This window comes from Amia ocellicauda, chromosome 3, assembly GCF_036373705.1.
Source record: "Amia ocellicauda isolate fAmiCal2 chromosome 3, fAmiCal2.hap1, whole genome shotgun sequence".
In the NCBI taxonomy this organism is placed as follows: Eukaryota; Metazoa; Chordata; class Actinopteri; order Amiiformes; family Amiidae; genus Amia; species Amia ocellicauda.
Window position 1 is genome coordinate 18,738,003 of NC_089852.1, and position 72,089 is coordinate 18,810,091.

The 72,089-nt window shown below is 39.4% G+C and overlaps 1 protein-coding gene and 1 long non-coding RNA gene across 2 annotated transcripts; both read right to left on the minus strand.

Annotated features, from left to right (window-relative positions):
* Positions 1-37,686: 37,686 nt before the first annotated feature.
* LOC136747018 (uncharacterized) lies at positions 37,687-39,541 on the minus strand. Its single transcript, XM_066699971.1, has 2 exons — positions 39,031-39,541; positions 37,687-38,882 (listed from the first exon to the last, which is right to left on the minus strand). Exons 1-2 carry the CDS (start codon positions 39,539-39,541, stop codon positions 37,687-37,689), a joined length of 1,707 nt encoding a protein of 568 aa, XP_066556068.1.
* A 9,310-nt stretch (positions 39,542-48,851) lies between these two features.
* LOC136747273 (uncharacterized) lies at positions 48,852-50,747 on the minus strand. The gene is made up of 3 exons (XR_010816465.1): positions 50,588-50,747; positions 49,846-49,920; positions 48,852-48,916 (listed from the first exon to the last, which is right to left on the minus strand). It is a non-coding gene; the product is annotated as an uncharacterized LOC136747273 (long non-coding RNA).
* Between the last annotated feature and the right edge of the window lie 21,342 nt (positions 50,748-72,089).

Here is a 72,089-nt window from a genome sequence, read left to right on the forward strand (position 1 = left end):
AGCAGATGTCCATATCCAAAGCAGTTTGCAGCTGTCATAAAATAAACACATTTTAAGAAACTACAGTAAGTAATACAAAATACAATATACATAGGGTATGTATTATGGAATAAAACAGGCTAGAGTTTGTTGTATATGTCCTAAAAATGGTAGTGTGAAGGTGTATACATATGCTGGTGCAGAAACAGGAAATAAAGACACAATGTTATTCTGTTATTCAACATCATGCAATATCCATTGCTATGGTAAATGGTTTATTTTTCAATAATAATGTCCCACAATTGTAATCACCCAAAACAGACATCAAAATATACAGCTACATTTGAAAGAAAGACCAATAAGATAGAATGAAAGGAATATAAGAAAAATCAATAAGAAAAAGAAAGGCAATTTTTATTATAATTCATTTTTGAGAAATGTGGTGCATTTTCGTTTCATATACCTTTCTTAGTTGTACTTGCATAACATTTCCAAATTTTTCCATTGAGATGTTGGCTTCAATTCCATGTCAAATCCTTATGATAATGAGAGGTGAAATAGTGAAATTAATTGAAAAATCTCACCTTTTAAGAGAATGAAATCAAGGTGCAGAGAAAATTACAAGTGAAGGATGTGAAAGTCTTCAGCAGTCAATCAGTGCAGAAGTAAAAACAAATGTGAGCACAGACAGTGGGTGAAAATCACATCACACTTTCATTTTATAGAAGCTTTCACACCTTCACACATTCATTCGTGACTAAACCTGTGAAAACACACCAGCTGCTTTGGAGTGCAGAAAATCATTAAATAATGTTAAAGAATTGATGGTGGCTTCCCTAGTGCCCTGCTAGCAGAATTTATGACATGAATATGTAGACGAATTGCTCTTTCATGTCTGGTCTGCTGCAATGAACTGGCGTCAGAGAGTCAGAAATGTACATCAAAGTAGAAAAAGTGATGTTTTGTTTCATAAACATGAATAGCACACATATACGAAAACACAAACCAGTTTTCAAAGCACTGTGGCTCACAAGGGGAATAGGAAATATCACTATCACATATAGTGTTGGATATAAGTCATTGAATACATACACGCGTCATTTAAACAATTGGCAGAAAATGACAAGACTTTCCATGGGGTTTTATGTTCCAAGAAAACAGCAGCCATAGGCAAATGTTCGTTCTCTTGGGACATAACTGAACAGCCTAAATTGGTCAAATGACTAAAAGCAAACAAACCCCACAAAAAGCAGAACATATTTAAATAACCTACTATTAAATTTGAAGCAGTATGCACACAGTACATGTTGTTCAGAAGAGAATAAAAAGATCTTTAAAAAACAAAGTTACCAGGCCTACTTTTCATAAAATTAAAGTGTTTTATTGTGATGTGATGAGTTTTCCTTAATGTTCATTTATCCTAAATCTACAAAAGCAATCTAATGGAGACAATTTTACTTCAAAATATTATTTTTGGCTCTCCTCCCCTGATCTTTCTTTTCAATTCTAGCTATTGCCGCACACTTACACATTTATTCCATTTAATGTGTTTTCAGTTTGCCTTTTGCTTCCTAAAGTATTTTCGGCATGTATTTGAATCGAACATTTAATTCAGCCCAGCCAGCATTCTTGTGCTTGCATGTGCAATGGCAGGAATAGCTTTTGTATATAAACCTCTGTGGCTATGTACCTATCTGTAATCTTGAATGCCTTTATTTAGTCACATGTGTTTTAAAAAGCTGCTACTAATTAAGCGCTTGGAAATATGAGTGTGCCAATATTTTGGGTACAGCATAGTGTCTGTGAGCTGTCAAATAACACTAGAAGTAATAATAACACATGCACAAAAAGAAGAGTGTCTTTGTGTTTTGTATCCTCTCAAGCACAGATCGTACTTTTGAGTTCTGTAGGGGTTACATAAGCCCACCACCTCAGATGCAGTAATGGAAAACGGAGAACACGTGTCACGTTATATATTTACCTCAGATATCCACTGGCAGCCAGTCATGGGGTATAATATACCAAGAGCCTTTCTCTATTAGCAACCACCTGACAGGCCCCATCGTATTAGACACACTTTGGAAGTAACCACTCCACAAGCCAGCCATGGATTTAGAGAAAAAATGAAACAAAACAAAAAACCATTGATCATTAGAATGTTATTAATTTATTTGTTGTACATTCAGAAATAATCTGAATGTGGTGTGTAACCTAAAACAACATCAACTACATTGTTTCATGTGGTGAACAGAACATGGGACCTATTCTGTAATGGAAAGAATGCAGTGAACTGCTCAAGGGATCTGCCTTGGGAAAAAAGACATTGAGGCATTTTTATCTGGATATCATTTGCAATATTAGTTCCTTCAGATTTTGCTTGTGACTTATCAGACACAAATCCAGTCACATTATTAAAATTAACATCAATTGTGTTTAAAGATTTCATGATGCCATTCAGATTAAATGTATCAGTTAATACTTATTACTATTTGATAGTCCTTGGAGAACAAACTAAATGTACAAAACATACTGATCTTTTGAATCTGTAGACTCATCAGTAACTAGGTATGTTGTCAGACATCTTTACCAGCAATTTCCAGTTCCCTTTTCAGTTTACCTGCTGTAGAAAGTGCTCCCGCATTTATAACATTTGTTCAGAAATGCATGATACTCATTTTTTTTCCACAGGGGGAAATGCCTCTGTTATAACTAAAATAACATCTTGTTGGAGTTCATGACTTTCTTTCCCTTATGTTTTTACCAGAGGGGGTAGTTTAATAGCTGTCAATCTCAGCCTTTCATTTTCTGTGTTTTGTTTGGTGATAAATGTCAGGCTTTTGCCAATTTTCGAGTGTGGTCTAAAGGTGAATTACAAGATGTGCAAAATAAATTATACCTATCGGTACAGCATACCAAGTGGATATTGTTGCATGTGTTAGCTCAATTAAATGCTTTTTGATTGTGATGTTTTTGACTCAATATTTTGATCTCTCAATGTTTCTTTTTACACATAAATGTATTAAATTACTGTTTACACAAATCATATATTTTTTTTATTGTAAATTAAATTATAAATTAGGGGGCTGCAGGAACATCTATGGCATAAGAGTTGAATTACAATTGAAAAACACAAGTTGCAGAAAATGCATATAGTGCATTTATCACATCAGTTGGACAATTTGATGCAGATGTAACAGCTAACACACCAAACCTGAATACCCCTGGGAAGCCACAAGAGTCACTTGTATGTAGAAAATCTAGTTTTTCCCAGCTGGTTTCCACCAACCCTTCCTCAGTGCTTGGCCCACAGTGCGCCCTCAGGGAATTCAGGGCCAAACCCAGCAATGGCATAGACTAGATTCAATACCAGCTCTTCCAGCCAATAGGACTCAATAAGAATCTGTAATTCCAATGTAGTGATAAATAATACACAACATAAATAAAACAAAGCAAATATTCATGTAATATCCAACGTTTTCTCCTAATCTACACAATTTGACTTATTGAAATCAAATAATAAATAGGCTCTTATTTTAAAGCATTTCCTATTTACACAGGAGACTTAGTTCAACATCCTGAAAGGTACTTGTTCAGAATCAACAGTGAAGTAAGGATTTGAGGACGCAAGTAGAAATGGATGTGTTTTTAAGACTGAAAATATAAGGCATGTCTTTACACAAATGGGCTGTGGAACAAGCTAAACCTGTCAGTAGATTCCCCAGGATCCTTGAAGAAATGGTTGGATGAGATCTTCAGATTAGTTAGCCATCAGCAATCAAATGAGCAAGATGGGCCGCATGCTTTCTTACATAATATATGAATTTCAAGCAACTTATTCAAGCAATGAAAACTAAATAAATCAAGCAAGAAAATGACTAAAACATTGATGTTCTAGGGTTAGAGATGATCTGGAAATGGCAATTAATGCAAACACAGAGATGTAGTTGGTGTGTTCATCTGTACATTTTTATGTGTGGATCGCACAACATACTGAGTGTTCCTGCATCTCACCCTTACAGTCTGTAACTATAGATCCACAGTGCGCAACTGGGCAGTGTAAGAATCCTATGACTCTTGCAACTGTCACTCTCATTACACACAGATGCTGCTCATTAGTGTGCTCCTCACACATTCTTTCATCGGTTTTAGTTACACATGGCACTGCTTTTGAGAGGAACAGCAAAATTTTCCCAGATTAGAAAGCAGGCTAGTCTAGTCTCTGACTGACAAATATGGATGTTCAAGGGAAGGGACATACAGTGAAGTCTGAGAAATCACGGTAAAGCAAGTGAATCATACAGTTTATGATTGGGGGGTAAGAAGTACAATTTTAATGTACATTAAATTAGCACAGGAATATTCCATATTGACATTCAATAACATATAAAATGTAGATATGCTATAAGGGTGATTTAAGATATGGTCTCTCTCCTGTACAGAGAACCCGCTGGCAGCTTCCCCTGCGGATGGACTTGCTGTCCCAGGTGCAGGGCACACTTTGGCACCCCAAACTGAGCCTGCTCCAGCTATGGGCCTGGCCTATGAGCGGGATCGCCTGATTGCCTGGGGTCTGTCAGATGCAGTAGTAGCCACTATTCAGTCAGTGATAGCTCCCTCCACGAGGTCAGAGTATTCCTACCACTGGCGGACGTTCCAAAGTTGTTGTTAAGAGGAGGGTCATGACCCAGTTAACTGCCATATTGGAGTTATTTTACAATTTCTGTAAGAGCTGTTGGACCAGGGCAAGTCCCCATCCATGCTCAAAGTGTATCTGGTGGCCATCTCCACATGTCATGTCCGGATTGATGGCGAGCCCCCTGGGTCTCATTTTCTGTCAGCACAGTTCCTGAAGGGACCACACAATCTGCAGCCTCCTCGTGTCCCTTCATTGCCCACATGGCACCTTATTGTAGTGCTGGACGCACTTTCCCAAGCCCATTTGAATCACTGCAATCAGCTGACCTCAAGCTTGTGTCACTGAAGACCGCTTTTTTGCTGGCAATCATGTCTGCAGAAAAGTGTGAGCGAGTTACATGCCCTGTCTGTACACCCTTCGTATGTACATTTTGCGGGAGATGGCTCCAGGGATATGCTCTGGCCTAACCCTGCATTCCTCCCAAAAGTGCTGTCTCCATTTCATGTCAACAGGCCTATTGAGTTGATGGCTTTCCATCCTCCTCCCTTCTCTTTGGAGGAGAAGAGTCAGCTTCACCTGCTCTGCCCTGTACAGGCCCTCAGGTGCTACTTGGAGCGCACTAAGGACACTCGGCGCTCAGACCAGTTGTGTGTGTCCTACGGAGGCCCTTTCAAAGCAGCGCCTCTTGCATTGGATTGTGGACACTATTACCATGGCCTATGAGTTGACTGGGGCCCCGGTGCTTATAAGCAGGGTGACACCTGGTGGCGCACTCGACTCGAACCATAGCTACATCGTGGGCCCGGACAGTAGGTCTGTGGCCACACCCTAGCTGTGCTAGTAGAGCAGGGGGCCGCTGCCGCCATTTCCAGCACAGGGCACTCGAGCTGCCTCTTGTTGCTCTGCTGTGTACATAGTTAGTTTGTTACAAGCATAGTGGAGGTGGCTGCTGATTTTTTCCAGTTGAGCGAGGTTGCTCCTGTGCTGCACTGAAGTAGCATGAGTGTTCTCCTGCTGCCTGCTCTGTATATACTTGTTCTATTCAGCTGTGGCTACTCCAGTGTTCTGGTTAGCCCACTGTGTATATTGTTAACAGTTTGTACAGTGGGTCTGTGGTCCCACTCCTGGTTGTGTCACTGGAACAGGGGTCCACTGCCACTGTGTAGTGTGAAGGCTAAAATAATTGTTCTGTTGCCCTGTGTTGAATGTTGTACAAGTAGATTTGTGGCCTCCCTCCTAGCTGCGCTTAGCTTAGCTTACCTTATTTTGTCCATCTTTGGTCTGTTCTTCTTGCAAGATATCCAACCCATTGCCATTAAAAATTGTGTGTTGCTCTGTCTCTCCTGTTTGTATTTTTAAAATATGATTTACTCTTATTACCTACAATTTTCATCAGCAGTACTCTAAAACCTGCATTTATTTAATCAAACTCCTTTAAATTGTTTTTCATATCCCTGTCACACTTTTTTTATTAAACCACATACAAGGAGGAGGGTTTTTTCTTCACTTCCACAAAAAGGTAACTTGTGAAATTATATCCTTAAATGATGGAGAAACAGCTCCTTCTCCAGTTCATAAAGGTCCCAGTGAACTTCAACCAACCCAAGTAAACTTAATAAAACCCAACCCAATAAAAGAACTACCAGAGTAAATAACAGCACAACAAAGCACATGTACAATTTCATTATGTTAATCAAAAATGATGGTGATGAAAGCTATCAACTAAATTACAGTTATTTAGCACACTACTAAGTATATAGACTCCTGAATGACTCAAACAGTAAACACCTGCACACAGAGAATAGGTTGAGCCTTATGGTCCAGAGGTTGGTTCCAAGGTGGACAGTACCATAGCCAACTGTGCCATATTGCCCACGGGGTGGCAAGAAATTGGTTGATCACTGCCATGGTTGGCTGGGCTTGAGTCGGATGGCAGTTTGCTCAGCTTAAGCACACAATAGTGACTCCTGTGGTTAACGGGTGCCTGTAACCTCTGCCTGTAACCTTATTAGTGAGAACCGTATCAGAACCGTGTAGCTTTGTTGGTTTTGCTGTGGACTCAAGAGTGTGGAAGAAAGCAGATAGCACACTTGAAGCACACATTTCAGAGAATACATGTGTGTATACATCTCTCCTGAGTAAAATACAGGCAAGCAGGAGTGGAAGGATGTAAAAGAAAAATACATCTCCACAAACTACAGGACATAACTGTATACTATGTGAGCTTACAACTAAAATATGAAGTATCCATATTGTGGCTTGACAGCTATAGCTTTGGTCGGTGTGCATACATCCCAGATGTTTGTATATTTAAATATGATGATGCAATTGACAGAGGAAATGATTTTTAAACACAGGGGCAACAATATTCAATCCAAAGCAATTATTGGAACAAACTGTGCTGTGGGAGAAAGGATACTGCTCAGCTGCTCTCAGGAATCCCAGTCATTCAAACACATGCATCCCAGTTGATGAGTCATTCATCATGTGTCAAGACTTTAATAGTCTTCCAGGCTTGGTCTGTGTCCATGACACAAGTTTCATACTGGGGTTTGCGTCCTATGAACTTGTGTGTTAGATGAGGTAGATGTTAATAACAGTGCTACTCTAGAATGTACTATAAGCCAATATCACCCAATCTATCAAAGCTGCACATGTCTGCATGTTGTGACAGTTTTAAATAAGCAATATTTAATTTTATAATTGTAACTTATTATACTTTATTTTTATTAATAATATGTGGCTGTTTTACATTGAACAAAGTACTCCACAAAATGCAAAGATTACTTATTTTTGTAATATTATAAAAAAAAAAAATGTTATACAGTAATAAAGTAAATGAGGTGAAGGCTATAGAATGCTTAGACCGCAAACTAGTAGAAGCCATTTTTAAAGAATTTTGCTGGTGACCCATGATATCAATTTGTGAAATATCTGTTCTGCTATTATAATCTAATTTTCCGTTATATGAATTTACTTATAAGTAATCTGATTTATCTTATATTGCTAATTATTAATAGTTTCAATCAGTGATATGACTTAATATTTAATAGTTATTCAAAGAAAAAATCATTAAAATGATAAACTTAATTCAAATGTAATTGATTCCAGAACACATATATTACATGTATAATAACAATTCCATTAGACGGCAATGATGCCTCCAGTTTTAACAGAACTAATAAGCTTGTTAGCTGAACTTACTGGTAGAACGTGAGCATTCCCTCTCTTCATCACAGCATCAGGATAGGAACGTCTTCAAGATGAATATGTTTCTCTAGTACATACAAACATCTTAAGTTTATTCTGTTAAGTAATCATAGGTTATTACAGTCTCCACCTAGGAACACTGCTCATTGGTTGACCAGTTCACACAATTGACCAATTAGGGCCCACTTTAGATTATCATTTGAATGCGTTGAATGTGATAGTGCCTAGTAATCAAATTGCAGACATTTACACCCAATATTAGGGTGCTTTCTTTCAGCTGGCACTTTCAAGATATGAAAAGATAGATGCTTTACTGGATTGGACCCTTATCCGACTAACATAAAATATACCTTCAATTTCCCTATACTTTCCTACAATCATTAAACTATAATATGATGAGAGGATTTTAAGCACAGTGTCACTGCCATACACTGTGTCACATTATGTTTACAGATTTCTTTAAATATAGCTAGTATCACAGTGTGTGATTTTTGTTTGAAATATTACACTTTTGTGCCAATTCAGGTTCCTGTTTGCAGAGATGTATAAAACTTTAGCCTAGCATTTCATAACATAGTACATTGCCAATAAAAACAGACACCCACACTTATGAGACAGCTTATAATTATATCTTCTATCACGAGTAACATATAAGGACTGTGGTTACCCTTAACTTCTACTCATGCAGATGCTGTAGTTTCAACTTCAAATATTCTATTATTTTCTATTAATAGACAGGAAAACTGTAGAACACATGATCTAAGATCTCAGTTGTGGGGCAACTCTGGTCCTTGAGGGCATCATGCTCGTTTGTGTCAATTAATAACTTAGTGATCCAAGGATCCTATCCAGTCTATTTTTGAATCTTAGCAAATTGTCTTCAACCACGTTGCTGGCGAGTTTGTTCCAGATTCTAACAACTCTGTGTGAAGAAGTGTCTCCTGTTCTCTGTCTTTAATGCCTTTAAGCCCAATTTCCATTTGTGTCCTCAGGTCCGTGTCTCCCGGCAGATCTGGAAAAGCTCCTCTGGTTTGATGTGGTCCCTACAAACCTGGAATAAGTCTGGTTGCTACATATATATTATATATCAAATGTGTTAATATTTGTTAACCATGGGCTATATACAGTATAATGGGAGATCATATAGTGAGATTCTAAAATCCCACGGACCCCATGATGCTTCCATCAGAGTTGACATGTTTAAAAAATAAAATAGGCCTAATAGCATATTAAATATTAATAATTAAATATATCATATTACCTTTTATGCAACATAGTTACATATACAAACATTTCCTTTGAAAGGATTACTGATTGCAAAAGTTTAAAACATACTTTCCAAAGTTCTTAACTAATTGACGTAATTGTAAATGTTGCTAAGACTGGAAGCTTTAGCAGATCTCTTTTTAATAAATGGTATACCTCATTGACATAATTTCCATCCCATTCTTGTGACATTTTGCAGAAATGTCCAGGATTAAATATTCATTAACAGCTTAACCTCAAATTATTTCCAAAAAACAGTTCTTTAAACCATGAAGAAGTAATTGCTCTTGTTTGGTACATGTCACCTAATTCCCACTCATTTGCAACAGTTTTACAACTCTTAAACATGCACAATACTTTAGAACATCTACCACTTAGCATCCTGTGTCTTGTGCTTTGCCAGGAAAACTGGTAAAGTAAAACAAAAACATAAAATGTATATATTTTTTAGAAACGATGTACTAATATTACATATTGCTTTTGATCTATGTTTCCTCTGAACAGATATAGTTGTTTTATTTGGAAAGCAGTTTTTTTGTTTTATGCCCAAAATGTGCCTTATATGTCCAAATGCCCAAACACAATATGTAGCAGCTGCACTGAGTTTAGCATGCAAGGCTATGAGAAATTAATAAATAATCATCATACTGTTGAAGGCAAACATCAATTAAACACTTATCTAGGAACTAGGAACTATTGTTGGGAATATTGGGAAGAAAATGGTTTTCAGGTTTTAGATTGCTTTAAAGACAAAAACAAAACAGGACAAATTGTTCTTTCGATTATGCACATTTTAGTCTTTGAATTGCTATAAGTTGTTTTGGTGAAAAAAGTAACCCACGGTTGCACTGCTGTATATGTGGACTTTGGTACAACATTCCTAATTGGTGTTCCTTTAAGCAGTGTTAGCATATTGTTCACAAATATCACTTTAAAGTTAGTTATAAAGTTAATGAAAGATTATACTGTATTGCAATTGCAACAATGCCTAAACTATATTAACTAACTTGTGAGCTACATGAAGATCATGTAAAGCTCATATATTTTAATTTGTTTACAGTACCATGGCCTGAGGACCCGGCACCCCTGCATTCGAAGGCCAGGCCCCTTCCCACCAGAAACCAAGAGCAGTTCCCATGCTGCCTTACTTCCTCACAGAGGTGCAGGCCACTTGGAACAGGCCGGCTTCGGCCCCTACCTCATTTCGCGGTGGGCCTTTAGCCGAGTCCAGGGTGCTCAGGAGGTTGGTCTCCTGATTGTCCCCTTTGTGGCTTCAACCATCGCCACCCTGGTGTCAGTCCAGGACCTCATCTGGCAGTGTAAGTCTACAGGATGCCTTCTCCTAAAAGTCTATGTGGCAGGGGCCCAAGGGGAACGCCTTCAGAACACAGCCAGCCCCCACCCCTAGGCCCATGGTTGTGCCGTTACAGCCCGTTCTCAGTCGGGCATTCAGGCACCAATTCTGCTGCCACCCCAGCCACACCCCTAAAGGTTTCTAGCAGTCTCTGGCCTACCAGTATACCCCCCAGCAATTCTCGAAAATGGCAGCTATGCACCCAGGACTCCTGGGTGCTCCAAATTGTTATAGTTGGTTACTCCCTGCAATTCTATGCCCACCATTATTATTTTTTTATTTCCTGGCAGACGCCCTTATCCAGGGCGACTTACAACATAACCATCCCACCTTTCGAGTCGTAAAGGACAGCTTTCAGTGAACTACACTTCGCATGGAGATCATGAAGATGGTAGTCTCAACCCCAACTTAAATCTGAGAGCCCTGACCCACCACCTGAAGTTTTTTCAAGATGCTCACATAGCACACCATCTCCCATGCCATTTGGCCAGGGGACTGCTTCATCACGGTTGACCTGAAAGACGGTTACTTTCATGTCCTGATCACGCAGCACCACAGGATGTTTCTACACTTTGCCTTTGAGGGCAAGGCATACAAATATGCTGTTCTCCCCTAGCCTGTCACTAGCCCCTCGCACTTTCAGCAAGTGCATGGATGCCACGCCAATCCCATTGGTGGAGCAGTGCAGATCTGTGTGTGATGCCCGTACTTAAGCAATCAAGTAATGTGCAAAATACATACATTCGGTGAAAGACGGTCATGAGCTGCCCACCGTTCTCAAAATCATACTGTAGAAATCATGTAGTGTGACCCTAACATAACCCTGCCTTCCTGCCTAAGATCCTCTCCCACTTCCATGTCAACATGCCAGTGGAGTTGATGACCTTCCATCCTCTGCCTTTCTCCTCCTAAGTGGACAGGTGACTGCAACTGCTTTGCCTGGTTAGGGCTTTGCAGTGCTACATGGTTTGCTCTAGGGGGAGCTGTGCTACGGACCAACTCCATGCAGACGCTGGCACAGGCCATCTGTAAACAACAGCTGTCCCACCGGATTGTGGACACGATTGCTATGGCCTATGTATCAGCACGGATTCCGGTGCCCGAGCACCTGGTAGCGCACTCTGCTCAAGGCCTGACTGCATTGTGGGCCCTCTTTCAAGGTGCCTGTGATGGGGTGAGTGAGCGCTGGCTGTAATTCACCCTCCCAGATGCTAGAGGGCTGTGAGCTAACCTTGAATGCCCTCAACAAACATGGCATGACGCGGAAAGTTCCATCTTTCGAGCGGAAGTTCAGATTAAAACAGGCACCATCTTTGTTGTGGGGAAGCGGTATGTATGTGCTGTGGAATGTGCTGCTATTGGCTAGTGATCACTGATTGGCATGCAGTTGATTGTGAAGGCTTCCTTCAGCACATAATAGGGGACATACTGCTTAATTCAGGGGGGGATTTTGAAGAGAGGTATGACAAGGGAGTTGGTGGAAAGCCCAAATGAAACTTGTGCTTTCTTAAAAGAGGAGACATTAAAACATAAAAGGAGGAACTACTGTCTAGCAGAGGAAAAGAGTGTGTGGTAGACTAATTTTGTTCTTTTTTAATATTTTTTCCCCGATTCTCCTTTGTTTATCAAGTTTTTATTATTTTCCCCTTATTTGATGCCTCATTTTGGGCAAGTGGCACGTCTTTAGAAAAAAGGGAAGTGATATCCCACTCGCTTTCCAAATGTATAAAGCCTCTTGGGAGTTCTTTATTTTATCATCCTGCTACAGTCCTCTCTTTGTGATATCTGTGCAGCAGCGAGCTGGACTTCAACACACACCTTCGGTCTACAGATTGGATGTGATGGACCCGAATGCAAACCTGGTTATCCAAGAAAGAGAAAACACCCAGAAATCTAGTTCTAGCAAAAGAGTTCCCTGGTCTGGTAGGCAGCTTTGATACACTTACGTTCACAGAGTTCCCATGGGTAACTGCATAGCCCGTTTCTTCTTCTTGGATAACCGGGACTGAATTTGCAACCTATCGTTATACACTCACCTAAAGGATTATTAGGAACACCTGTTCAATTTCTCATTAATGCAATTATCTAACCAACCAATCACATGGCAGTTGCTTCAATGCATTTAGGGGTGTGGTCCTGGTCAAGACAATCTCCTGAACTCCAAACTGAATGTCTGAATGGGAAAGAAAGGTGATTTAAGCAATTTTGAGCGTGGCATGGTTGTTGGTGCCAGACGGGCCGGTCTGAGTATTTCACAATCTGCTCAGTTACTGGGATTTTCACGCACAACCATTTCTAGGGTTTACAAAGAATGATGTGAAAAGGGAAAAACATCCAGTATGCGGCAGTCCTGTGGGCGAAAATGCCTTGTTGATGCTAGAGGTCAGAGGAGAATGGGCCGACTGATTCAAGCTGATAGAAGAGCAACTTTGACTGAAATAACCACTCGTTACAACCGAGGTATGCAGCAAAGCATTTGTGAAGCCACAACACGTACAACCTTGAGGCGGATGGGCTACAACAGCAGAAGACCCCACCGGGTACCACTCATCTCCACTACAAATAGGAAAAAGAGGCTACAATTTGCACAAGCTCACCAAAATTGGACAGTTGAAGACTGGAAAAATGTTGCCTGGTCTGATGAGTCTCGATTTCTGTTGAGACATTCAGATGGTACAGTCAGAATTTGGCGTAAACAGAATGAGAACATGGATCCATCATGCCTTGTTACCACTGTGCAGGCTGGTGGTGGTGGTGTAATGGTGTGGGGGATGTTTTCTTGGCACACTTTAGGCCCCTTAGTGCCAATTGGGCATCGTTTAAATGCCACGGCCTACCTGAGCATTGTTTCTGACCATGTCCATCCCTTTATGACCACCATGTACCCATCCTCTGATGGCTACTTTCAGCAGGATAATGCACCATGTCACAAAGGTCCAATCATTTCAAATTGGTTTCTTGAACATGACAATGAGTTCACTGTACTAAACTGGCCCCCACAGTCACCAGATCTCAACCCAATAGAGCATCTTTGGGATGTGGTGGAACGGGAGCTTCGTGCCCTGGATGTGCATCCCACAAATCTCCATCAACTGCAAGATGCTATCCTATCAATATGGGCCAACATTTCTAAAGAATGCTTTCAGCACCTTGTTGAATCAATGCCACGTAGAATTAAGGCAGTTCTGAAGGCGAAAGGGGGTCAAACACAGTATTAGTATGGTGTTCCTAATAATCCTTTAGGTGAGTGTATATATCTAACAAACATTTAACAAGCTTGACAAATATGTATTATCCCAATTTGCCAGGCCTCTGTAAGGAACACATATCACACTGGGTTCATAAGGGTTAACCTGAAAAAACTTTATAGTTGAGTTTATAGTAAAAGTTGCTACCCTCTTCTTGTAGTTACTCATTTTATGAATGACAGTCAATATTGATACATTAATTATGGTGATATTCAAAATAATGGATTTTTACAATATTAAAATCTCAATGCAATTTGGCTTTCACAACTGCTTTATGAATATTTTGAAGAGAAAAACAAAATACTTGAAGCCTTACAATGAAAGATACATCCTCCAATCCAAATTTTCAACCTGATTGTGTTTTCCATAAAGTATTTGGTTTGAAATATATTATTGATGGGTATGTCAAAATTTAGATTCAACATGGTCAGTTATGCACTCTGTAAAAATACTAAAAAGACTATATGTCCAAAAAAATGAATTAACCTATTTTAGCAAAATAAAATAAAACAAAATGTAATCTTTCAATTTTCTGATTTCACATAATGCAAAAGCAGATGTCATTTACATTTACACTTTAATTAAATCTGTATTTAATATTTGCACCTACTTGAACTATAGTTCAAATATTCCAAATAACACTTAGAACAGGGGATGTGCCAACTGACTGGAAGACAAATTCACAAGAAAGGGGACAAAACTGAACTAGGAAATTACAGACCAATCAGTCTCACTAAAAAATTATTAGACAGAAAATAGAGGAGAATCTTAATGAAAACCATATTCTTGGAGATAGTCAAAATGGGTTTAGACGAGGCAGATCATGTCTTACTAATTTACTGGAGTTTTTTTAACATGCAACTGCAGCTGTGGATCATGTGAAAGCATATGATATGATATACTTAGATTTTCAAAAATCTTTTGATAAGGTTCCACACCAAAGACTGATCCTCAGATTGGAAGCTGTAGGCATTCAAGGTAATGTAAGTAGAAGGATTATGAACTGGTTGATGTATAGGAAACAGAGGGTGTCAATGAGTTGCTTCAGACTGGAGTGAGGTTGTTAGTGGAGTTCCACAGGGATCAGTACTAGGGCCTTTGCTTTTTCTAATCTATATTAATAATCTGGACTCTGGGATAGTTAGCAAACTAAATTTGGTCAAATTTGCAGATGATACTAAAATAGGTTGCTCAGCAGATACAATCTTGGCAGCACAGGCAATTCAAAGGGACTTAGATAATATTTAGTTGTGGGCCGACACCTGGTGGATGAAATTCAATGTGGACAAGTGCAAGGTAATACATGCAGGTAACAGAAATGTCCACTATAATTACACTATGGGAGGAATAGAACTAGATGAAGTATCGCATGAGAAAGTGAGGAGTCTATGTTGACAACTCACTTTTTCCATCCAAACAATGTGGGGAAGCAATAAAAAAAGGCAAACAGAATGCTAGGGTATATTGTCAAAAGTGTAGAATTTAAAACAAGGGCAGTAATGTTAAGACTGTACAATGCGCTAGTTAGAGCTCATCTGGAATACTGTGTACAGTTCTGGGCTCCACACTTCAAGAAAGATATCGCTGCTCTAGAAGCAGTTCAGAGGAGAGCAACCAGACTTATTCCAAGTCTGAAAGGCATGTCCTACTCGGAGAGACTGAGGGAACTGAACCTTTTCACCCTGGAACAGAGGAGACTTGATCCAAGTCTTCAAAATCATGAAGGGCATCAACCACATCAAACCAGAGGAGCTTTTCCAGATCAGCAGGGACACACACGCACCCGGGGACACAAATGGAAATTGGGCTTCAAGGCATTAAAAACAGAAAACAGGAGACACTTATTCACACAGAAAGTCGTCACAATCTGGAACAAACTCCCCAGCAATGTGGTTGAAGCTGAAAGTTTGGGAACATTTTTGGATAGGATCCTTGGATGGACACCAAACAAGCATGATGGGTCGAAAGGCCTCCTCTCGTTTGTAAACTTTCTTATGTTCTTATGTTCTAACTAACCTGCTTTTGAGTTGGTTCATTTTCATATTCCCTGTATTTCTTTTTGATATGAAACATTATAAATACCCACTGCTGGATGGAGGTCTCCCCAAGATGTTTCCATTTACTTTGATCTACAGCTTCTCTTTTCCATGTATGTGTGTATGTATATATATTAACCCTCTCAAATTATTAATTATTATAAAACTGTTTATCAGTGCAACTGCACAATTCACACACATATATATATATATATATATATATATATATATATATATATATATATATACACTCACCTAAAGGATTATTAGGAATACCTGATCAATTTCTCATTAATGCAATTATCTAACCAACCAATCACATGGCAGTTGCTTCAATGCATTTAGGGGTGTGGTCCTGGTCAAGACAATCACCTGAACTCCAAACTGAATGTCTGAATGGGAAAGAAAGGTGATTTAAGCAATTTTGAGCGTGGCATGGTTGTTGGTACCAGACGGGCCAGTCTGAGTATTTCACAATCTGCTCAGTTACTGGGATTTTCACGCACAACCATTTCTAGGGTTTACAAAGAATGGTGTGAAAAGGGAAAAACATCCAGTATGCGGCAGTCCTGTGGGTGAAAATGCCTTGTTGATGCTAGAGGTCAGAGGAGAATGGGCCGACTGATTCAAGCTGATAGAAGAGCAACTTTGACTGAAATAACCACTCGTTACAACCGAGGTATGCAGCAAAGCATTTGTGAAGCCACAACACGTACAACCTTGAGGCGGATGGGCTACAACAGCAGAAGACCCCACCGGGTACCACTCATCTCCACTACAAATAGGAAAAAGAGGCTACAATTTGCACAAGCTCACCAAAATTGGACAGTTGAAGACTGGAAAAATGTTGCCTGGTCTGATGAGTCTCGATTTCTGTTGAGACATTCAGATGGTACAGTCAGAATTTGGCGTAAACAGAATGAGAACATGGATCCATCATGCCTTGTTACCACTGTGCAGGCTGGTGGTGGTGGTGTAATGGTGTGGGGGATGTTTTCTTGGCACACTTTAGGCCCCTTAGTGCCAATTGGGCATCGTTTAAATGCCACGGCCTACCTGAGCATTGTTTCTGACCATGTCCATCCCTTTATGACCACCATGTACCCATCCTCTGATGGCTACTTCCAGCAGGATAATGCACCATGTCACAAAGGTCCAATCATTTCAAATTGGTTTCTTGAACATGACAATGAGTTCACTGTACTAAACTGGCCCCCACAGTCACCAGATCTCAACCCAATAGAGCATCTTTGGGATGTGGTGGAACGGGAGCTTCGTGCCCTGGATGTGCATCCCACAAATCTCCATCAACTGCAAGATGCTATCCTATCAATATGGGCCAACATTTCTAAAGAATGCTTTCAGCACCTTGTTGAATCAATGCCACGTAGAATTAAGGCAGTTCTGAAGGCGAAAGGGGGTCAAACACAGTATTATTATGGTGTTCCTAATAATCCTTTAGGTGAGTGTATATGCCATATTCAAATGCATAAAGAGACGTAGAAGGAATTTCCACCTACTGTGCTTTTCTACTTTTCTACTTTGACATAAGTTCTCCCAGCCAACATGCCGTGAATCCATAAAAGCAACTTTTATCCAGCACATGCCCCAAATTGACAACAAATGTTCCCAAGCCGTTGCAGAAAACAGTCATGAATGGCCATAACCTAATCTTTATGAGCTCAACATGAAAAGGGGTAGGGGGAAAGCTTCACTGTAAATGTACCTCCCTTGAAGGGAAATAGTATGATTCCTTTGGAATTTAGAGGAAAGAATATATTTTCCTAGCTGTTGGATATATAACGAAGTATGGAAATACATTTATTTTATGGTAAATGTCTTATCTTGCAGGGTTAAAGGATAACTGATCAGATTAATTAAACAGAGGACACCATATGTTTCTTTACTTGTATGTTGTGTTTGTTTCATATCACATTCTGGAGCACTACATTTAGTGATTAATAAATAAATAAATCTTACACTAACAACTCTTGAAACATTGCCTCTCTGGCTCAATTGCAACATATTATGTCACATGCAGGGAGTAACTTTCTCCATCAGTAATCAGTAAAGCAGAGCTGCAGAAACATATATATCAAACACTACATAACCTTAATACAAAAAAAATAAATTAACGTTTCCTCTAAATAATTTTTCTCAGGAAGTACTGCTCAGTTGTCCTTTAATTTGGTCAGAAAACACAGACTATTGAAATGACCCAGGTGACAAATGTTAAATCCACACAACATAATTGTAGGTGTCTATATTATGTTGATTTGAGTAATATTTGTGGTGATATTAACACTTGTATGGGAACAGGAAAAAAACTAATTTCAGACACTTTGTTTAAATGAAAATATAGTTTATTTTTCAATAGCACTGGGTGCTAGTCCTAAAAATGACTTCTGCACTTTTTAGTGTTTGTGTTTATTTATTTATTTATTTATTTATTTATTTATTTATTTAGGGGGGTTCTGAAATAATCCCCCCCACAAAGACTGCACAGCACACAATCAAAGTAGTTTTGTTCCTTGATTCTTTGTGCATTTAAAAAAATATATAACATTTCTCTGATGAAGACTGAGAATTTGCAATGTTATTGTTTTACTAAATGCAGAAATGCATGAAAGGAAGTCGATAGTGTGTGGTCGACTGCTTTGTGGTTGATATCGGATATTTTTACTACCCACCTGATTAATCCTTTGTGTGAGTACCTGCAGTGCAGAACTGGAGAGTTATTAATTTAATACAAATATGTGGGATATTTAGTTTAAAGATTATCATTTTTCAAGTACTGAGCTCGAATCCCATTTAATTTGTTTGAGGTCTACTGATATTGTAAAGAGTCACAATCAGAATTAGATGGGAGTAATGCTCAAATCTTATCCTTCAAGGGAGCCAATCTTTACTTAAATCTTTGAAGAATTTGCTCCTTAATTGAAAACTGACCCAGTTAATTTGATTCACAGCATCTAATCAAATTGAACACACTCACCAATCACAAATTAAAAACAATACTTGATGATGGCTTTTTGTTTGACAGGATTCTTCCTTCTAAGTACTGTGTTTTTAATTTGCATTTGAGGGTTATGCCAAAGTTGTGATGTACATATATATTGTAACTGAGATGGGAAGGCAGCGCTGCCCTGTTTGATTTCTGGGAAGTGGCTCTGAAGACTGTATTAGTTAAGTTAACAATGTGTTAATTGTAATTGTTCATCCTGTTCTGCATTGTTGTGTATTGGTGTTGTTTATTCCCCTTTTTCTGTATGTCTGTTTTACATTTGGTTTCTTCTCCCTGTGTCTAGATGTTGGGGCTCTGAATAGCCCCTGCCTTTTTGTTGCATTAAGTTGAGTTTTTTCCACTGATCTGTCTTTGTTAAGATAGAGTGTATGTGCATGTGAAGAAATAAAGAGCATGTTTACCTCTATCTGGTGTCTGACCACTTGTTTGGACCCACAAGTGTTTTAGTAGTACCAAAACTGTTAATATATATATATATATATATATATATATATATATATATATATATATATATACACTCACCTAAAGGATTATTAGGAACACCATACTAATACTGTGTTTGACCCCCTTTCGCCTTCAGAACTGCCTTAATTCTATGTGGCATTGATTCAACAAGGTGCTGAAAGCATTCTTTAGAAATGTTGGCCCATATTGATAGGATAGCATCTTGCAGTTGATGGAGATTTGTGGGATGCACATCCAGGGCACGAAGCTCCCGTTCCACCACATCCCAAAGATGCTCTATTGGGTTGAGATCTGGTGACTGTGGGGGCCAGTTTAGTACAGTGAACTCATTGTCATGTTCAAGAAACCAATTTGAAATGATTGGACCTTTGTGACATGGTGCATTATCCTGCTGGAAGTAGCCATCAGAGGATGGGTACATGGTGGTCATAAAGGGATGGACATGGTCAGAAACAATGCTCAGGTAGGCCGTGGCATTTAAACGATGCCCAATTGGCACTAAGGGGCCTAAAGTGTGCCAAGAAAACATCCCCCACACCATTACACCACCACCACCAGCCTGCACAGTGGTAACAAGGCATGATGGATCCATGTTCTCATTCTGTTTACGCCAAATTCTGACTGTACCATCTGAATGTCTCAACAGAAATCGAGACTCATCAGACCAGGCAACATTTTTCCAGTCTTCAACTGTCCAATTTTGGTGAGCTTGTGCAAATTGTAGCCTCTTTTTCCTATTTGTATTGGAGATGAGTGGTACCCGGTGGGGTCTTCTGCTGTTGTAGCCCATCCGCCTCAAGGTTGTACGTGTTGTGGCTTCACAAATGCTTTGCTGCATACCTCGGTTGTAACGAGTGGTTATTTCAGTCAATAATCATCCACACATTACAGTGAATAATATTAGGCTATACAAAAATATCAGAAAGGTCTACATGTGTAATCTAAACTCATGTGTCTTTAGGATGTGCAGGGAGGTGATATGAAACTATATAGGCAAGTCCTTATGCTCTCTGGGGCAAAAGATGAAAAAGTGAGCCTGTATAGTCAGACACCAGAGGGAAAGCTTGACTAATGTAGAAGACTAGCAGGGATATAGCGAGAGACAGGAGACTAGAGGTAGGAAGGAGAAATGTGGTGAAGAGGGCAATGTGTATGGTCAAAGATCATAAATGAATACTGGTACTAATAGGGAACCAGTGTATATTATGAGTGTTAGTAGCATGTAGACAGATAATAAGCATAACATTTATAAAGGGAATATAAGATATAGATTTCTGCAGAGGTGGAAAGAGGACTGAAAAATCCTACTCAAGTAGAAGTAAAAGTACTGGTATAAAAATCTACTCAAGTAAAAGTAAAAAGTAGCGTATTTAAAAAGTAATCGGAGTACAAGTTACTTAGTTACTTTCATCAAAGCATTGTCACATGATCCCCAAGCAAACACTAACTCTAAATATATACACACACAGACGAATGACAATTTAAAGGACAAACCAACATAAAGTGTCTCAGTAAGGTGTTGGGCCACCATGAGCCACCAGAACAGCTTCAATGCTCTTGGCACAGATTCTATGAGTCTCTGGAACTCTGGAGGGATGGAACACATTCTTCCAAATGATATTCCCTCATTTGGTGTTTTGATCATGGTGGTGGAGAGCGCTGTTTAACTGTGTCATCTCACCCATTCCCCTGTTCGCCACCAGAGGTCGTCATCTCCCGAGTTTTAAACCATTCTCTCCATTTCCATTTACATCAATCACTTCAGTTACATTCCACAGAACCATGTGCACATGCTAGCTTCTCCCTTCAACACTGTTTGTCCTGCACCTCACATCCCTGTTTGTTTCCTAGACCACTGTCTCTCAGATGTTCCCTAAGGACTTCTTTGCTCAATCGCCTGACTCTTCACCTGCCTCTTGACTACTCTCTTGCCTGTCTCTTTGGATCCTGTTTTCCTGCCCTAGACCCTCGCCTGGGTTCTCCAGTCCGGTGTACTGGTCACCCGTGACAGAAAACTGAGCCACAACATGGACCCAGCAGAGAGCTCTCGCCTGGATTTGGCTATGGCTGCTCAAGAGGCTCGATTGACCAAGCATGACGCCAAGCTTCAACAGATCGCGGACACTTTGAATCTCCTGTTGCTGAGTCTACTACCTCTACTACAGCCTCACCTGTAGAACCGGCAGTCTCGCCCTCGGTATCTACTGTTCCAGCGCCCACACAGCAACCACAACCACCCCACGAGAGATTCCCCTCGCAGTCCTAGAGTGATATAACAGTGACCCGGAAAAATGTGAGGGCTTTTTGTTACAGTGTTCCCTGTATTTCTCCAACCAAACCACTGATTTCCCAGATGACGAGACCTGGATTGCGTTTATGATCACACTGTTAACAGGGAAGGCTCTGCAATGGGCGTCAGCCATGTGGTCACAGAGGGGGGGTGTTCCAGTACCATTTCAAGGATGTCTTCAATCATCCCGCCGGGAAAAGAGGGGCTGCGGAACAACTGCTTCAACTTCGCCAGGGCACTTCGTCTGCAGCAGATTACGATATACAGTTTTGTACACTGGCTGCCTGCAATGGTTGGGGTGAAGTCACCCTTCTGACAATGTTTCGATGGGGTTTAAACGCGAAACTACAGGCCGAACTTGCTTGCAAAGATGACGACCTGGACCTGGAGGAGCTGATTCAACTGACCGTTCGTCTGGACCACCTCCTCCGAGCCAGAGGGTGACCTTTCTCTCCTGAAGATGTACCCTATACGCCACCCACAACCCCGACATGTACCAGCCGTGCACGATCTGGAGCCCAGGACCATCCCAGTCACCCTCCAGACCGGTAGTTGGCACACCAAAACCATCTCACTCCTCGTCATTGATTCCCCTGGCACGGACATTGTTCTTGGATTACCATGGTTGGACTTCCACAACCCCGTCATTTCTTGGAGAACTGGGGAAATAGTGTCCTGGGATCCTCATTGCGTCGATCGATGTCTCTCTCTCTCTCTTGCTGTGCCACCCACATTGAGAGTCCCAACTCATCCACACCACTGAATATTCGGACCTGGCAGCTGTCTTCAAAAAGGCGCAAGCATCACGGCTTCCTCCACATCACCCTTGGGATTGGGCCATCAACCTCCTCCCTGTACATCACCTCCACGTGGTCGGATCTATCCCTTCTCAGTCCCGGAAACCACTTTGATGGAGGAATACATTACAGAGGCCCTCGAACTTGGCATCATTCGTCCCTCCACCTCCCCAGCCGCTGCGAGTTTCTTTTTTGTTTCGAAAAAAGATGGGGGGGTCTCTGACCTTGATTACCGGGGTCTCAATGGCATCACAGTCAAATATAGACATCCTCTACCCCTGGTTCCTGTGGCCTTGGAAATGGTTCGGGGGGCCCCCTACTTTACAAAACTGGATCTCCGCAGCACCTATAATCTTATCCGGATACGTGAAGGAGACGAGTGGAAAACAGGCTTCATCACACAATCCGGACATTATGAGTACCTGGTTATGCCCTTCGGTTTGGCCAACGCTCCATCGGTGTTACAGGCCTTCATCAATGAGGTTTTGAGGAATTTTTTGCAGCGCTTTGTCATAGTGTATATTAATCTTCTCTCCCACCCTTACAGATCACATAGCTCATGTCCGCCAGGTCTTAAACTGTCTGAAACAAAACGGACTGTTCGTAAAAGGAGAGAAATGTGAATTCCTTAGACAAAGTTTCTGGGTTACATCATTGATTCTCAGGGGGTTCACATGGATCAAGACAAGGGTAGTGCCGTGGCCAAGTGGGAACAACCCCAAACAGTTAAGGGACTCCAATGTTTCCTTGGTTTTGTTAACTTTTATCGGTGATTCATTCTCAATTTCAGCACAGTTGCTTCGCCCCTCACTTCCCTCCTGAAGGGAGCAAAGCGCTCATTGACCTGGACCCCGTCGGCAACTCACGCGTTCCAGCAACTAAAAGTCTTGTTTTCTACAGCTCCCATTTTGTCCTGTCCTGTCCCAAAGGAACAGTAAGCCAGCAAAACTTTATTCATGTGCCTTCTTTTCCCGAAAGCTATCGGCCGCAGAGAGAAATTACGATATAGGTAACCACAAACTCTTGGCCATGAAACTAGCCCTGGAGGAGTGGAGACATTGGCTAGTGGGGGCACATCATCCATTCTTGGTGCTGTCAGATCACCGCAACCTGGAGAATCTATGTTCAGCCAAATGACTCAACCCCAGACAAGCCAGGTGGGCCTTGTTTTTTACCTGGTTTTATTTCACTCTCTCTTACAGACCAGGCTCCAAGAATGTTAAGGCAGATGCCCTGTCCAGGCAGTTCGATTCCACGGTTTCACCCTCAGTAACTGCACCCATCCTGCCTCAGTCCTGCATCGTGGTGCCTATTCACTGGGACATCATGGCACAAATTACCCAAGGACCGAGGACCTCAATTCACCTCTTGGGTATGGATGGCATTTTGTAAAGCACTTAATATATCAGTCAGTCTCTCTTCAGGTTACCACCCGCAATCGAATGGAGTGCCTCAACCAAGAAATAGGCCAGTTCCTGCGCTCCTACTGCCGTGACAACCAGCAGGACTGGAGTCGGTTTCTGCCCTGGGTGGAATATGCCCAGAATTCTTTAATCAGCTCTTCCACAGGGATGTCGCCTTTCCAATGTGTCCTGGGGTATCAACCGCCATTGTTTCCATGGACAGAGGAATCATCAGATGTCCCGGCGGTAGATGACTGGCTTAAATGCAGTGCGGATGTGTGGCAAAGGGCGCACACCCATCTACAAAGAGCGATTCGACGCCAGCGGACTCAGGCTAACCATCACAGGCGTCCGGCCCCGCAGTATCGGCCGGGGCAAGAGGTTTGGCTGTCAACAAGGGATATTCGCCTCCGTCTGCCATCAAAGAAACTCAGCCCGCAATTCATTGGTCCCTTTAAGGTACTTCGCAGGATTACTGCTGTGGCTTACAAATTACAGTTGCCCTCTCACTACAGGATTTCACCCACTTTCCATGTCTCATTATTGAAACCGGTATGCTCGGACCCAGCGCAGTCATCCTCCCTGTTGGATACTTCCAGCGAGCCGCCGCCGCCCTTGGATCTTGACAATGGACCGGCTTACTGGGTGAGGGCCCTGCTGCGTTCCCGTTGCCGAGGTGGTCACTTACAATACCTGGTAGACTGGGAGGGTAATGGTCCGGAGGAACAGTCCTGGGTTCCGGCACATGATATCCTGGACCCGTCCCTGATCTTGGACTTCCATCGTGATCATCCCCACGATCCCACGCCCCACCTCGTGGTAGACCTTCCCGCTGCAGGCCTCGTCCGTCAGGAGCCGACCATGAGGAGGGGGGTACTGTGTCATCCTCACTCACCCATTCCCCTGTTCGCCACTAGAGGTCGTCATCTCCCGAGTTTTAAACCATTAACTCCATTTCCATTTGAATCAATCACATCAGTTACGTTCCACAGAACCATGTGCACATGCTAGCTTCTGTCTTCAGCACTATTTGTCCTGCACCTCACATCCCTATGCTCTGCTTCACCTAGGTCTCTATTTAAACCTCTGCATCTCCACAAGTCAATGCTCAGTTTTGTTCTTCCTCGTGTAGTCAATCCTAAGTATTCCAGATCTCTTTTCTTGCTCCTTTTACTCGACTCTTGTTTGTTTCCTCGACCACCGTCTCTCAGATTTTCCCTAAGGACTTGTTTGCTCAATCGCCTGACTCTTCGCCTGCCTCTTGACTACTCTCTTGCCTGTCTCTTCGGATCCTGTTTGCTTGCCCTAGACCCTCGCCTGTCTCCTTCTCTCTGTGCCTGGGTTCTCCAGTCCGGTGTACCGGTCACCCGTGACACTAACACGTCGGTCCAAAATCTCCCATAGGTGTTCAATTGGGTTGAGATCTGGTGACTGTGAAGGCCATATAATTTTCATACTCATCAAACCATTCAGTGACCCCTCGTCATGGCCAGAGTGCACATATATATATATATATATATATATATATAAATAAATATATTCTCAATCATGTATGTAACAATAAAGTAAGTGTTCTATTGATTTAAAAGTTTGTATTATTATTATTTCTAAATGGCTGTTGCTGATATTTTAATAAATAAATACAAATAAAATCACAATGCTAACTTACAATAGAACACTAACAAATGTTGATATAACTTTATTGTTAGTTTATTGTGGGGAACATCACTGGTCAGGACAGGAGGCTGTATTTTACAGAAACATCTCTTTCCAAAAAGAAACTACGGGTTTGTAATGTCAAATAATATTGTCTAACATTGCTGAATGATTTATTCATTCTGATTACTTGAATGTTCACTGTTTCAGAGATCAGTGCTATTTTGAAAATGAGCGTGATGCTGATTGGATAAAATTGATATATTGCCCTTAAATCAGGAATGTGAAATGTTGCGTTTTGAAACAAAAAAAAAAGGTTTTAGCATTGGGATTACAAGACCTATAATTGTGTATACTATGTGAAAATGGTTCCCTCTAGGAGTATATCCATAGCAATGCATTGAATACAGTGTGTGGAACTGGCTTATAATGTTTTGCTACAAAGCTCTTCAAATGTTTGTTCACTAATAGGGTGTAACGATTACAGATATTTTCAATTCAGTTCAAATTTCGATTTCATTTGTTATTTTTCTCCACACACTTGTCTCCAAATTAATAACCTTTTTTGACAAAAATCGAACAATTCTTTATTTTAACACTGCCAGCCAGTAAATCAACAATAACAGTGTATTATCAGTAAATTAACAGTAAGGGCTTATGAAACACACTTTAATGGACTTTAAGTAGTTCTAGATTTGTATGAACAGTTCTGGAGTTGTATGATTGAATTCAAAAGGAATGTTAAAACCTTGCTGAGCCAATTAGAGGACAGGCAGACGTCGGCTATATTATATTCAATGTAGCCTACTGAATAAACTGCATGTCTGGTGGCTGTAGAAAAAAGTGTTAATGTATATATTTTGAGGAGTTTACAACTGAAACGCAGTATAGGTATTTAATTAAAATAATTAGTAATTTAAGAACGGATAAGCGGGAGAAATGCACATACGCAGAGATATTTACTGTCTGCTGTCATTTTGTTTTTGCTGATACTTGAATTAATTTTGTTTTGGCAATTGTTTCAATCAATCTTCGATTTCGATTAAAAATGTACACCCCTAATCACTAATACTGGTGAGCTAACTGATGCTGCTGGACTGGATGACTGTTTCAAATCTTTGATTAATTGACTGACCAACCGTAACCATCACAACACACAATTTGATTGGCCTTTTGAGTGTTGTGGGCGTAATGTTTACAGTTTGAATCAATTTATACATTGCTTCTTCATTTATTGGTCTATTTGTCTGTCTGTCACCCACAATTTTCTTCCCCCGTGACAGCGTACAAAATGTGTACTCTGTAAAAGTAAAAGTAAAATTACCAAATTTGAAAAATACTCAAAAAAGTACAAGTACACAAAAAAGCTACTCAATTACAGGAACAAGAGTAGTTGTAATTCATTACTTTCCACCCCTGGATTTCTGTTTATAGCTTTAGAATTCTTAAGAATGTACACCAAGACTAGAGCTTTGATCTTAAGCTATATTTCAAGAGACTAAGGTAAAATACTATTTTATAATTCAATGTGTATTCGTCAGAAAATTTTATAAATCAATTGTTTTGAATCAAACAATACATTTTTATTTAGTATAGTGTCCCTTGCAACAAGTTGCCACAGAGTGCTTCACTGGGTAAAGAAGTATATAAGGTAAGGAAGAGAGAAACACTCTTTAGCAAAGACTATTAAAGGAAAAACTATTCTGGTGGTGGGCAAAAGTTTAAGGCCTAGGTCTAATGGTTGCCTGCCCTTCAGGCAATATTCTTATTTTAACATGAACACAGAAAGTCCTTTAATTTGATTTTATACAGGTAACGAGCTGAGATTAGGAGCACTCCCTTTAAGAGAGTGCTCCTAATCTCAGCTCGTTACCTGTATAAAAGACACCTGGGAGCCAGAAATCTTGCTGATTGATAGGGGATCAAATACTTATTTCCCTCATTAACATGCAAATCAATTTATACATTTTTTGAAATGCGTTTTTCTGGATTTTTTTGTTGTTATTCTGTCTCTCAATGTTAAAATACACCTACCATTAAAATTATAGACTGATCATTTCTTTGTCAGTGGGCAAACATACTTTTTTCCCTCACTGTAGAAGCCACAGTGCTGGAATGTGACTATGATGTTGCAGGAGTGACAGAAAAATGGCTTACAGAAAATAATGGGGATGAATACAAGTTTGAAAGGATACACACAGTTTAAGAGGGACAGGCAAAATCGAAGAGGTGTGTAAATAGTTTAATGAAATGAAAGGATGCTGATCTGATAAGATACAGCCAAAATGTTGCAATGGACAAATTGTTTTAATTTATCATTAAAGTTATTGTTCTATTAATAAGTACTTTCGATTGTCCTAGGACTTTAAATTGGAGTTTTAGTTTTGATCTGGTATCAAATATTAGAAGAAATAATAATTGCTGAATAAAGTCCTATTATCTAGTGATCCCCACACATACAACCCATAGCGGTCAAATCCTCTGAAAACAAGACCCGCAAGTTACCACAATACTTTACTAATACAAATTCAGAATAGCGGTGAGGTTGATCTGCATGAATTAACCTTGAGGCTGTTTTGTTTAATACAAGAAATAGGTTTATTAAAAATGTAAACGTATTTGCAAAAATAGGATAGAGACAAGCAGGGTGGATAATATTAAAAGTCAGAGTGAGAGGAGAGGGGGACTGGTCTGATGCCCATGTCAGTGGAGGATCAATTAGGATGTGTGAATAATTCTCTTTCCAAATGTTAATGGTGTATTGTATGTGAAATATAAATATAAAGTCACCAGATCTCAACCCAGTTGACCTATGGGAGATTTTGGACGGATGTGTTAGAGAGCACTCTCCACCACCGTCATCAAAACACCAAATGAGGCAATATCTTTTGGAAGAATGGTGTTCATCCCTCCAGTAGAGTTCAGAGACTCGTTAAATCTATGCCAAGGCACATTGAAGCTGTTCTGGTGGCTCATGGTGATCCGACACCTTAATGAGACACTTTATGTTGATTTTTCCTTTAATATATACATACACACACATACATATATACACACACACACACACACACACACACACACACACACACACACACACACACACACACACACACACACAAACACACACACATACATATACATACACACACACACACACACACACATGCACACACAGTGCCAAAAGTATATTGCAAAAGTATTCAGACCCCTGGCCAATTCTCTCTTATTACTGAAATTGTATTCTGTTTGGCATTTTATTTTAAAACTCTGATGTTGACATGGTCAGAGATAGAGGACCCAAGTGTGGGCTTACAGCAAAAATAAAGAGCAGGTTAGGGTTCAGGGGCTGTCAAACACAGTTATGAGTCAGGAAAACAGGCAATCAGTGGATAGATCAGACGAACAGGACAATTAAGGCAATCTAAGAGACAGTGGTCAAGAAAGGGCAAGCCAAGTTCGTAAACAAGAAGGCAATCACAGATCAGAAATGCTCAGAATTTTTGCAATGATGACAAACAAAAATTTGCATCTTGGTGCTGGGAGGAGAGGGTTTACATACAGAGACTAATGACTTAGGAAATGTGGAGCAGGTGAGGTAATTGAGGAATGATAATTTAATAATGGGATGATGAACAGGGATCCATGAGAAACATATAATAAAACCGGGACAATAACGGCATGTGGGGGTGAGTTTAGGAATTTTCAGTGTAGACATCACAAAAACACTTTAACTCAAAATCAATCATTGTAAGGTAACACTGGTTTTATGTTGGGAAAGATTTTAAAAAATAAATGAATACAGGCAAGTGTTATGCAGAGCTCTTGAGATTGTTGACTGGTGCACCATTAGTCCACTCCCAGCCACTGAACTCTGTAGCTTCTCTCACAAGTCTCCTTTTTGTTTGAGTGCTGAGATTTGAGGGATGGCCTTTTTCTGTCAGTGCCTGTGTGGTGTGATACAACTTCCACATCCTTATTATTGATTCAACTGTACTCACTGGGACATCCAAACACTTGGATATTTTGTACCATTTACTTTAACTTTTTAACTTTAACTTTTTAACTTTTTCTGTAGACTGCTCTTTGATCTTCAGATTCACAGCCTGACCAATGATCCTTCAACAGTGGGGTTTTTATCCAGAACATTTTATATAAACTTTAATGGTTCACTGGTGGAGGCTAATGGTAAGGTAATTATGTCCTCATTAGGGCAATTTCTTTCATCTGTGTAAACTGGAAACTTCCACAGCACAGGGGTTGAATACTTATGCAAGCAACATATTTCAGTTTTTTATTTTTTTTTACAAATATTTCCAAACAAAAAAAAGTCACCAATTTCACAATAATTGATTTTGAGTTTCAGTGTTTTAAAATAAAATATAAAACAGAATGGAATTGAAATGTATAATTTGTAATTCAGTATGCTAATATGACAGAATTGCTCAGGGGTCTGAATATTTTTGCAAGGCATATATATATATATATATATATATATATATATATATATATATATGTGTGTGTGTGTGTGTGTGTGTGTGTGTGTGTGTATTACCTTTCAGCCTGTTTTGTCATCATAACCATTATAGAGTTCTGTTCGTGTAGAACAAAAACAATTCCACTATGAGTTAATATGACACAGCTCCAGTTGGCCAATTTAAGCCAACAACACATTGATTTATTGATTTTAGGACAAGAGACCATCTTCAAAGCAACAAGGGACCTTGTTGTGCTTTTCCAGGAAAATAAACAGTGACATGCCAAAACATGGTATTGCTTAACACAGTTAATGAGCATGCTAAAAAAAGAAAGAATGGTAAACAATTGAATAACAGTTTAATCATCTCGTTATTTTATGACACTCATACCAAGTAACTCCAATTAAAAATATTATTTCAAGGTGGAACTGGTCATAATATGCAGCTATCAACAGCCCCTGTCTCTCTCAACATAGTGCTAATTTAGTGCTGTTCAGAATTATGATCAAGAACATTACAACAAGAAATAACACTATCTAGGTTACTGACCTGTGCCGCTCAAATCACATGACACAGACCCAAGGACTAAAACATCCAAAACATGCAGAATATACTTGTATGAAGACCATGAATAAGCCTTTTGTTTACATTGTAGTAAATGGCGAGTCAGAACAAGAAATAAATAACATATTGGGTTTATATATATATATACAAAATGCAAAGTGAGTGAACAGAGGAAAAATCTACATCAAATCCATATTTGGTGTGACCACCCTTTGCCTTCAAAACAGCATCAATTCTTCTAGGTACACTTGCACACAGTTTGTGAAGGAACTCGGCAGGTAGGTTGGCCCAAACATCTTAGACAACTAACAACTGTTCTGTGGATCTAGGCAGCCTCAGTTGCTTCTCTCTCCTCATGTAATCCCAGGCAGACTCAATGATGTTGAGATCAGGGCTCTGTGGGGGCCATACCATCACTTTCAGGACTCCTTATTCTTTTTTATGCGGAAGATAGTTCTTAATGACTTTCGCTGTATGTTTGGGGTCGTTGTCATGCTGAAGAATAAATTTGGGGCCAATCAGATGCCTCCCTGATGGTATTGCATAATGGATAAGTATCCGCTATACTATTGACTGGGTGTTGCCAGTGGGTGGCTCACAACCATGGCTGAGAGGGGAAAATGTCAGATGGGTACGTCTCAGATCATCTCACATCAACGACACCCTGCGTCTTCTCAAGCGCCAGCAGGTTCAGATTGTCTTTACTTGTGATTTACTTTAGATTTACTTGTGTAAATTGTAAATTGGAATCTGTAAAATGTATTTTGAATTGTTATGTTTTAGCTAAGTTGAACTTGTAATGATTAATGCCTTGTACTTCTCTGTATTTTTGCACTTATGTTGTAAGTCGCCCTGGATAAGGGCGTCTGCCAAGAAATAAAAAATAATAATAATAATTGTCAATACTTCCAACTGCATTAAATCTTCCCATTGTTACAATAGCTGAGCTATGGGCATTCTGGACAGTGTAAAAACAGTGGATGGCTTTGACATCGTGCATTTCAGAAGATACATGCTGTGTTTCATTCTTCACCAAAAGGGACAGTGTAATTATAGTAATCAGAGTTTAATGATTGGTGATTACATTGGGCTTGAAAAAGGAATATTACATAATCCAAATGTAAATGGCCTATATGGAATAGTGTAGAACTCAAGACTTAAATGAAATAACAAAAAACACTATTACCTTAGTATTATGATGATGTACTGTTCTACTTGTAATGGAATGGCATAGCTACAGTCCTTGGGCAAATACAATACCACCAAACAATGGCTGTTTAAGTATTTCATCCTGCTGTTCTAAAAATATGGCAAATAATTTAAACGAATACAAAACATACTATAATGCCTTTTTTGTATTATTATTGTTACAAAGTATACATAACTGACGGGTCTTATATTACCTTTATAAATCATGGCATACATAAAATATAAAAGTTTGTGTTCATACTATTGGGGCATGTTTTAAACCAAATAATGAAACTTGCAAATGGATCAAAATATAGGAAATGGAAAGCATAACATGAATTTAAATTATTCCAATACACACTGTGTTATGGCATAGGGATACTGTACTAATAATGTCTGGTATATTATACACAAATTGCATTTCATCATGCTGTTCTATACTTTTCAGTGCATTAGTAACAAGTAACATTCCTCCATCCTTCTGGTATGCATTATAAAGGAACATCATAAATGGTTACATATGACCTCCCCCCACTACAAGAGTAGTAGAAAGAAATAGGGATTTTTTCTTCTATTCTCCTGTTTCTTATTTGTTATACATGTTCTTCTTATTGTATTAAAAGCCATGTGTTTAGCATTACAATCATTTTCTTCAACAATTTACACTAGCTGACATTCATAAAAATAAAATCCAAACCACGTCAAAGATAAAATTGACCAGGATTCCTGAAAAAACTGTGACACAAGTTTCTGGACTGTTCTCCTGCAGAGTGCATTACATAAGTCAGTTAAAGTACCATTGTGCATTGTTTTGTACCCCCCCCCCCCCCCACTCCCCCCTCCCAATTTTTCTCTTTTTCTTTTTCTTGCAGAAAGCCAGCGATTTCGGACGTAATAAGCTATGGAATGCATTGCCAAGTGGTTACGTACATTTTAATCAGCCTTGTAATCATTCTCAACCATCAGCAGTGAACAATAAAATCCAAAATTACAATTTGGCCTGTGAAGGGAGAGCTCTTATCCAAAGCAGCTTTAGCATCTGGGATCCATCAGTTTTCTCTCCATGTGTTAGTGTTTAAGGAGCCCTCTGTTCTGTGCCAGCCATTCTAATGCAATCTATTCCCGGGAACAATCTCATCCCATGCAGAGGCCTGAAGCTCATCAATTGCTTTTTTATTCTTTGTTGTAATGTAACACGAGGCAGGAATGAGAATGTGAATATCTGCAGTGATCAAAAACTTCCCTGCTATTCTTTCATATCTAATTTGAGAGCCATTGTCAGCTTCATATGTACAACTGCATTCATTGTATTACAAAACATGGGTTATCAAATTTCCACTGGACATCAGTCCCATTGTGCAATTCTTAACCTTCCTCTACAAGCTGGAGTTTGGCAAGAAGCTCACTACTTTTATTGTGCAGCACAAACTATATCCACTTTCATGTACAGCAGGCAATAATTGCAGCATGTTGTCAATATTTTAACCAGAAAAAAGTAAATTCTATCACATCTCATGTCTAAAAGGTACACTATCTGGTCTGATAACAAACAAAGCAAAATTCTCTTCACATCTATATTGTTGTATTATTGTTCCATACATATTTTTCAATTATTAATATATTATTACTCTGGGCACTGTCTTGCTCAATAATAGCTAGAGCAAGTTCCTTTTCCACCCCTTAGTGGTGGAATGACCTTCCCACCGAGATCAGGCCTGCACAGTCCCTGACCACCTTCTGGCAATTAATCAAATAGTAACATTTTTCGATAGGTCTCCCAAATTGCAGTTTATTAACATAGTAGGTACTCATTAACTACATGTTAGTTACTCAAAAGAACAGTGTAATTAAACATTTGATAACATGTACTTCACATATAAAAATTATTAACGGTAAGTACACATTCGTCTGGTAAGGATGCCTTTGGAGACATACCAGGCATCATAGGCTTAGGTTTAGGGGGACACGTCCCCTCCAATGTTGAAAGAACCTGAAATTGTCCCCCCCAATATTGTATGCCCAGCTCCATAGGCATAGGGGACATATCCCCCCCAATATTGACAGCATCCCTCAAAATATTGACAGTGCCCACCACAGTTCTGAAACAAAACCTATGCCTCTACCAGGCATGGCCCACATTTTACATATTAAGAATAAACTTTAATTTGGGAGACCTGTTGTAAAGTGTTACCACTCAAATCATATGTGTTTAGACTGAACCCATAATATGGCAGCCTAATCTCCTGGGCTGATCAGTATTCTTGCTGTGATGCTTTTTTTTTATTAAACTATGCTTCCTTATATATGTATTTATAGCATTTCTATTGACTATTTGCCTACCCCTCCCTTAAAGCACATACCTAGGAACTGTATTATGTCTGTCTTGTTAGCTCATTGTTCTAGGATATATGCAAATTGTATTTTGTACTGATTGTATTACTGCACTTTAAAATGCTTTGAAATGTTTCTTGTGTAAACTGTGTAAGGATATTTGCTAAGAAATAAGTAAGAACAATTGGCATGAGAAAGACAAATACAAAGACAAAAAAGTAACTAATATTAAACATACTTTTATTAACTATTGTGACAAATAAATACAAGTTGGCATAGTATCCAAAACTGAGCATGCTTCTCTACTATTTATAAGATTTGAGCCAGTCTCCAGAAAAGCCTGTAGCCGCCTTTCAGTTTGGTCCCACCTAAATGTAAACATAAGGTTGGTATGTTTTTGCTCTGTCCTCATTTAAGCCTACAGAAAATATATATATACATAATGCATAATGAACATAATATCAGTTATTGGAAGCTTCTTTATTAAAAACTAATGGGGAAATAAACAAATTATCCTAACATTATATAGAGAAAACTAAAGAACAAACTAGGACATTACATGAAATGCTGTAAAATTGCTAAACTCTAAACAAACAGATATAAGTGAAGAAACTAAGCAACCAAACAAGCAAGATGTGCCAAATCATCTCTATTTTTTAAACTTTATGTTCTAATGTTCTAAAACCATTTAATCTTCAAAAACATGAACAAAGAATACACTCCTATTGCCAGTGCAATGATCTTTTACTTTCTCCCTGAAGAATACACTCATAGTCTCTTTTCAGCTGAGCAACATGTTCTCTAAGTCCTACCGATCTCTGTCCAGTCTCATCAGTTCATAAAACATAAAACAAAAGGGCTTATTATGCGAGTCGGTATAAAAATCTCTTCAGTGGCCCACCTTATCTGTTCTATAATTGGGCATAGATATTTTTTGTGTCAATTTCAAGTCTTGAGATAATCTGTTTTGGTGTCCTTTCTATTCCAGGTAACGGGGTAGAGGTAAAATACCTCACACCTCACATTCACAGAACTTGATTAGGAGTACATTTGCTAGAGTATAAGAAATGAAAGCTATACATCTTTATTCACTGTTGCTAAAAGATCTGAAGAGCCATGACCTCATTTGTTAGTCTGAACTCAACGGCAGTACAACAAGCTCTACAGTTCCCCTCATGGGAACAAGGCTGAGATCTTTATAACAACCATGAACACTTCTACATTTTTTAACTAGATTTAGTTTTTTTAATGCTCCATTCATCAGGCATCACAGTCGAATCCTAATTTACAATCAGCTTAGTTCATGCTCCATAGCGGAGAACAAGCCCTTCTTTTAATGCACTGAAAGCTCCTTCTAGATGTATGCCCTCAGGGTTTTACTATCAGTGGAGCAAAGAAAACTGGCCTGTGCCAAGTCAAACACATATCTGGCACAAAAAAACAACAAAAAAACTTGCTGTGATTAAATAATGAAACTTCAGTTCAAAAATCATAAAAAGGTATCTGTACTATGCATGTGTGTGTGTATAAGGTGTATTTGGGCATTATTTATTCCTGTATCACAGCTGAATTTATGGACACTGATATGTTTTTAAATGACAATTATTAACCATTGTAAACGGAAGTTACTACAGCAAAAGTCATCAGTGATAAGAGTTCAAGTAGGACTGATCACATTGTGGAGTAAAACAATTGGCCTAGCGTGAAATATCAGATCTGGTTTTGAAAATTATCATTATTTTTCTGCCTTTCTGTGCAAGTTTTAATGAAGTCCCTGGTAGTGGAGTAATATATATGTATGGGCATGTTTATAAATAGTTAAAAGGGACCCTGCTCTACTTCTTTTAGCCATACAAACAGCAGTTCCAGTTTTGAATCCAAATTTGATTTCCCACTTGCTGTATTTAACATTAATCAAATGGTAAGTACTATCTCAGCTGGTTTTTATAGTCATTTTGTAGTAAACCACTCTACTTGCAATTCACAAATCTAACGTGAAATTTTTAGTACTTTTTATAAAGGGGTCTATTGCAACATTTTATGTATAAAGTCGAATTTACATGTTATGTTTTAACCCAATATTACTGTATATAAAATATACTTTTGTTCTATGCTGACCTTCTGATGAAGGCATAACAGGTTTAAATATTAGATAGAAATGTGTAAAACACCAGCTCTTCCATTTTTTTTTTTTTTATCTCTGTATGTGCTTCTTATTGTGGCACCTGACACACTGGGTGGTGTGTATGTTTTCAAGTGGGGAAGGATTCTGGTGTAGGATTCTTCTGAAGCTTGAGATTTTCCCCCCCAATGTTTTTAAAGAGCTCCTGCTTGGAAGCTGTATTACTGATCAGGTTCTAACTTGACAAGAACCAGACTTGCTAAAAAACTCCACTGCTGTGTCAATCAAGATGGCCACCTGACCCACTATTCTTCTTTTTGGGAACTGGTGAAAAAATTGATCTGTAACTTAGCATATGGTATCAACAGCCTATCTTGCCTCAAGATGGTGGAGGATAAATTGCAGAGATGGTTAAATTGCAAAATGGCTACTTAAAAATTGCCAAAACGCACCCCAAACTTCAAATTGCTTGTTGAATAACCATATAGCTATACAAGTATAAACATTGTACAGTAGAAAGATGGCAAAGTGCTGTTTGTGTGTAAAACAAGATTGCCACCAGACCTAAATAAAAATTCTCACTGGGACTATATTTGGAAGCCTTAAAACTGTCTGGCAGTTCTAGTGAAACACTAAGCTGAGTGAGCTGAGAGATACACAAATTAATAAAAAATTGTCTTCTATTGGTAAGTATCTCAGTGTGGGAGTCTCCCCTTTTATTATATGTTGACAATTTTTGATTACTTTAAGTTTGCAAAAACTATTTCTGCATCCTAATTTCTGTAATCTGTTTTTGGATCCTTTCTGCAAGATATATTTGTATTACTAGTGTTGTCTTTCATCACAAGTGCATATCATGATGCCCTATACCATTAAAATTAAGCATACAACAAAAATCTTAAATAAACTAACAACGTCACTGTCATACTGTCACGGTTACCTCGTGGGAGGACCGTAAAGCTGTTAGAGACAGGACCCAAGTCCAGAGCTACTGCAATGAGCAGACAGAAACCAAGGAGAATCCAAAGGCGAGGTCGAGGTCACAGGCAAAAGGTCGAAATCCAGGAGGTCAAGAGAAACATACAGAACAGAAAGAGAGAGATAGAGACAAGGACAGGGCATAAAGCAAAAGAGGAAGGACAAGGAGCGAGCGAGCGCGAGCGCGAGAGCGAGAGAGAGAGAGAGAGAGAGAGAGAGGGTTAAAGGGCAAGGAACCAGGAGAACACGGCTTGGTGATGCAGGGAGAACTGACAACACTTTGCCAAGAGTGAGAGCAGTGAGGGGTTTATAAAGGAAAGCAGAAACTAGGAAGACAAGAGCAGGACCAATGAGAACAAAGGACAGGAGCAGAAGTGCACAAGGGTGAGGAGGAATGTTAATTGATAGAATGAAAAAAGGAAAGCAGCAGGAAAAGGCAAGGGAACATTGGCGGCCTCTAGTGGGGGAAGAGGGTCAGGGCTAGGGAACTGTGACAGTACCCCCCCCCACCCCATGCTCGGCCCAGCCGAATGGGACTGGACACAGCGGGGAAAGCCACGGGACAGAAGATCAGGAACAAAGGTAGTGGGGAAACAGAAAACAAGATGGAGGGAAAGGGCAAGATTTCAAGAGGGTGGCCAGGTCAGGAGGCCTGGGAGGTGGTCACAAGTCAGGGTCAAAAGGTCTGAAGGACAGCCATGGGATGGGATCGGGTTCTGGAGGTCTTGGAGGTGGCCACAAGTAAGGAACGGGAGCAGGTGGTCTGGGAGGCAACCTCAGGACAGGAACAGGTTCAGGAGGTCTGAGGAACGGCCACAGGACAGGAACGTTTTCGGGTGGTCTGGGAGATGGCCTCAGGACAGGAACGGGTTCAGGAGATCTAGGAGACGGCCACAGGACAAAGACAGGGTCTGGAGGTCTGAAAGACAATTGCAGGACAGAGGTGGGATCCAAAGTACCGGAAGGTAGTTTCCGGATAGATGCAGAGTCTGGAGAACTGGAAGGCGATCTCCAGAAAGAGGTAGGGTCCGGGTTGGGCAGAGGAGGTGCTGGAGGCTCGGTGGACGGAGCCGACGAGGCCTCAGAAGCCGGGGCCTGGGAAGGCGAAGCCATGGAAGCGTTAGGAGACTCCGAAAGAGGTGCCTTGGGAGGCGAAGCTGACCGAGCAGTGGGAAGCGGAGCCGTCGGAGGTGGAGTCTTGGAAGGCTTAGGAGATGGAGATGGTGAAACAGTGGAAGGCAGCGCTGCGAAGGTCTCGGGAGGTGGCGCTGTGGAAACCGTAGGAGGCTGAACTGTTGAAGCCTCAGAAGTCTCGGGAGGCGGCGGCGGTAAGGGAGGCAGAACCATAGAAGTTTCATAAGGCAGAGCCGAGGGAGGCGCAGTCTCATGAGGCGATACGGAAGATACCTCGGGAGGCATGAAAGCCTCAGTAGGCGGAGCCATAGAAGGCGGAGCCGTAAATGCCTCTGGGGGCGGAGCCTGGGAAGGCGGAACCGAAGGGACCTCGGGAGGCAGAATTGCAGGAGCCGTTGACTGCAAAATTGCAGGAGCCGTGGAAGCCAAGGAGGTCTTGATGGGCGGAGCCATAGAAGCTAGAGAAGACAGAGCCGTGGGAGACTCGGAAGGTAGAGCCTTAGAAGCTTCAGCCACAGGAGACGGCATCATAGGAGGCGACACAGCCTCAGGGGGCGGAGCCATGGAAGCATCTGGAGGTGGAGCCTCAGGAGACGGAGCCGCGGAAGGTGGAGCTGCAAGAACCTCGGGAGGCGGAGCCTTAGAAGCGTCGGCCACAGGAGCCGGTATCACTGGAGACGGCGCAGTTTCAGGAGGCGGAACGTAGAAGCATCTGTAGGTGTATCCTCAGGAGGCAGAGCCGTGGAAGGCGGCACTGAGGGAACCACAGGAGGCGGAGAAGCAATAGCCTCGGGAGGCGGTGCTGTGAAAGCATCAGGATGTAGAGCCGTGGAAGCATCAGCAGGCATGGAAGCCTTGGGAGCTGTAGAAGACGGAGTCTTGGGAGCTGTAGTGGGTTCGGGAGGTAGAGCTGCAGGAGGCAGTGCCATGGAAGCATCAGGCAGCGGAGCCGTAGACACAGGCGCCTGGACTGTCGAGGGCGGAGCCGGCGACTGCTCGGGCTTGGCGGCAGCGGCGGTGAAGGCGGCGACCGCTGGGCACTCGGGCTGGGCGGCAGCGGCCGGGATTGGGACCGGAACCACTTGTTCAGCGGCGGCCGGGATCGGGACCTGGATCGGGACCTCTGGTTTGGCGGCGGCGGCCGGGATCGGGACCTGGATCTGGACCTCTGGTTAGGCGGCGTGCACGACCGGAGTCGGGAACTCTGGTTGAACAGTGGGCGCTGCCGGGGTCGGGACCTCTGGATCGGCGGCGGGCGCGACCGTGACTGGAGCAGGTACCTTTTCCTCTTTCTTTTCTTCTGGACTTCCAGTGTGGCGGCAGGCGTGGCTGGAGTCAGAACCTCTGATTCGGTGACGGGTGCAACCCAGGTCGGGTCATTCATCATAAGAACAGAAGTAATAAATATAACCAAGGACCATTCACGTCTACCACAAGGGATCTGGTAGGGTTTGGACTTGTTAATTCCAAAACAAAAAATGTCCCCTAGAGCGACCTCATCAAAAGGCATCTGGTTGGCTAGAACGCAGAATTCCTTAATATATTACACTAAGGAACGGTCTCCCTGGCGTAACCGAAGGAGTAGCTCTACTGTGTCCATGTTTTTGGCAAAGTGTTCTGTCACGGTTACCTCGTGGGAGGACCGTAAAGTTGTTAGAGACAGGACCCAAGTGCAGAGCTACTGCAATGAGCAGACAGAAACCAAGGAGAATCCAAAGGCGAGGTCGAGGTCACAGGCAAAAGGTCGAAATCCAGGAGGTCAAGAGAAACATACAGAACAGAAAGAGAGAGATAGAGACAAGGACAGGGCATAAGGCGAAAGGCGAAAGGCGAAAGAGGAAGGAGTGAGAGAGCGAGAGCGTTGGCGAACAAGGAACCAGGAGAACTCGGCTTGGTGAAGCAGGGAGAGCTGACAACACTTTGCCAAGAGTGAGGGCAGTGAGGGGCTTATAAAGGAGAGCAGAAATTAGGAAGACAAGAGCAGGACCAATGAGAACAAAGGACAGGAGCAGAAGTGCACAAGGGTGAGGAGGAATGTTAATTGATAGAATGAAAAAAGGAAAGCAGTGAAGGGAGCAGGAAAAGGCAAGGGAACATTGGCAGCCTCAAGTGGGGGAAGAGGGTCAGGGCTAGGGAACTGTGACACATACATTATAAATCACCATGTTGTTAAATAGTTTTAAGTTAAATAATGTGTCAATAAAATGTCTACACCCAGATTCATCTAGAAAAATCACTTCAAAATCATACTGTAAGGAAAGAGTTTGTAGTTAGTATTTCCTCAGCAAGATTTGATGATAAGTTGTTTAGTTCTCTCTGTCTTATCATACATATTGAGATATTTTCAGTCACTCCAAAGTTTAAGGAAACCAAATAACCTCAGTTGTTTGTTATTCCCACAGCCATGGACAGAGCAACATTTCATGTTGTCTATGTAAACCAGAGATGGGGAAAATTTTTCCTATCAAGGGCCATTCAAGTGTTCACAAATGTATTCACGGGCCACAACCTTAATTAATATACCTACATCAAAACATTAATACAGATGAAACTTACATTCTAATGCCAGAACAAATTACTTTTTTCTAAATGCACACACTGCAGTCAAAACATAAATAACTATATAGCCTACAATAAGCAAAAAGCTCAAAAATGGCATACAATAAGATAATGAAACAAGTGTAAACATAAATATTGGAATAATGCTCAAAAGCAATATTTTATAGTTCAAAAATAACTATTGTATTTATCAAAACATAATTGTACACTAAAGTAAACATTTTCAACACTGTGCAAACTTTGTTTTCAACATACAAAGCTACAGTGAATAAAATCAGTGTATTTCAATAAGCTGTTTACTATATATTTAACCTGCATACCTGACAGCTTGTGACAGTCCCCACAGGACACGTTTCTCCACTTTCCCTGCATGAGCTCATACCTCACACTGCATTTTGACAGCCTCTCCAGGTGAACACTTTTACTCCTCAAAAATACAGCATCGCAGTAAATGCTGCTCCGCTGATAATGTCCATGAATCATTATTTTGGTGGATGTGCTGCGCTATTGCACTCTGTACTATGTGCAGTAGCAATCGCATATTGATCATTGGAGTAAGAAAACACCTGTAATGCTGTACAATGCGTGTGTTTTTCAAGCACATGAAAGACTGTAGACAGGTAGAGATCGCCACTTGAGCGCCAGACTGCTCTATCTATAAATGAGGAGGAGGTACTAAAGGGACTAGCAGAATTAAAAACAAACAAATCACCTGGGCCAGATGGGATATTTCCAACAGTACTTAAAGAAATGAGGGAAATTATTTATAGGCCGCTAACTCGATTATTCCAAATGACACTTAGAACAGGGGATGTGCCAACTGACTAGAAGACAGCAAATGTCATACCAATCCACAAGAAAGGAGACAAAACTGAGCCAGGAAATTACAGACCAATCAGTCTCAGCTGCACTTGTAAAATGATTAGACAGAAAATAGAGGAGCATCTCAATGAAAACCATATTCTTGGAGATAGTCAACATGGGTTTAGACGAGGCAGATCATGTCTTACTAATTTATTAAAACATTTTGAACATGCAACTGCAGCTGTAGATCACGTGAAAGCATATGATATGATATACTTAGATTTTCAAAAAGCTTTTGATAAGGTTCCACACCAAAGACTGATCCTCAAATTGGAAGCTGTAGGCATTCAGGGTAATGTAAGTAGATGGATTATGAACTGGTTGACGTATAGGAAACAGAGGGTGTCAATTAGAGGAGTCACTTCTAACTGGAGTGAGGTTGTTAATGGAGTTCCACAGGGATCAGTACTAGGGCCTTTGCTTTTTCTAATCTATATTAATGATCTGGACTCTGGGATAGTTAGCAAACTTGTCAAATTTGCAGATGATACTAAAATAGGTGGCTCAGCAGATCCAATCTTGGCAGCACAGGCTATTCAGAGGGACTTAGATAATATTCAGTTGTGGGCTGACACCTGGCAAATGAAATTCAATGTGGACAAGTGCAAGGTAATACATGCAGGTAACAAAAATGTCCACTATAATTACACTATGGGAGGTACAGATCTAGATGAAGTAACGCATGAGAAAGAATTAGGAGTCTATGTGGACTCCTAACTTTCTCCATCCAAGCAATGTGGGGAAGCAATAAAAAAGGCAAACAGAATGCTAGGGTATATTGTCAAAAGTGTAGAATTTAAAACAAGGGCAGTAATGTTCAGACTGTACAATGCGCTAGTTAGAGCTCATCTGGAATACTGTGGACAGTTCTGGGCTCCACACTTCAAGAAGGATATTGCTGCTTTAGAGGCAGTTCAGAGGAGAGCAACCAGACCTGGTCTGAAGGGAAAGTCCTACTCGGAGAGACTGAGGGAACTGAACCTTTTCACCCTGGAACAGAGGAGACTACGTGGGGACTTGATCCAAGTCTTCAAAATCATGAAAGGCATCGACCACATCAAACCAGAGGAGCTTTTCCAGATCAGCAGGGACACACGCACCCGGGGACACAAATGGAAATTGGGCTTCAAGGCATTCAAAATGGAAAACAGGAGACACTTCTTTACACAGAGAGTTGTCACAATCTGGAATAAACTACCCAGCGATGTGGTTGAAGCTGAAAGTTTGAGTTATTATGTATTTTAATGACCGGTGAAAATAACCTGTTTTTGGCTATTCTAGGTAAATGTGTTCATAACTATATTTTCGTGTTTATGCAGTTAAAATGCAGTAGAGATGTTTATTACATAAGCTTGGCGCTTCTAGTGTTAAGTGTATGTCACAGAAATTATTTTTTTCAAATGGACTCTAGGGCCGGAGCATACAGCCTCAGGGGCCGTGTACAGCCCAGAGGCCGGACGTTCCCCACCCCTGATGTAAACTATAATTACTATCAAGGAGTAAGAAACAATAAAACTTGTTTGAGCTGATAATGTCTCGCATGGCCACTGAGAAGACAGATCCAGTCATTTGGTAGTCAGGAGCATCCATGCTGGGTGTTGACACCTGCCATTATTTGGTACATTATACATTTTAAAGTCGCTTATATGAGTCGATCTGGAAGAGTAGTATACATCTTACTTATACACTATAGCAACATACAAAGATGCAGAAAATCATTATTTTTGGTTACCATGCACATATCCTTATAAATGTTGTTACATTTCGGAAAACAATATTGGCTGGTTATATAAAAAGAATATTCATGTCACCATTTTTTGTTACAGAATTGTTTCCATTAAAAATAAATAAATGTGTGTATATGAAAAATACTAATGTTCTCATAGCAACAATTTTCTACTAATCACAAAACCTAAAAACATCTACTACTAATATCGCTTACATTTCTACAAAACTGCCATACCACAGTGTCATGAAAGCTGTGTTACTTGGGCTCTGGGTCCCTGACACTAAAGTCTAAGTGGGTAGGTAACCCTGGGTAGGTTAATACAAGGCTCCAGTTAGTGAGCAATGAAAAGACTTTTGCAATGGTTGAATATTTTACAAAGCTATCAACGAGTATAAAATAGCACAATTGCCTTTCTCTCTTTCTGTTTTAAATCACTAATATTGTGCAAAGGCAAATCATCTGGCTGACTCACCAGTTGCTTGGCAGCTCATGATGGCAACAGCAGCCCATTTCACTAACAATCAGCTCTCTGCAGACCCTCAAAGTTGATCTTTTACTTTGTGTGAATAAATCATTAATCTTTCCTGCACTTGATTACTCCTCAAGGAGTGAGCTTTGTACAGGTGGCCTGTGAATTAAATTGCTGGCTTGCACAAATGGAAACAGAAGGGAAAGCTTTTAAAACAATGAATCAAATTTCTAAATTTCTAAGCAAAACATAATCTTAAATTTCATCAAAGAAAAGCTGGTAGCTGGTAGTATTGAATCAGTCTTTGTGTTTATAACTTACTGTTGAGGCAAAGTAAATCATAGACACAAATGTACATATGTAAATGTAAATATTTGGGACTTTCACTATGCATCTGTGTGACATAGAACAAATGTGATTCAAGTGTATACACACATTAAATATCAGTAAGTACTTACTTTGACTTTTCTCTTTTTCTGCAGTGCATTAACTGATCATACGTTTCTAATTGTCAATGTAATTGTGTGTAATAATGAACATGCACCAATCAGCCATAACATTATGACCACCTGCCTAATATTGTGTAGGTCTCCCTTTTCCACCAAAACAGCCCTGACCGATTGTGGCATGTACTCCACTAGACCTCTGAAGGTGTGCTGTGGTATCTGGCACCAAGACATTAGCAGCAGATCCTTTAAGTCCTGTAAGTTGCGAGGTGGGGCCTCCATGGATCAGACTTGTTTGTCCAGCACATCCCACAGATGCTCGATTGGATTGAGATCTGGGGAATTTGGAGGCCAAGTCAACACCTTGAACTTGTGATTCATCAGACAGGGTCACCTTCTTCCATTGCTCCGTGGTCCAGTTCTGATGCTCACAAGCTCATTGTAGGCGCTTTTGGCAGTGGACAGGGGTCAGCATGGGCACCCTGACTGGTCTGTGGCTACGCAGCCCCATACGCAACAAACTGCGATGCACTGTGTGTTCTGACACCTTTCTATCAGAACCAGAATTAACTTTTTCAGCAATTTGAGCTACAGTAGCTCATCTGTTGGATCGGACCACACGGGCCAGTCTTCGCTCCCCACGTGCTTCAATGAGCCTTGGCCGCTCATGACGCTGTCGCCGGTTCACCGCTTTTCCTTCCTTGGACCACTTTTGATAGGTACTGACCACTGCAGACCGGGAACACCCCACAAGAGCTGCAGTTTTGGAGATGCTCTGACCCAGTTGTCTAGCCATCACAATTTGGCCCTTGTCAAAGTCGCTCAGATCCTTACGCTTGCCCATTTTTCCTGCTTTTAACACATCAACTTTGAGGACAAAATGTTCACTTGCTGCCTAATATATCCCACCCACGGACAGGTGCCATGATAATGAGATTATCAGTGTTATTCTCTTCACCTGTGGTCGTAATGTTATGGCTGATTGTATGACATGACCAACATGTGCTATAATCATAATAAGGAAAAGTACTAATCAAGAATTTATAAACCATATTTGTATTCCAACTAGTCTCATTATGTGGCCATGATGAGACAAAGCCTGTGTCCTCTGAGAAGCATGCTATCAATGTCAGTCACTGTTTTTTGCATTGTATTTAATTTGATGATTGCACTGATTTAAGAGACGTACCAGTGCTTATAGTTACAAATTCACTATAATATCTAGATCTATAATAGGGTGCACACCCCTGGTAACTCATAGCATGGCAGGGATTGAAGACCAGTAAAATACAGGCTATAGGATATCTCCTGCACTTTGGGCAAGTTTTTACTAGTCCAGTCTCTATATCCTTATTAATCCTGCATAATTGACTTCTGAAACACAAAATCTACATTGTGATTGGTATCATTATTTTAATTGTTATTAACAACTTTATTTTAAGTTTGGGAACCACAACTCTCTAGCAATATATATTTTTAAAATGATGTATGTTAAGTCTATCTCAATGATTTAATGTATTCAAACATTAAAATAATAAGAATAAGAAATGTTAACTAATTCTGTGATAAACTCTTGACCACATAGTTCTGGCTGTGCCAAAGACATGGTAATCTGGTACACAAATGAGATTACTTCATAATACCATTTATAAAGTGGTTTATATAGTTGTGTTTCTTGGAAGCACTGCAAAACCTGGAGGATTGTCAGTCCTAAGATTTCCAAGTGCAATCATGCATCCTAAACAGCACTATTTAATTGGGCAAGCATGATCCAAATTATGGGAATGTCTTCTGTGCCAAACCAGAGAGACAGAGTGCCTGCACTGCTATCAGCAGGTGGGTGCCAATCTGATACTGAGATAATTAGCTGTAAAACAATCCTCCTCTTGAATGATAATAGCCTTGCAGTCTAAAGTCTAGTGTTTGTAAAAGGATGAAAAATGAACAGAAATGCACAACCACACTGTTGGAATTACTATACGAGGGAATATTGTGAGACTGAGAACATGCAAACGGTGGCATCAGGCCTCAAAATGGCCTTTCCCTCCCTGTGAAATACTCTTACCCACATTTCTGTCCTCATTAATCAATCCAGATTGTTTTACTGCTTTGGTCCTTTTTTAATCATACCAATTCACCGCAGTGAGTGAAAAGTGAAAAAATGAAAACTGTAGCCAAAAAAAAGATGTAGGTTTGTTCTGGAAACAACACAATAATTTAATTCTTATGTCTTGGATTCATTACTGTATTGTGAGAACTGAGAATAGTATAGATGCCAGTGTATTATTGACATGGGCTGTGTTGAGTCCAAATATTGTCACCTCATTACCTTATACACCTCACCTCATTTCAATTAAAACTATTAAATCCCAATAGAAATATACTGGACATTTTAACTACAAATGTGAACAAGAGGGAACACTTATTATGCATTTATTACTTTTTAAAACAATAGGTAGAGTAGTTAAACAGATTTTCTTTTCTTTCCATGCCTATATGTTTAAAATATGTAACTGCATTAGATATTAAAGGAAAATACAAAAGGTACCTGCCAATATTTCAAAGATGACATAGAAAAGGATTTGAATGATGTTTTCAAAATCCTCAAAGGAACAAATCAAAACTGAAATAAGGCCATTTGAATGAGCAGAAATAAATAAGATACATTTAAGACTGACAATAGAAAATCCAGTCTTCACCCAGTGTAGCATGGGTGTTTAGGAGACAAACATTTCCTAGCCTTGTAGTTAAAGCAATCTCTCTAAACTCCTTTCAGTTGATAAGCTACCAACCTATATTAGGTTCTACTACAATTACATCATAGGTCTGCCACCTCTACAACTTTGGGCTTTATTAATGTTGGCAGGCATTAAACAAGTAACAAGTTGTCTTAAACAAGCTTAAACAACTTGTTGTAAGGTCATGAATATAATTAACATGCTGTTTATTGGAGTTGAATTAGTGGCGTTGGAATCCAGGTCGGTGAGCCATTTGATATCCACTTGAGAAATTATCCACAAATAGAAACAAATGAGTCAATGGTGAATGCATTACAACATTTACAAAAACACTCCAAACAATACACACAGTTTAAGTGGAAAGTATTCACATTCAATTATTGAAAAGAATCTATATGTTATAGACTGATTTCAATGCAGCAGCAGTCCAAAGGTTACACACTTCCTGTCTTAACTCAGTTCAATCATCTTGAATCTTTACAGTTTTCTCTAGGCTGAATCAGTGCTCAACAATCATTGCATTGGTAAATAAGTATAGTTTAATGCACAATATTTATTTGACCAAATAAGTAATGAATCACTGAAAGAAATTTTAAATTAAGGACGTGAATATTTTTGACTTTTTTTTAATATAGTATCATAAATAAGTAGGTTTTCAAAGCATTAGTGAAGGAAGGCATTGGAACTGCAGCATAGTATATCATGCATTTATGCATCACCATTCCTGATGTGCACGTTTGAGTTTTCAAAGGATGTAGCCCTTTAGTTTACAGAAGGATATTACTATTATAAATAATCAATTTGCATATTAGAATCTGGTAGTGGGGGTCTACACTGAAGGTTCAACACTCACTTTACTACACCAAAAATAGGACTAGTACCCCATTTTTACAAAAAGATGTGATTACCTCCCATTGTACCCTTTAACTACTCAATACTGAAATACACAGCTTGAGAATAAGGTTCAGTGAGATGCAACCTTACCAAAAAAATATTTAATCAATGTCTCATGGTTTGACGTTCCCACCTTTGGGAAATCACAGCCTAAAGTTGATTAAAAGTGTGGACCAATATCACAAAAAAAAAAAAATAATAATAAAAATAATTGCATTGAACTTAAGTCTCATTCAACATCAAGGAGCAGATGCATGAAAGGCCAAAGCACCCACGCTAAGAACACAATGTTTACAGGTTTCCGGATTGTGATTTCCACATGAACTCCAGTACCAGTGTGATGGAAGCCCTGGGAATTGATCTTTCATCCCCAAGCTGCAGAAAAATTGATACAAACAGAATTTAGTGCAGCATCTATGGTTGAAAGCTGATGGACTGACAGCTTATGCAGGGTAAGAAGAGAACCTTCAAAACTATTTAGTATTATACAATTTCCTAACTGACTGATTTTGGCAAATAAAAAAGTTTTAAGAAGTACAGTAGTGGTCATGTTTTCTAAACAACAAGATTATAAATGTCTATGACTGGAATGAAGGGTCAATTTTTGTCTTGAAGTTTTAGAACACATTACCGAACAAGGTTTGAAACTTCTACGATGCTAATTGAATAATGTATTACCAATGTCTTCATAACTTTATATTTAATTGAGTAAATCATATTTTACAGATAATCAATCAAATGATAATATTATCAAAAACATGTTAAGTCTAAACGTTATCCCATACAATATGCATGTTTTATCATACATTTAAAAAGTAAATAGTAAATAGTACACTCCTATTCAAAGCAAGAGCACAGTATTGCAACCAGTAAAAACAACTGCAGCTCACTTAAGCACAGCAAATCAGTAATTATCTGAAATATTTGTGGCACATGCCTTGCGACCTATGCCTGTCGGGATCGGCTCCGGCATCCCCCGCGACCCACAAGGATAAGCGGTTTCGAAAATGGATGGATGGATGGATGGATTTGTTGCACATTAAAAACAATAATGAATAAACTGCAAAAAAAGGAGTACATGTAACGGAGATTGGAAAATAAATATAGACCTTCAATTATAACAATATGTTTTAGAAGAGAAATGCATAAAAAATAAATAAATCTGCAAACTATAATAATATTTCTATGTCAGGATAGAAACAAAAGATGAATTACATTGGTTTAATTTTTAAAGTACTATTCAGTAATCATAATATGAATATAAATAATTGTAACTGATCATCCATTTACTAACCCAACTTAGAATTAGCAAAATAAAGATGTAGTGATATTTATTACTTGATGACTTGATGATTAACAATGACTAGGAGCTACTTAATAACTGAAAGAATTACTACAATTTAAAACTATATACATTAGTGAATCATGTAAATCAAGTAAAGAGTGCCAACACTTTGTGTGTGACTGAAATATGTATACACATTTTGTATCCACTTGGCTTATGCTTTCAAACAGCATACGTACAATATTCCATTGTGCATGCTTGTAAGGCTTTAAGTCAGGGTTTACCAACTTTATACTCAGTGAGGCCCCATTTTAACAAAATTCATCTCCGACCCCCAAAATGCTTCAGCATGTTTCTTGTATATTACTGTGTACGTTGATGTGGTTTACACTTTCAATTTAAAGTGTTTAAATTAATTTCATCATAGTTTTAATTTTATATTTACAAAAATCTGAGGAAGAAAATAATATTAAACAAAAATAACCATGATTTTGTCGCCCCTATTCCTTTATGCTGTGACTCCAAATGGGGTCACAACCCCAGGTTTGGGAACCACTGGTTTAAGTGTTGTTGACCATTTTCATTACATTATAAAATATTATTATACAATAATATAAAACCACATTGTGTTTTCGTATTCTCTGATGGCCCTATAACATTTCTGATGCATGTTGATAAAATCTGGACAGACAATATGTACTTACTGAATCCTACACTCCTGTCTGGTAAGACTCATTTCCAAGGTTAGACTTCTAACACTGGTCATCTGGAAAAGCTATCTTGAACAAAAGAATACACAAACACAACCTGAATCATCTATAGCAGTCCCTGAAGTAAAGTCATAAAGTACAATATCAAGTTAGGTTATTATTTTATTACACTATTATTTAGGACATTATTTGGGACTTTGGATGAAATATTCAGAACATTAAATCTGTAAATTCCTGGATAATGATTTTCCTGTTGAAAGCTTTAATCACCCAGCAGGGACAGAGGGAAAAGAAAAGTACACAGAGAATAGGAGCAGCTTGAATTGCCACTTGGATCATCGTTAAAGCAGGCATTTCAGGTTTTATACCAAATGAATGGAGTAGCTGTTTGCATAGGGAGAGAAAACAGGTTTCAGTGGGAAATAATATGTTATAGTAGAGTTAAGCAAAAACAAGTACACTTAATTCTGACTAAATTCATACTGGAGCCATTGTTTAATTTCACTCAGAATGTATTGTAGCTGTATTTACAGGTCACCCCATTTCCATTTCCTCTACTCCTGATTTCAGTTCAAATCACTATGTTATAATGCTAATTAAAAATAGAAATAATAAAAGCACAGTAATATTTTAGAGTGATTGTGAATTCTTTAATATTGTTTCATATTGTCTTTTAAAAAGTAAAGTAACTGTAAAGCGCTGTAACAACTGGGAAGTCAAGATGTTTAACTCTGACCTTGTAAATGTGCTGATCAAATACCCTGCAGTCTCTTGGGACCTTATTCAATTGTCATCTTTGTAGCTTGTTTGACAGTTGTTCTTAAAGTGTGTCCAGAATAATGCATCTGAGGCACATCCTGTTTCCACTGGAGGAGGTGTTTGTCTTGGCCGAGTTAAGAAAACCTACAATCTGGAGAATATGTTGAAACAGATGGGTAGTTTATCTGGCCTGGTTTGGCGACTGAAGTTCTGGTCCTCAACGCCACACATTGCAGAAAAAAAAAACATTATAACACTTAACCTCATAATTAATCTCATTTGTAACATGAAACTCTATATCTGTGGTGGGCTGTTGTTATTACTGTTGTGTGTGGGAGAGTGTACTTGTATACAGAATTTAATTAGTATAGTAACATGAACACACAACACATAGAAAACTTTCTGTTTCAAACTCTAGCTTCCCTGGTTATACCAGTTCTTCATTTTATTTAGTATTAACTAAACAGTGAGAACATGTACAATTAAAATGCAATACTCAGTAGCTTCTGTTTTTTAGTTTATTTTACCTTACTTATACATTTTTCATTTTTTTTGAAATGCAAATCACTCTGTTTTTGGTTTTGAGGGAACTACAGAGAGAAGCATTTTAAATATTTATAGTGGATACCTTATTTCCCAAGGGGATTAATGAGGAATTGTTTTAATTTTGTTTTCCTCAAATTAACTCGTTTTTGATAATGTACAACAGACTTTATTAAAATGGAATTAATCTAGAGCACCTCAATATTAAGACAACCAGTTATATATAATGGTTTTGTCTCAAAATAAACATTTTTTTAATGTTATATTATACTCATTTATTATCAATAATCGTAGTTATTAATACCTTTTAAAAAATACATAACTGTTAAGGGCAGATACAAAGAGTTTGTAATGTGATAACCTAATTAACTATGTTGATGTTGATTAACATTACTATAACATGAAGACTAGGTTAAATGTTATTTCAATTAATGTGATTTCAAGTTAACTGCTGGCATTGATTAGTAAAAAGTAAACATATCTCCAATGCTGTTTTGGTCATAACAATTCTGCACCTGTAACGGTGGCTCATCAGATGTATGAGCATGTAAAGTCACGTGAACCCCTCAGTAAAAATCAGTACAGTGTTAAGCCTCCCATGTTGGGAGACCCGGTCGTTTGGCGGTGCGGGCTTAACACTTTACTGGGTGGAGCTGCTGCGGTGAGGAGTGTCTGTGCAGCGAGTATTGAATCCTGAGCAGGGAGCTCCGACCACACCGGCTACAAACCCCTGTTCACATGTTTATTTCAGAGTAATTAATCTTCCAAATATAAACTGCCTGGACTTGAATATATATTCCACATTAAAATGAATGCTGAACTGCCCCTGTGACATTTTTTCTTTAATGATATAGAGGTTCAAGCCTATAACTAATTGGGAATATTACCAAAATAAATTAAGAAAACAATAGAACAAGAAACCAGCATATTTGTTTCCCTTTCCTTGGAAATTGTTTTTAAGCCTGAAGCAGAAACCTAAAGTTAAGTTTCAATTTTACAGAGGGAACATCAATATGAGTTCGAAAGTTTTTCTGCATCCAAATAAATTTATTTACAGACATTTTTTCAGACATCTCAGTTCATGCTTTAGTAAATATCCTTAAGTATGTATAACATATAGCCTACTATACATAAACACACATTCCATATATAATTTGAAATTATTATTTCAACAAGTACAATATGCAGATAAAGAAACCCAGAGCTGTGAAATAAAAAGCCCTGTTACATAACAGGGTTATATAATACAGCACAATAGTAATATATAACATAATTTTTTGGAGAGCTGTATATATTAATTAAGAGACCACTCCAAGTTCAGAAATCAATGTTAAGTGGTCAATTTTTTGTCCAGAGCTGTATATATATTAAAAAAAACCCATGGAGAACATGGATCCCTGCAACATTAAAACAACTAAAATATTAATAATACATGGATTATTCATAATTTTAGTAAACCGATTAAATAGATCAATTAACTGCTGAAAATATAGAAAAGACTAATTTTACTCACCAAAAAGTAGTGAATTTCTGACCTATCTGTGAAATGCAAAAAGAGGCAGGTTCTCTGTGTGCTAAGCTAGATAGAACAGCCAAAAAATGGGGGGGTTCTTGCACAAGTGCTTATCAGCAGCTTTGTTAGAAAATTATTTCACCAAATCCATTATGTAAGTCCAATGCTTCCCATAGTCCTCTGTGTTATTCTCAATTTGAAAGAAAACTGGCAATGTCTTAATAAATGTACTATTATTATCCATTGGTTACCAATTTAACAGTGACTTCAAACACCAGGTCTGTGCAGGCTGGAGCTGGGTTTAAAATGGCACACATAATGTCATCAGAAGTAATAAAAGAGTAAAGGGGAGAAAATGAGAGAAAACATTGAAATCCTTATTTTTTAATAAACAACAGTAGATCTAAGTTTAAGTCCAGAAGCTTCTGATATTCATTAACATATTTACCTCTTCTTCTTCTTCTTCTTCTTCTTCTTCTTCTTCTTCTTCTCCTTCTTAGCAGCACAAGTATTACAAAAATAGCAGTAATAGTAGCTTAATAGTAGTAGTTTTGTTATTATATTGTGAGCATTATTATTCTTCCTCTTCTGAATGAAATCAATTCTCTTTTTTATTGCTCTCACTAGGAAAATGACTTTGTCATGGCTTAAAAGTCTTCGGTGGATTCATCTTATAAATCTTTATTCCAGGTGAGTGGAGCCTCTCCATTACTGATTGTGGGGGAGGGATGACAGACAATAAAATACAGTCTGAAACATTCCTGCTGTTCAGACACAAATACCTTCCAAACTAAAGGTAGGGAGAGTCTCAGGGGAAAGTTTAATGTAGACACTGAAGAATATTTATTTGCTATATATGAAATAAATCATCTAATAGTCTAAGCAGGGCACCAGCAGAAATTCCTTCCAATTGTAATTGTATCTATAATCCAGAAAAAGCAAAAATGTATTTTAACACTAATCAACAGGTGGCGGAGGAATCTAATTGCTAATATATATAAACTTTAATGTTTTATGATGAAAGCTGTGAGAAAGTATGTTAGTCAGATCAAAGATCAAACAAAATAGAAATATCAAATGTAATAAAAAGATAGGTTTTGGTCAATTGGTACATATTCAGATTAGTTACCTTGCTCTTGTTGATACATAGAACAATACTGCCAATCGAGATAAAATCAACAATTAAATAATTAAATATGTGATCTTTTTTTTTTCATGATTTCGAATCATGGACAGGAAATCAGCAAACTGGTAAAAATTACAGTAAAGCAGCACAACCTTTTCCTGAAAATTGCAGTAGGTGGCAGCACTATGAACAAGTATTGGAAAATTATCACCAATGTAATTACTATGAACAAACAGTGGGGTGTAGTGTGTGAAGGAAGATATGTAAGAAGGGAATGGATCCGCTTGAGTGTGTGTTTTGGCTACATTTGATCTATGGCTTTTGACCATTTTGTATGAGGACTACTGACCAGAACTGGACGAGGATCACGATTACAAAATCAGATCTGAATATCTGGATTACAACCAGGACACTTGCTTTGCGCTATCAGCTGGAGCCTGAGAACATTTTTACTATGGGGAAACTGTTTAGTGGCTCTTAACACTAGCTAGGGCTACATTTCACAGCTGTAGTCAATGCCCTACACCAGGGATTAGTCGGCAGGAGTTTTTAATTTTACAGTCTGTTTAAAGGCTACATTTGATTTCATACCAATCCTGACCCGTAGACACAGACACCTCCAGCCCCCTTCTGTGTCAAATATACTCTATACTCTATATATATGTAATCTCACTGCATTATTTGTGGCTTAGAACACAAAGCCGTCACTTTCTCTTTTGGCTGGCAGCGTGCGTTTTTGCCAGGCACTTGGGTTGCTCCCAAATTCCAAAGATATGCTGCTGAGGTGGATTTACTACACCATATCACCCTGTAGGTGCATTTTTGTGTGCTGTCCTGAGATCGACTGGTGTCCAATCCAGGCTGCACACTACCTTGCTCCCTGTGTCCACCAAGTTAGGTTCTGGCTCAATGTGACCCTTTACTGGATGATGCGGTAAATGAAAATGGATGGATGGATAATAATCATAATATACATTTGTATTCAAGGATAAAACTTGCCCGCAGTTATAGCAACACTGTGCGTTTTCAATGTAGCATTCCTTAACTTTTACAAAATTGTCTTGTAGAGCATAATCCCAGTAGGATTGATTTGGAAATTATATATTTATTTTCAGAATGCAGCTTTTAAGGTTGATCAGATTTGTTGATACATAGCTTAGTGGTTTATTTCTGTTGACGTCTATTTGCTTTTCTTTATACAAATGTGATTTTGAAGAGCTTGCTATACACATCTCTGCATAGGAATTCTGGCATGGAATTCTATTATGTCAGAAGTCATAATATTCTGGTGAAAATAACAATCATTAAAGCAGCAGGAACGATAACACCTCTACTTTAATCTACAAGTACAATAAAATGTTATACTAGTATATCCCTTTTGATTCATATTCTACTTGTAATAAGTTACACTCAGTTTCTGTGGATATCTAAGATTTGATATCGATTTGTACAATTTTGTACATCATATAATTGTGTGTGTTGCCATGGATACCCCCATGTAGTATTGATCCTGCTTGCAACCTACAAAATTAATAATTGTAATAACCTTTAATAATTAACAACACATATCCCCACATATATATGATGCAAATAAGTATTTCATAATCCCTGCAAGTAATAGTTACGATCATTGTAGAATTTACGTTTTTTTTTACAGGGTTCTGAATAGTTGGCTGGATTAAATACTCTCTTTGTTTTTGAATGCCAGCTGCAACAGAAAAATATTCATATTCAGTACCTTTAAAATGATTGCTGTCTGACTCAATTGCACAAACAATATATGGAATTAATGGAATTGAGAAAAGAATCACCTTGTCTTTCTGGCAGACCATTTTTGTATCCATTTTATAATGTTAACATTTTTTTAATATATATACAGTGAGGGAAAAAAGTATTTGATCCCCTGCTGATTTTGAACGTTTGCCCACAGACAAAGAAATGATCAGTCTATAATTGTAATGGTAGGTGTATTTTAACAGTGAGAGACAGAATAACAACAAAAAAATCCAGAAAAATGCATTTCAAAAAAGTTATAAATTGATTTGCATGTTAATGAGTGAAATAAGTATTTGACCCCTTCGACTTAGTACTTGGTGGTAAAACCCTTGTTGGCAATCACAGAGGTCAGACGTTTCTTGTAGTTGGCCACCAGGTTTGCACACATCTCAGGAGGGATTTTGTCCCACTCCTCTTTGCAGATCCTCTCCAAGTCATTAAGGTTTCGAGGCTGACGTTTGGCAACTCGAACCTTCAGCTCCCTCCACAGATTTTCTATGGGATTAAGGTCTGGAGACTGGCTAGGCCACTCCAGGACCTTAATGTGCTTCTTCTTGAGCCACTCCTTTGTTGCCTTGGCTGTGTGTTTTGGGTCATTGTCATGCTGGAATACCCATCCATGACCCATTTTCAATGCCCTGGCTGAGGGAAGGAGGTTCTCACCCAAGTTTTGACGGTACATGGCCCTGTCCATCGTCCCTTTGATACGGTGCAATTGTCCTGTCCCCTTAGCAGAAAAACACCCCCAAAACATAATGTTTCCACCTCCATTTTGGACCACAACACTTTCACCCAGTTCTCCTCTGAATCATTCAGATGTTCATTGGCAAACTTCAGACGGGCCTGTACATATGCTTTCTTGAGCAGGGGGACCTTGCAGGCGCTGCAGGATTTCAGTCCTTCACGGCGTAGTGTGTTACCAATTGTTTTCTTGGTGACTATGGTCCCAGCTGCCTTGAGATCATTAACAAGATCCTCCCATGTAGTTCTGGGCTGATTCCTCACCGTTCTCATGATCATTGAAACTCCACGAGGTGAGATCTTGCATGGAGCCCCAGACCAAGGAAGACTGACAGTTATTATGTGTTTCTTCCATTTGCGAATAATCACACCAACTGTTGTCACCTTCTCACCAAGCTGCTTGGCGATGGTCTTGTAACCCCTTCCAACGTTGTGTAGGTCTACAATCTTGTCCCTGACATCCTTGGACAGCTCTTTGGTCTTGGCCATGGTGGAGAGTTTGGAATCTGATTGATTGATTGCTTCTGTGGACAGGTGTCTTTTAAACAGGTAACGAGCTGAGATTAGGAGCACTCCCTTTAAGAGAGTGCTCCTAATCTCAGCTCATTACCTGTATAAAAGACACCTGGGAGCCAGAAATCTTGCTGATTGATAGGGGATCAAATACTTATTTCCCTCATTAACATGCAAATCAATTTATACCTTTTTTGAAATGCGTTTTTCTGGATTTTTTTGTTGTTATTCTGTCTCTCACTGTTAAAATACACCTACCATTAAAATTATAGACTGATCATTTCTTTGTCAGTGGGCAAATGTACAAAATCAGCAGGGGATCAAATACTTTTTTCCCTCACTGTATAGTAATGCATAATAGCTTGAAAAACACAGGGTTTGGGGAAATGGACAATATAACAATGTTCACAATGTGTTTAACAGTGGAAAGACCCAGCTTTACCTGCATTGTTTAATGCAATCCTAGAAGAGACTTTTTATCACTTTTGTAAACTGACCAGATTAATATTGTGTTATCCCTCTTTTATCACAGCTCTGAGCACAACAAGCTGGTCTTTGTTACCTCTTCCTGATTCCCACCACCCCACCCCACAGGTTTTCTATGGGTTACAGTCAAGGTAAATTACATTGTTTTTCAAATGCAAACATAGAATTTACTACATATACATAATATTACAAACATAAAATATCCCTCTATATAGCTACACTATATAATATCTATACATTACAGTGAGTAACTTTTAGGTAGAACAGATGGTCAGAATGGTCTACAGATGTAACAATAAGCTTGACAAACGGAAGCGATACACAAGTAGGTTTAATTGCAAAGGTAGACCATTTTTTGCTCTGCAAAATCACAGAAACAGAGGTCTCTTCCTTGTAACATGCCAAATGTCACTATCAGAAAATGTTGCATTCAGACTGGTTGTATTGAAGTGAGACCTTAATAACCCAAAATTACATTAATACTGCGCCTATTACATCTTAAATACACATTTAAAATTAACTGAGAACATTTTCCACAGAAGAAAGCCTTGGTATAGTTAGCTTTTGCATACTGTACACATATTGTATCAGTGTTCATAGGGATTTACATGCCCTACAGACCTTTATTGTTTTTTTCCCACTATGTGAATTTTTGATGAGAAAATCAGATTTTGAGGCCTTTAAAGTAATGAAATACATTCCAACAGTTTGCAGTACATTCTAGACGTACCATTCCTCTGAAAATGCTTCCAGAAGAAAAAAATAAACTGAGGTTAAGTTATGTAATGTGTTGGAATGTTATTTACTTTTATTTATTTTTTGCTTCAAACCACAACACAGTTTGTTTAGCATCCTGCTGGAGCCAAAGTTGTAAAGAAAACCCATTTGAGATGCACCACAAATTACATGGCTTGAAAAACAGATCTCTAAATAGACATTTTTACTTAACATTCCTCTTCTCTATACTGTTGTGCATGTGTATTATATGTAACTGATTTGATTCACATTTTGCATCATTGTGCCAAGTGGAATGTTTCTTGTATTAATTTTAACAGTTGGAGCTGGAGCATTGTAAGACACAAAGTATAATACAATGAAAATGATATATAATAATAATATTGAAGATTATAATTCCTATTATACTCACACAATACAAAATAATTCAGCTATAGTAGTTGCCCATGAACATAAGGACAAATCTCTTTAGATTGCACCTTCATGTCATTCTGGTCTTCTCTTAAACCTTAATGTTATTCACTGTAATGTGTGGTTGACTATTTTTAATAATTATGTTATGTATACGAAGAATATCATATGTTCAATTTATTTGAATTATTTAAAGCACCTGATAACTGCCAATTGGTTTGAAATCATTTTAGATCTAAATTGTTCTTACGTGCACTCACCCAATATATTCCTGTAGTCTTGAAACAACATACTTTGAAATTAAAAGTATGCACTAATTTAACAAAATGCTAGAAAATAATGATTTAAATACAAAAACATATTCTAATTAAATTTTTTCTCATTTGTTAACCACACAAGTAAGTTAAATAGTACATTACCTGTCCAAATAGGAAACCATCTGTTAATATTTGTAATAATGATATATTAATAACTAATCACATTTGCAACCAATACAGATTACTATGACCTATTGTTATGTAAGTTGTTACTACAGTAATACATTTCCTTCTTGACAGTTGAAAAGGTTTAAACTTTGCATTCTATAAAACTCACACAGAGAAAACTATATTATCAACTATGTTTTGTTGTACATGTGTCCTTTAAAAAAAAAAAAAACATATATAATTGCCATAAAATTGTGTCTGTATGTCTGTAAATTTTGCTAAACTGGATCTTCCCAATTTGAACATTTCCAGGTGGTTTACAAAGCTATTTGGTTGCATAATTGTTTAGAGCCTTAACCTGAAAACCTGTTGTTTTGTTTTTCTTTCATTTGTGTTATTTTCAGGGATCAACCTCAGACAGTATTATATAATCCCCTATGTTTGGCAGTACACCTAAGGAAATTATGTTATCAGTTGGAGTTCTGTCCTAGTGATGACAATAAATACTGTATATACTGTAATGCAAGAAGGCAACTAAGAGACCATACTACAGAATACTTTCCTAACTTGCCTGCCTGTCTTAAGGTGGTTCACAGCGGACATGGCGTGGCAGTCATCACAGACCCCCCTTCACAACGAACGTGCCACGGTAGTAGCAGGACAGTCAGTGGACAGGCTCTCATTAAATCAAAGTTGTATGACTTTTGATTAACATGCAATAAGCATTACATTTATGGGGCACCATTTGTGTCCTATATAATTTCATTCACGAAAGTGCTTGAACAATGTCTGTAATTAATTTAGTGGATGAAATTATGAAATAGGGTTATCATTTTGTCCATGAAATGGAATGTAACTTTTAGGCAGGTGTGAAAAAATGCTGTAAAGTAAGAATGCTTTCAAAAATAGACATGTTAATAGATTATATTTATCAATTAACTAAATGCAAAGTGAGTGAACAGAACAAAAATCTAAATAAAATCCATATTTGGTGTGACCACCCTTTGCCTTCAAAACAGCATCACTTCTTCTAGGTACACTAGCACAAAGTCAGGGATTTTGTAGGCATATAGTCAGGTGATTAAACAATTATACCAAACAGGTGCTAATGATCAATTCAATTTGTAGGTTGAAACACAATCATTAACTGAAACAGAAACACCTGAGTAGGAGGAATAAAACTGGGTGAGGAACAACCAAACTCAGCTAACCTCAGTTAAGGTGAGGCTGCTGAAGACAGTTTACTGTCAAACGTCATACACCATGGCAAGACTGAGTACAGCAACAAGACACAAGGTAGTTATACTGCATCAGCAAGGTCTATCCCAGGCAGACATTTCAAGGCAGACAGGGGTTTCCAGATGTGCTGTCCAAGCTCTTTTGAAGAAGCACAAAGAAACGGGCAACGCTGAAGACTGTAGACGCAGTGGTCAAGGAAACTTACTGCAGCAGATGGGACACATCATGCTTACTTCCCTTCACAATCGGAAGATCTCCAGCAGTGCCATCAGCTCAGAATTGGCAGAAAACAGTGGGACCCTGGTACACCCATCTACTGTCCGGAGAAGTCTGGTCAGAAGTGGCCTTCATGGAAAACTTGCGGCCAAAAAGCCATACCTCCGTCTTGGAAACAAGGCCAAGGGACTCAACTATGCACGAAAACATAGGAACTGAGGTGCAGAAAAATAGCAGCACGTGCTCTGGACTGATGAGTCAAAATATGAAATATTTGGCTGTAGCAGAAGGCAGTTTGTTCGTCGAAGGGCGGGAGAGCGGTTCACGAATGAGTGTCTGCAGGCAACAGTGAAGCATGGTGGAGATTCTTTGCAAGTTTGGGGCTGCATTTCTGTAAATGGAGTTGGGGATTTGGTCAGAATTAATGGTCTCCTCAATGCTGAGAAGTACAGGCAGATACTTATCCATCATGCAATACCATCAGGGAGGCATCTGATTGGCCCCAAATTTATTCAGCATGACAATGACCCCAAACATACAACGGAAGTCATTATGAACTATCTTCAGCATAAAGAAGAACAAGGAGTCCTGGAAGTGATGGTATGGCCCCCACAGAGCCCTGATCTCAACATCATCGAGTCTGTCTGGGATTACATGAAGAGAGAGAAGCAACTGAGGCTGCCTAAATCCACAGAACTGTGGTTAGTTCTCCAAGATGTTTGGGCCAACCTACCTGCCGAGTTCCTTCACAAACTGTCTGCAAGTACCTAGAAGAATTGATGCTGTTTTGAAGGCAAAGGGTGGTGACACCAAATATTGATTTGATGTAGATTTTTCATTTGTTCACTCACTTTGCATTTTGTTAAATGATAAATATAATCTATTACAATGTCTATTTTTGAAAGCATTCTTACTTTACAGCATTTTTTCACACACGCCTAAAACTTTTGCACAGTACTGTATTTTTCCTAACATCATTGTGTGGACATAATGCTTACTTGGGTGTTCATTCTGTCCACGAAGGGAAAATACATTTATTTGTTTGTCAACAAAATTGCTAAGCACGAAATTAGTATGTTGTCCTGTATACAGAATGAATGTACTACCAATTGCAACCAGGAATGATTGAAGCTAAGGAGTTAAGGATGTTTACAATTTAATTCATAGCTCTGTCACTTTCATAACGAAACATTTGAGGGTAAATAATACTTTTAATTGTTATAATTGTAATATATTGCTTGTATTATAATATCAAGCAAATGTTTCTCCAAATCTACCATTATAAAGGCAAACTGTCCCTTATCAAGCGCAATAGCACATCACTTTTCAGACTATATTGGCTTTTGCAAGTTGAAACTTGAATGGATTTTCACTGTATGACAGTTATCGTATAAATATTAAATATTAAAATATTTAAACGTTTCTCCTCCATTTTAACTATTTCGATATCTCCACTGAGCCTCTTGCTGTTCTCCAATTGGCTGATGACTGTTTATGTCACGGTGTGGTGTGGCGAAAGATGAAAATATTTGATCTCTTGCAAGCTGCTCTGCTTTGCCGCTTCTTAAGTCTGCCCATCTGCTGCAGTGCACTCCTGTTTCCATTGAATTCAGTGGGATCTGCCGCACCATGTCTGGTGTGAAAGACCCTTTATTTATCATTGCTAGGATAGGACTTTTCCTATATTGATGTTACCAAATCACGGCCACAATTTCCTATACTCTCCATTCCAACCTTACTTTAGTTACACAATCCTAACTATCATTTATCATCTCACTTATCAACTGATCAAGTCTGAATCCTGGGGTAACCATGATTTAACTAATTGTCTCCATCACCATGCACTGAAAATGGTTGTACAGTGGATGAACTGTTCCGTCTTTGACATCAGCTGGAGAAGGACTGGATATCACTCTCAGACATTGAAAAAAGGCAGCCCAATCTGGCACTAGTGGTAGTTCATCTTTGCCTTCTACACCTGAACCCAGCGTATTTTGCTGGAGGTGTAAGGGACATTTTCTTCCTGGAAAATGTCCAGGATATGAAATATATGTCTGGACCCAGTGTGATGACAGCACTCCGGGGGTTGATGCCTGTGCATTACATCCTTCTTTGATGCAGGTGGAGTGCTCTTATGCTCCTCTTATTCCTATTCCAGAACAGCTGATGGTACCGCTCACTCTACACCACTGGAGAGAAAGAGAACTCCTAGACACTGGTTTGCATGAAAGGATCTGCGAGAAACTTAAAAATCCCAAAGAGGCCTTACACACTTGGAATGGAAAGCCTTTATATCTGACAAACAGGGAAATAACCCACCCTCTCGGCTGGACTACATTAGAATATACACTGCATGGAAATTCTTGGAGGATTTCCCATGATAGTGCTGGCTGACAAGTCTCTGGCTTTTGCGGTGGTGATTGGTTGGGCTTTTCTATTTCCGAGTGGTCTCCAGCTAGATGTCCGACAACGCTGGTACTGGTTTCCTCACAATTAATCTTCAAAACATATTTTTCTCTCTGACAGTGTTGCTGCCCATATAGCAGAGCCTTCTTTCTCTTCTCCTGTTTCCAAAGTGACGATACCACCATTTAATTTCTCAATCACAACGCTCAAGCCTGATATTCCTTTTTCTTCTTATTGTCCAGTTTCCTTCTCTGCTCTTTCGGCGGTAATCGACCAAACAGTGTCCCAGGCTAATTTGTCTGATTCATAGAAGTTAATGTGAATGCAGAGGTAACCTACCAAGAAAAGGATAGGGTATGGTTACAAGCTCATGTGCAGTCAAAGGCCACCAATCGGTTTTCGGCCAAGCTGGCTGCTAACTGGAAAGGCCCATTTAGGATTGTTAAACAGCTAGGACCAGTCAACTATCTGGTTGTGGTGCAAACCTCGGAAAAGGTCACATTTTCTAGCTAAAACCCTGTTTTCCTTCTGCTACCAAACTAGAGGTCCAAGAATGCAAAAGGTGTCTTGACAGTTTTGCAGATGACAGTGAGGACGAGGAGTTCCTGGGATTCCCTGATACAACACAGGTTTCCCACGTCAACCCCTACTTCAGCTTTTCCCAACGGGGTAGGGGGTGGAGTGTAACAATACAGATATTTTTGTTAATTTGACGAGACACACCCCTACCAATCAACAGGTGACTGACTCGATAAAAATTGTTTTGCTTTGATTGCCGATAGACAGACAGATATCTCTAATGTGCTGTGCTATTATCACCGTTCAGGAGCATCCCTTTCTTCCTCTCTACCCACATTCATTCAGCTCTTATCTAGCAATTGAAGAAGACAGCATCTCCAATGTCTTGCTGATGTTTACTTCTCCAGCAGTGAACTTTAGCACAGTCAACCGGCTTTTCTTTAACAGTGTTCCCAAAATAATCTTTCCTTCTCCTCTTCTGATCTCGGGCTGAAGGGATTGATATCACATTCTAGGGGATTCCCCTTCTCCACAGTCTTTCAAAGAGGACACGGTTAGGACAAGTGCGAGATGCTTAAAGAGACAGTCAGATCGAGACTCTTTATACTTGCTGCCATGTTGCAATGTTGTGTTTGCGATGTTTGCACCTGTCGGTTGCCACATTCACATTGTCCCCATTGTAAAACAGGAGAACAAGAGACTGTCTTAATTAATCATGTGGATAAAAACTAGGAAAACACCATTAAACCAATTAAGATAAATGAAAGAATAAAATACCATTTGCTCTTCATTCAGGTTTATTTTCCAATCTTCCATCAACACAGTGTTTGCTAAACTGCACCATCTGTCCATTACTTTTTAATCTAGAAAGCCTGTAATTATGTAGGTTTTGAGATGAATTTCACTGCTTGTTTTCAAATCTCAAAGAAAGCACTGCTAACCATTCTGAAATGATTTAGTAACAATAAAACAAACAAACAATTAAAGCAAAACACAGTATTAGCAAATTTGAAAGCTGGGGGCTGGAACAAAAAGTTCCTCTGACTCAACACTGATACCTAATTTCCCAGAAATTGAGATTGATGAAGAATTTCATAATTAAATAAATACATAATTTTAAAAAGGTATATATATAGATGTGTGTGTGATCTTACCAATAAATTCAAGGGTCTTATTTCAGTAAGACACTTATTTCCAGGTTATTTTAATAAAGCTGCATATTTTACAAAACTTAAAGTTTTTAATAAGGCATTTTACAGTAGGCTACACTAGTAGGCCCTACTGTAATACAATAATTTTATACAGTATTTAATCCAATTTCTATTTTTCCATGATGCAACAACACTTACTTTGTAATCTAAATGTTTCTACAATACTGTACTGTACTGGTGGTCATGAACTTTACTATATATGGCACAACTAAGTTAACAAATAATATGGTAGCTTCTCTGTGTGCTCTAGAACCAGCAGTTACATTGTACTTAGATGCCCCACTTTACAATAACTTGTTTTAGTAACCAGCATGCATTCTTGTAATGACCTGGGAACTGTATACACTGGACGAGTGTCCTATTATAAAGTGTTTACCATCTTAAATACTTTTTTAAATTTCCTTCACATGCTTATTTAAATGTTTTGCTTTATAAACAAAAAATGCAATACACATTTGCATGCGCTTATATACTGTATATTACTTTATATGCCCATATAGCTTATTATACACCAACATTAACATTACTTCATCATCTTCCTTTGAAGACTTTTTTTTTTTAATTAAATGCATCTGTTGCTGCCAGTGTGAAAGGCTATCACACACACACAGGTTTTAAGCTTTAGGAAAGCAGTTTTGTCTGACACAAGTAGTAAACTCATGTTTTCTAGTTTTGGACTACACTAAAACATAGTAGTATTTGGTAAAGTATGGTACTAGATTACTAATAAGTGTATTAGTAGGAACAAGTGTTATTCAGATCTCTGTTATAGACAGAAATTATGCATAGGTCTTGAAAAATTAGTTGACGAAGGGGCTAGCCGATTGTCAGTGGGGAGTGTTATCATAGCAAACGAGAGCGGGGGGGGGAACTTGTGCGCTAATTGGCTACTATTTCAGTAGATTGTGGTATCCAAATGTAGTTCAATGGACCACACTACTTCTAAGGATTTAACCAACTTATTATTAACATGATCTGTTTTATAAGGAAGGACCGTAAATAGGAATCTTTATTCGCAAAGGTTCACATGTCACCAAGTAAAATACATCAACCACCTTTATTCTTAGCATGTGTATTATTTGGATTCAGGTCTCTGGAATCCTGAGTGGACGATCGTGGGTTCAATCCCAGGGTACTTTATCTAGATCATTCCAGTAAAAACCCAGTACTGGGTAATTGTATGTATGTAAACAATAAAATTATGTATTGTAACAATTTTAGGGAGTCTTAAGTGAAGTATAATAATTAATGTGATTAATATGTTTATGTACTAATAAACAACTAAAATAAATAGAAAAAAAATGTTGGAAGATATTTCTGTTCAAGTCTTTTCTTGGTTTGAATTTTGTTTCTTTCTCCATTTGCTTTAAGCAGCTTAAATAGTTTATATATTTTATTTTTATCCTGTTTTGTTTTTTAACCCATGCTCTATATGCAAAGGGGTCTTCAATGCTCACAGTCATCACATTCTCCTATTAAACAATGACCACAGTAATCATTTACAAACTAGCACCAAACATCTTAGGTCACAATAACATATTCAGAACAATTAATTGAAATTCTATTATTTAGTATTCATATCATTTATTTATTAAAAAAAAAACTTTATAAATACATATGTAGCCTACTGGGTCCTTTTCATATGATTATAAAAACCGTAAGGCTTCTTCTTTAGCCCTAAAAACATTATTAGTTAGCACCATTACTATAAATTATTAACATTTTTTAATAATAATACAATATTTTAAATCCATGTTTACATTACTATTTTGATTGTTGCATAAACTATTTACCTGATGTTTTTGAACTAAGAAATGAAAAGGTAAAAAATAGTATCCCCTTTCCACTGAAGGTACTAAACTGAAATATAGCTCTCTTTCTCTACATTCTCCATTTCCAAATGAAGTTCTGGTCAGCCAGTGGGGCGGCCTCCTAATGGTGTACTTCCTGTAATTTTGTTTACATGCTCATAAGCACCCTATTCACTGGATGCCTGCTTACTTTCAGTCTGCTGTGTACTTTTCTTTTTACATGGCTGTTTGACAAATCTCAGAGGAGAGAGCACAAACAGCCACCTTAGTGACTGTTCCTTCAAATTACTGTGAATGTCAACTGTGTCTCCAATAACTAATAATGTGTACTACACCCAGTATTCATATAGGGGGTTCCTGGAAAAAACTCAATATCCTAACTGGAAATAGTGACCGGGTGAACAGAATTTCCACAAAATGTCTCAGTTTTAATGGGAGGGATCCCTGTGGAGAAACAGTAGTGCTACTCAGGTGTTGTTTCAGCTTTCAAGGAACTACTATATGGAGGTTCCTAAGCCTCCTGAAAAAGTCCACAGCAGTTTCAGAGAAAAACTTTTTTTAACTTAAGTTTACAAATTAGAGATTTAGAGATTGACGTGTAGTACAATGTGATGAGTGGGGTTCAACACGCCCTAAAATATATTTGCAAACTACATTGGGATCCAAGGCAAGAAGCTATTAGAAAGTATATACATTCCAAAAAATGCAGTATAACTGACAAATATATATACAATGCTACTAGAAGTATTGAGAATAGGCAGCTATTCTTAATTTATGTAATAGACCAGGGGTCACCAACCAGTCGATCGCAAGCTACCAGTCGATCATGGGACCTCTCTGAGGGGCTCGCCAAACGCGGCTCCCTCTGAACCCGGAAGAAAGTACCATCAGCACCCAGGGGGCCGAGGTCAAAGTACCGTTAACACCCCCTCCCCAGGACCTAGGACAAAATAACGTCACCACTCCCCCTCCCCCACCCCCACCCTGTACTATTGATGTTAATGACACCTGATATTCATTTTAATGGAATATTATACTATTCCCATCAGAATTAACTGGAAGGGGTGGGGGACTGTTGTGAAAAAGCAGGGTTAGGCCAGAGCGTAACGCTGGAACCATCAATAGCAAAGTGAAGGCTGGAAGGATGCATTCAAACATGGCCTTCAAAAGTGCATTCAGCACTACATCAAGGCGCTAGGCAGTAAGAGAGAGAGAGAACTAGGAGGCAGCTTACATGTTCCTTTCAAGAACTGGAAGGCCAGGAAATGGGTATTGCCCACAAGCACAACAAATGGAGACGGTCAAGGACCAGGTCTGTGTGGATCTGGAGAGTACACACACCAGTCAGTTGTCTAGGTAATTCATGGAATGGACCCCTTGACTCTAAGAAATTAGAACAAACAAAGAACAGGAAACTACTTCTCATACTCAAATGGCATGTGTATTTGTGCCCACATTAAGTTTGCTATTTAAATGGACTCCTTGAGTCCTCAAGGGGACCAGAACAGAGTCCATGCAGAGGAGCTAGCGATAGGACAATGGTGAGTACAGCATACCAGCATCTTGAGGCACAACATGCTGAGGTGGTGGTTCAGGTGTATCAGATCCAAGATGGGACAGAAACCACCATTTTATTTGGGCACAAGGGAGAAGGGAAATTGCATCAAGGGGGGCACTTTGTGGATGGTGTGCTTCTGGTGAAGGGATAAGATTTCTAAATGAAGCACTGCATGTTGCAGGCTGTCCTTCACTAATGTGCATGCCATACCCCTGAAGGGCAGGTGTGAAATTGCAGGGAGCAGTTTATATTCATTATTATCATTTGGTTTATGCCCTTGTTTTAAAGTTACTCTGCACTCATGCTATCCCCATGGTTACTGAACAGGTCAACCCCACTGTCCCCACCCCTGATGTCAAACCAGACCTCATCCTACTGACACAATATATACCCAATAAGAAGTTAGAACAAACAATGGACAGGAAACTACTTCTCATACTCAAGTGGCATGTGTATCTGTGCTCACCTTCTGTTATTTAAATCCCAAATGATTTAAATAATGGTTCTCATACACTCTTTTTGAAACAATCCTCTTTGATATGGTTGATGTTTGACGATGGAAAGTGCATGAATTTGTTAATTAGAGAAACAATTGTAGTGGAGACAAAGTGAATAACTTGGCTTGCAGTTGACTTGTCTACACCAATAATATACAGGCCATTCAACTAAGAATTCACCCATATTTTTTTCTGCCAGTTGTGGTGTGAGGACAGATGTCACAATAAAATTTGGTAGTATCTGGATTTCAAGTCCAAGACTGAGAACCATTTAGAACCAGTTAGGGCTGAGAAAGTCTCCTCCAGATTGGGTAGAGCATAATCTTTTAATGAAGGTAAATTTTTCTGTAGTCAATGCAGTCATACAGAGCTGTCTTCACGTATGTGCAGGTTATCAGGGAAACTTTATGGGCCAATTTTGGGACAACAAGGAACAGAGTTGCTACAAACTGTGATCTGTATGTGTTATCAAAGAAGAGGTTAGAGGGAACTGTTAAATATTACCCTGACATCTGTGGCTAAACGAGAGTACATCCAGAAACTTAAAGCTGAGAAAATGGCTGGCAAGGTCTCCAATGACCAAGACAGCTTCAACAAACGAGATGGGGCATCTTGATACAGGCAGCACATTAGGGAGCAGGAACTGAAATCCAGTATTGCCTTACCATTGAGAGTTCTTCTGCAAAAGGGATACATAAAATGCTGCACAACCACATGGCAGTTTTTGGTCTGGATCCACTCCTTTACCATCCTGAGAGTGCCATACTCTGCTGGTATCAGTATTCCTCTTGTGTGGTTACTGTCTTGGGCTTTTTGTGTGTCACATATATGCCGGTGATGTGGCCCTTTATTAGTGCCTTCAGATATCCACAATTCCGCAATCGCAGAATTTACAGCTGAATTTGCCTTCATGCGCAGAATTCTCTTCCTTGTGCAGTATTCCTCAGAATAAGCCACTTATTGAATGATAGACAGTTAAAAAAAAGTGGTACTAGATATATAAGCACTAGTTATCAATAATGTTACATAAAGTGAGTAGCACCTATTTTGCATTTTATTAACTTCTAACTACCTTAAAACAATCTCCAACATGTATTTTTCTTCTGGGGAATACATGGCAAGGAGAGGAGACTTTGGGACAGAGATATGTCTGGTGCTGAATGGGAGGCTGAAGGTAGTCAGGACAGGACCACAAGGAGCAGGTGGAGTTCTTGTCCAAGGGCTGAACCTACAGGTTCTCCAGCCTGCAGGTACAAAAAGTGTGGAAGGAGGTGATCACTGACAATTACATGGATGTCCTCACTCTCTCTAAAGAGGGCTTTGAAGAAGTGGGGTCCTACTACCCTGAGGTCATGAACAAGCTCCTGAAGAGAGCCGTTTACCTGTATGGTTTGGATAAGTGATTGACAGCTAGAGACATTGAGTAGGAAAATTATTAGGAGGCAAACTTGTTCTTGTCCTTCTTAGTTTGAATATTTGTGCTTCTAAAAAGACTGACCTCTACAGTCAAATAGAAATTGTGGTTCCTGTGTTCAGTTAGGGTTTCTCCCCTGAATTTAACCCTTATTTACTTGTGTGTGATCGGTTCAGTTCGTTTTCTTCACATCACACAAATGTAAACCTTTATTCAACCTGGGTTACAATTACTTGGTTGATTGTTGAGATTGATCGCAGTGGATATGCACCTGATTTCAACTGTCAGACACGTATACACATTTTGTTTTAAAATGTATTATTAATACTGAAAACAACAGTAGTTATCTTTTAAGTTGGAAGGGGGAAGGTTTTCTGCGCACTTCCGTAGGAACCCAATCAAAACATCACTTTATCAAAGCTGCCATTGGCCCCTGTGCCCGTCAATCAAACAGGTCCCTTTTATTTTATTATTATTATTATTATTATTATTATTATTATTATTATTATTATTTATTTATTAGCAGACGCGCTTGTCCAGGGCGACTTACAAAATATAAAAGCAATACAAGCTGCAATAATACAGTGCAATTCAAGGCATAATACATTTTACAAATTCCAATTTACACAAGTGTATACAAGATATACAGTAAACAATATATGAGGTCTTACTTCCTAGATTATAAAAGCTGATAAGTGCAGACAAGATGTTAAGTCACAGTCAAGGGCCAAGGGAAAGGGAGTAAAAATCAAAATAAATAATACGAGTACTAGTAAAGCAAAGCAAGAAGTATTACAAAATGTTGTGTAAGTGCTATCTTACAGTAGATTAAATGACTAAATTACAAATACTGTCTGAAAAGGTGTGTCTTAAGTAAGCGCCAGAAGGAGGTTTGAGACTGTGCTGTTTTGACTTCAATGGGAAGTTTGTTCCACCACTTAGGGGCCAGGGATGTAAAAAGTGCGGGCTCTGGAGGAAGGAGAGTGCAGAGGAGGCAGAGTTAGTCTTCTGGCACCGGAAGACCGCAGTGGTCTGGAGGGGATGTATGGAGAGACGAGGGTCTGAAGGTAACTCGGTGCAGTGTAGTTGAGACAGCGGTAGGTGAGGGTCAATGTCCTGAACTGAATGCGTGCCGGTATCGGGAGCGGAGCAGTGGAGTAGCGTGTGCAAATCGGGGCAGAGAGTATACCAGATGAGCCACAGAGTTTTCGATGAGCTAGAGTGGGTGGGTAGTAGTTGCAGGCAGGCCGGCCAGGAGGGAGTTGCAGTAGTCCAGGCGGGAAAGGAGCAGTGACTGGATGAGCAGCTGAGTCGAGTAGTTGGTGAGAAATGGTCGGATTCGGCGTATGTGGCTCAGGAAAAATCTGCAGTTGCGTGTCAGTGTGGTGATGTGCTGGGTTGTAGGAGAGCGCAGGATCAAGGGTGGCTCCTAGGTTCTTAGAGGAAGAAGAGGGAGAGAGTGTCATGGATTCCAAGGGGATTGAGATGGAGAGGTCAGCAGAAGGTGAGGAAGAGGGGGGAAAAGAGGAGATCAGATTTGGAGAGGTTGAGCTTGGTAGGTCCCGTCATTGAGGCAGTAGGAGAACCAGGTGAAAGCAGTCCCAGAGATTCCAAAGTCAGCGAGGCAGGAGAGGAGGATGGAGTGATTGACGTGTCAAATGCTGCGGGGAGATCAAGGAGGATGAGGATTGAGGAGAGGGAGGCCTCCCAAGCACAGCTGAGGGAGTCAGTGACTGCCAGGAGGGCAGTCTCAGTGGAGTGAGCTGTGCAGAAGCTGGATTGCAGAGGATCAAGAAGTAAGTGATGGGAAAGAAATGCAGAGAGCTGACAGTGGACAGTATGCTCAAGGGTCTTTGAGAGGAAGGGGAGTAGGGAGACAAGGGTGGTAGTTCTGAGGAGAGGTAGGGTCAAGGGTAGGTTGCTTGAGGAGTGGAATGACAGCAGCTTGTTTTAATGCAGAGGGGAAACAGCCAGAGAGGAGTGAGGAGTTGAGTAGGGAGGATATGAAGGGGAGTAGATCAGGAACAGTCACTTGCAGGAGACGAGTGGGGAGGTAGCACAGTTAACAGACAGATGGGAAAAAAAATCAATGGAAGGTAAGAGAGTGAGAGCAGTGGAGGCAAGGGTGGAGGGGGAGAGGGAGCAGAGATTGCAGTGCAGGGTGACAGGGAGTGGGTGGGGTGGGGAGGGAGGGGGGAGAAAGGGAGAAAGAGATGATGTGGTGGTCTGAGATGTCCAAGGGTGTTATGAAGAGTGTCAAAGGGGAGCAGCCACTAGAGAAGATGATATCTAGCTGGTGGCCTGCCCTGTGAGTCGGGGGAGACGGTGGGCTTGGTGGA

Bases quoted from the DNA above. Each gene is read 5' to 3' on its own strand.
- LOC136747018 (XM_066699971.1), bottom strand. From the start codon at position 39,541: ATGAATGACCCGACCTGGGTTGCACCCGTCACCGAATCAGAGGTTCTG. The intron at 38,883-39,030 runs GTCTTCTACAGC...CTGCCTCCTGAG, and splicing joins ACTACAGCTCCCAAGACTCC to GATACACCTACAGATGCTTC.